The 72,089-nt window shown below is 38.4% G+C and overlaps 4 protein-coding genes across 4 annotated transcripts; all 4 read right to left on the bottom strand.

Annotated features, from left to right (window-relative positions):
* Nucleotides 1-3,210: 3,210 nt before the first annotated feature.
* Nucleotides 3,211-16,000, bottom strand: LOC112187460 (pleiotropic drug resistance protein 3). The gene is made up of 26 exons (XM_024326254.2): nt 15,599-16,000; nt 14,621-14,725; nt 13,875-14,286; nt 13,643-13,766; nt 10,963-11,048; nt 10,764-10,848; nt 9,887-10,046; nt 9,711-9,787; nt 9,560-9,613; nt 9,398-9,488; nt 8,909-9,210; nt 8,536-8,817; nt 8,131-8,444; nt 7,891-8,051; nt 7,701-7,804; nt 7,333-7,486; nt 7,086-7,226; nt 6,883-6,953; nt 6,475-6,807; nt 5,542-5,832; nt 5,317-5,400; nt 5,089-5,222; nt 4,457-4,684; nt 3,996-4,167; nt 3,665-3,919; nt 3,211-3,561 (listed from the first exon to the last, which is right to left on the bottom strand). Exons 3-26 carry the CDS (start codon nt 14,216-14,218, stop codon nt 3,295-3,297), a joined length of 4,314 nt encoding a protein of 1,437 aa, XP_024182022.1. The 5' UTR covers nt 14,219-14,286; nt 14,621-14,725; nt 15,599-16,000; the 3' UTR covers nt 3,211-3,294.
* Nucleotides 16,001-33,330: 17,330 nt separating this feature from the next.
* LOC112187463 (probable prefoldin subunit 5) lies at nt 33,331-34,481 on the bottom strand. Its single transcript, XM_024326260.2, has 2 exons — nt 34,119-34,481; nt 33,331-33,673 (listed from the first exon to the last, which is right to left on the bottom strand). Exons 1-2 carry the CDS (start codon nt 34,479-34,481, stop codon nt 33,587-33,589), a joined length of 450 nt encoding a protein of 149 aa, XP_024182028.1. The 3' UTR covers nt 33,331-33,586.
* An 18,609-nt stretch (nt 34,482-53,090) lies between these two features.
* Nucleotides 53,091-63,392, bottom strand: LOC112187461 (pleiotropic drug resistance protein 3). The gene is made up of 25 exons (XM_024326255.1): nt 63,378-63,392; nt 60,346-60,707; nt 60,107-60,230; nt 59,775-59,860; nt 59,591-59,675; nt 59,238-59,397; nt 59,066-59,142; nt 58,906-58,959; nt 58,719-58,809; nt 58,220-58,521; nt 57,847-58,128; nt 57,432-57,745; nt 57,187-57,347; nt 56,992-57,095; nt 56,745-56,898; nt 56,496-56,636; nt 56,317-56,387; nt 55,909-56,241; nt 55,326-55,616; nt 55,074-55,157; nt 54,849-54,982; nt 54,233-54,460; nt 53,785-53,956; nt 53,446-53,700; nt 53,091-53,357 (listed from the first exon to the last, which is right to left on the bottom strand). The coding sequence occupies exons 1-25, from the start codon at nt 63,390-63,392 to the stop codon at nt 53,091-53,093; spliced, it is 4,347 nt and encodes a 1,448-aa protein (XP_024182023.1).
* A 2,145-nt stretch (nt 63,393-65,537) lies between these two features.
* On the bottom strand, nt 65,538-66,734 carry LOC112185231. Its single transcript, XM_024323434.1, has one exon. It carries the CDS (start codon nt 66,732-66,734, stop codon nt 65,538-65,540), a length of 1,197 nt encoding a protein of 398 aa, XP_024179202.1.
* Between the last annotated feature and the right edge of the window lie 5,355 nt (nt 66,735-72,089).

Raw genomic sequence — 72,089 nt, 5'->3', positions numbered from 1 at the left:
GTGCTAGGCAGGCCTTCTGCGCAGCTGCTCGGCAGGACTCGGCAGCAGCTCGGCAGGACTCGACAGCGGTCCGGCAGCGGTTCAGATCTTCCGACAGCCGGTTCGAGCGGTTTCCGGCCGGTTCTGGGGGTTCTGAAACCGGTTCTGGGCTTCTGGAATCAAGGGCTTTGATATGAGCTAGGGTTTGGAGGTTTTTTGTAAGTTTGAGAAAATGGCTTCGATTGGATTATGAACTACCTCTTCTCTTCTCAACTTCGATCCTAATTCTAGAGCAATTTCGTGCTGATAACGTGTTTAAGGACAAGTAAATTGACAGAGAGAGAGAGAGATAATAGAGTTTCAAGTGTGTCTTTCATTTCATTCAAAGGAGGTATTTATAGGGATACATTTTGAAGTAAATAATGATACAACTTGATGGCATCTTCAATTGTAGCCTCTCCTTGTGGCTTCTTCATTTGCAGCTTCACATTGTGGTTGTGATGATGATGATTGCCACACTTGTTCCCCATTGGCATAAAGCTTGACTCACAAGTCATTATACCTAAAATACCTATCTTATACATGACATAGACATTTTATACTATGAACAATACAACATGTTTCATATATACTACAACATGTATAATATTTTTAAAATCAATTACAGCCAACATGTTTGATTCGATGAAGATGTAGCTTGAAGGCAAATCAAGATTACTTCTAGCAAAACGACAAGGCTCACATGAAATCTGAAATCTGTCATTTGATGTATTTGAGTTGGTACTCTAGAAGTGAGATTAGCCATCAATAATAGACAACTGAGTTCGATAACATATTTCGAACTTAATTATTATAATTGATCGAGCTCGTTTAAAATATGCAGTGAAAAAATATTCTCGTTAAGCTTTCAGCTTTGTTTTGTTTTCGTTTGCAACTACCAATAATTTGCTATAGAGAATTCACTTAATTGGTTTAGGCTTAAGTTAATTATGTCATGGTGTTTTAGACAGGGCCGGGCTTGACATTTTGATGGCCTGAGACAAATAATTTAAATGTGGCCTCACATGAAAAAATTCATATAATCGAACAAATTTTTTTTATATATATATAAATTAAACCCCTACATTTATGTTAATGCAAGGAAAAAAAAAGATGTTCAATTCCAAAATAATTTTTCACTTAGAAGTTGAAAAAATAAAAAAGAACATAATATATTTAACTACAAAAGAAACCAATGAAAAACAAAGGGCAAGTACATTAATATTCAATTTCAAAATATTATTTCCATAGAAGCTGGAAAAAGAAGGAACAAAAAGTTTAATTGCAAAGAAACTAATTAAGACCAAAAAAAAAAAAAAACAAAAAAGTGCAATTAAACTAATTAAGACAAAAAATAGGCCACTGTGTTTCAAACCTTGATGCTGCAAACAACAGCACATCTATATTACCACTGCGCTAGCTTGGCCGCTTTGTAGTAGATATGGCAAAAAAAAAATATATAATCATAAATGAATATATGTAAAATTAAAAATAATTATAATAATAATAATTTGGCGGAGGCCCGTTGGAGAGTGGTGGCCTGAGGCGGCTGCCTCAGGCAGCTGCCCTCAGGGCCGGCTCTGGTTTTAGATAATAATACCTGAATTACCTCATATTGTGGCACATAATCGATGAACTTTTTTTTTTCATCCGATTCATCATTCATTCATATTCATGTCTAATTTGAATGTGAGTTTCGTTTAAGTTGTTGATGGAGTCTTAATATGCTGAATGTGAACCTATTAAGTCTTTGTTTGGTTTGCAAAATTTGAGTATTCGGAAAGTAAACTCAATCATTTCTTGTATTTGGAATGCAAATGGAATGAAAACATTTTTCAGAGGAAGGGAAAATGTGAGGAAATTAAGTGGTTCCTTGCAATATCTCCAAGAGATTCATTTTGAGTTTTTTTATTGGAACCTCCAGATTTACTTACTTGACCTCTATGCTTTTTACACCTCCTATCAAATTTTCAAATACTAAATTTACTCATTAAACCTCACTAAAGTTCCTCAAATAACTTCACTCATATAATTTACGACAAACTAAGATTCTTATAATAAAAAACTTAGTCATTTCAATAATTTCATTACTCTTTAAATCTTAATTACATCTCAATTCCTTAATCATACAACATAAATCTCTTATCCAATAAAAAAAGTCAAACACAAGGTATTGAGTTTTTAAAATTAATAAAAAATAAAATAACATGAACTATTGCAAAAAAAAAATTAATCAATTTTTCTTAATGTTTCTCTATTTTCTGTACCTCATGATTAATTATTTAAATATTTTTTATTTATTTTTATTTGCTAGCTCTTTTTTTTTTTCTTCTTCTTTTTACAAATATAATGGATAGATTTAGATTTAAGTCATAATACAATTTATTTTGTTCTGCTTGACCAATATGCGTTCAATATGCATATCATACATTTGTATCTTAATCATAATTTTATTGATGAATGCTTTAATGAGTAAAAATAGATAGGGAAAATAATAAAGAATGCAATCTAATATTATTGAATTGGAAAGTCTAGAGAAAATAAATATAACAATTTTTTTTTTGTATAATTATTGTCCTTAATAGTCATTTTATAGTAAGTTATATATGTAATTTAATAATTCATAATAAAGTGAGGTCAAGTGAGCAGATTTGGAGGTCCCAATAGAAATTCTCATTCATTTTTCATCCTTATTTCCTTGTATTTATTACTCATTTTTCATAGTTTATTGTATTAATTTCAAAAATTTTAACAATTTTTCTAATAACTTTCCTTATATTATAAAACACCGGAACGGAAAGTATCCATGGAAAATTTAATTTCCCAACTCATTGAAAAAGACAAATGAATCTATTGCTAAATCATGCTTGAATTCTGTATATTCTGTTTTCTTTGTGCTCTTGAGCTGTTTCCCATGATCAAAGACCCAAACTTTCATATGTAAATGAATGAAAATTCATAAACTTTTACTCTCTTTTTTGCATCATCTGCGATTTAGTGTTACCATCTTACCATTTTTTAATTAGCTACTTTTAGTCGTACAGGCCCAATGTTAGTGGTACTGAAATAGGACAAAAGAAATTAGGAGAGTGTAACTTTGAAACGGCCAAGTATGATTTGTGAGGCAGCCATTGCAAAACCTCTAGGGAGTTGAGAAAAATTAGTACTCATTATCTATTAATGATGCGAATAAGATCGAAAGTATATTACAGCAATGACTGTGTAGTGAACTGTAGGGAAGTTCATGTACTCAACTTCAGTAAGTGGAAGACATGATTACCTCCTCTGGAAGTTTAGTTTTTCAGTAGCAAGTGCAAACGCAAATGCGAAAACTAGTGGATATGCAAGAAGAAAAATTCCTACAATTCCTAGATCATCATAGTTGTATCCATAGATGCTGTCTAAGAAGGCACTGATCGTCTTTTCTTCCCCGCGGAGTACTATTTCCGTGTTTAGATCTCCGTACTGTGAAGTGAGAATACCTTTTAAGGACCACGATAAAGGGCAAATATAGTAGCCCCAAACCCACCATTTAGGAATGTTCTGCAAGAGGGACGTAAATTAGAATTCTAAATTGTATGCAAATTCTTTTCGTGTTGATAAAGTAGAACGAAAGATAGAGTTGACTTTCTTTTTTTTGACTTACTGGTTGAGGTATTAGGTATCCCGAGAACAGATTGAGCATGGTGTAGCAGAAACTTGCTAATACTGAAGCTACTTGGAAAGTCGGGGTCACAGAAGCAACCAATATACCGAAGTAAGTGAAGTAGAGCAGCGTGAAAAACATAGCATACACATACCAGAATACTTTGTAAAGTGACCAGTGGAAACCAATCGATGGATATGTAATGGTCGAAAACAAAACTGCTTGAAAGAATACATAAGGAAGTTCAATGATCACCTGCAACATATGGAAGAGTTATGTAGAAACCTTTGAACTGCTTAAGTATGGCCTAGGAAAATGATTAGAACCATACCTGTGATAAAGAATATGCCCATGAGGAGTACATTCCAGCAAACCTTTCTCGATATACAACATTGCGCTCAGAAGCGACAAATGGTAAAACAGAGGAACAATTACCAATTCCCATGTTTTGTTGTAAAATAAATATTGATCCTAGAATGCTGAAGAACTCCTGTTCACCATTTCTTCAGAGCAAAGATAAAAAGTTGTTCTGAGGTTAAATATACTAGTCTGTGGTATATTTAAGTGGGAATGTATTCTAAAACAATACTCAAACAAATGCAAGAAAGGGTGCTTATTCCTTAAGAAGTCATGCATACTTGACTTTCAGGAGGTGCTAGATGACAGAGATTATATAGTAAATAACAGATGTGGTCAAGCCGGCCAAAATCTTTTCTACACCTCTAGGTGATTGCAGGTTTTCTATCAATTCATTATGTGGAAAAATAAGTTGTTTCTGTCAAATTGTCTTACATTTTCTGTCCTTTCTGCCAAAGAAGTGCTCCAAATATCAAAGAGGATGCAGCAGTGATTAACAATCGCCCCAGGTTATATTTTGGATTTCTCCAGTAGGAGAGATGTCGCTTCCACAGACATGCTTTAAATTGCTCCCATCCATTTTGTGGGAAACGAGTAGGAAAATCCAATCCCTTTGAGCCTTGTGCTGGTAAGCTGTGTTCTCTAACTAGGTCATTGTTCTTCCTGTATTGAAAAAGAAATGCAAGGGTTGATTCAGAAAGACCTTTCAATAATATTGAACCATAATGTTGTGTTGGGAGAAAATAATTGCCTCCCCTATTCTAGAAGTCACTCTCTAGAGTGGTAACATGATCATAAACCTGATATCAGAATCACTTAATAATTGTGGCACTGCTAGAATTTTTAAAAGCTTTTAAAAATAACAGCTAAATATCTTTCTGCTATACAAACAAAGCATTGCTTTCTTTTACGTGGGCTGCGTCCCAGCTAGTTTGGGTAAGGTGCCTTTGTGAGAGTGTAACTAGTGCTAGTGTTCTGAGATAGAAGTCAAATGCTGAAGTTTGGCATTTTCACAGTGTTTATGAACTCAGTGCTATATGCTAGTGCAGTAATATGCTAATACTCACTGGCATAGATGTGATTCTCTATAAAGCTGAGCAAAATCTAAGGCAAGTTTGGCTTCTGCAGAAGGACTTGTGACTTCTAACATCCATGTTGCTGGGTTGTAATTATCTTTGATTTTTGGAACCCCAGAAATACCCTGCAACAGAACGGTGGTGGTAAAAAGCAGAGTCGACTGAATTGACATGTAGAAATAGAGTTCCATCAAAATTGGTTGTTGTCATATAACTCACCTCAAAGTATTGGATAAGCTTACTTGAATCTTGACCCAGCTCTCCACAATATATTACTTGTCCTCCTCTTTTCATCAAAAGAAGCTGTACAATTCAAACTGATATATATCAAATCACTTTATTTCTTGTCATAATATAAATATTGTAGAATCAGAAAAAGGGCCATGTCCTACAGAAGATATTATTCTCAATTTTTACATTTGCAGAATTACATTGGTCAATTACCTCATCGAATGCTTCAAATATGTCAATACTTGGCTGATGAATAGTGCAAACAACAGTCCTTCTTGTACTGACAATGTTTTTCACAACTCTCATAACTATTGCAGCTGCTCTGGCATCTAAACCAGATGTGGGTTCATCCATAAATATAACGGATGGATTTGAAACAAGCTCTACTGCTATTGTTAGCCTTTTACGCTGTTCAGTCGATATACCACTACCACCTGGTATGCCAACTAACTCATCTTTGATTTCATCAAGCTCTATCATATGAAGTACTTCTTTCACAAACTCCTGATAAATGGATAAGTCAATTGGAAACATCATGCAATCTTCTATGATCGAAGGACTGGAAAGTTTATGTACTTGACTTTATATTATTACTTCATGCATATTCAGTTCCTGGAACATTTATTCATAAATCTTCTATTGGGATGCCAACTTTCTGTTTCTATGTCTAGAACATTTATAATAACACTATACTCTCACATCAAGATGATCACCAACAGCAGCCTCAGCAATGAGGATGCACATAGGCAATCCTTACCCAAAGGAACTATCTGGAATTCTTCCCCACAAGAGGAGACAACTCGTGCGCTGTCTCAATAGTACAAGAAACCAGTTCTTTGTTGTTATATGTCAGCTCCAGACTTCACCCAAACCACACACTTCAATTGCACAACAGACAACTCCTTCAGAAAGCACATTGTCCAGTAGTAGCTAGGTCTTTATCAGTTGTTGACTTGTTGTATAAATTGCATCCTACTGTAAACAATCTTCAATCAAGCAATTCCATTTCTCTTCAATTTATTCATAAATCTCATTTGGATAATTAAGTCTAACAAAACTAGCACCAGGTCTAGGTCTTAAATTTGAATTTTGAACTATGATATTTGGTATTTGTACTACGTGATTTGTATGTTTAAAGAGACTTACAGCTCTAGTATTTCTAGCAATCTGGGATGGCAAGCGTAACCAAGCTGAGTATGCTACTGACTCTTCTACTGTAAGCTCTGGAGAATGAATATCACTTTGCTCGCAATACCCAGATATTCTGGCATATGTTTCTTGGACTTTTGGGTGTCCTCTAATTCTAATGTCTCCTTCAATAAGTCCACCAGTTTTCCTTCCAGAAAGAACATCCATCAGTGTTGTCTTTCCTGCTCCACTAACACCCATCAGTGCTGTAAGAACGCCAGGTCTAAATGCACCAGTTATATCTTGAAGAAGCTGTAGTCGATTTGGTGGGAAACCTTGCTCTCTCAGTTTCTGGAAATATAAGCGTGATTAAATTGATTTATATCCAACATTCTTTGAAACAGGAATTCATAATAATGTGGTTACCTGGGGTGTATCAATAAAGTATTGCAGTTTCTCAAATGATATAGTAATGGGCTCAAAAGGCAACACCATGCCTGCAGTTTAAGAAACCACTATGTAACATGATGTATATATAGCATGTTTATTGATACCAACACACAGACAGGATTTTTAGTAAATGAGTTCTTTAATGATTTGGAGTACAGTACTGTAAAATGATATGTCACCTGCATTTGTAGATTCCGAAGTAGTTATATCAGTATCTACACTAGTTAATTCTCTTTCTTGACCGCAATTATCTAAAATTTCTTTTTTCTTCGGACGGGAGAATTTTTCATGAGAAATGATAGTCCGAGAACTACCTGGAGCTGTGTAATTTCAAATTTCAAACAGATTAGTATCTAAAGAATTTATGATCAATTACTTAAATTTTTGCATATTCTTTCTTGTATATGCCTAGGTCGAGGGAGTTACACTTTGAATAACTCAATGTCCATGTGAACCCCAGGTTGAAAACCATCCAAAATCCAATTAAAGCTCCTATGGATATCCAATAGAAGTAATCATTGAAGTTTAGACCACGATTAATTAGAGCTTGCTGGCCAATAGTGACATTGGAAGATAAAACCTGCATGGAACAGTGAACATTGATATTAACACAACATATTAAGGTACAATAGAGTGTGGCAGACCCTTCTCCTTTGGGATTGAGAGTGGGACTTGCTCCCTACATCATTTGCTTTCGAGGAACTAATATCGTCTAATCACTTATATGATTTTAAAAAGAAAAAAAACTACAATAATCTGATCTCAATTAATGAAAATTAGTAGTTCTGCATCACCTTTTGCCACCTTGGAGCATGAAATTCATTTATTGAAACACCTAGTTCTGCAAAGGCCAATGGAGAAACCCAAAATCCCCATTCCAACCATGCAGGTAGAGAAGCTACATTAGGAAAGTGCTTATTAGATTGACTGCAGTGCCACATATTGCTAAATGGTTCTACTCAAGTCATAAATAGCCTCCCTTACATTTTGGAATTATGAAGCCTCCAAATAGAAACATTACTATTAAAGATAAAAGGCCGACAGATCCTGCAACAGAAGGATTTCGGACCAAGGATGCAATCAAACGAAATAGTGATATTGCTACTTGATGCACGAGGAACAGAAGAATAAATTGCCTGAAGAACCTGATATTATTGATAACAAAGTTTTAGTAAGTAACAAAATCAGTTGTGTCAAAATAACGGTTTAGCCTAAGAGAACTACCTTTCAGGTTCAGGACTGTAACCAATCACATAATAAGTAAGGGCTGTCCAAAGAAATGCATCTAGCAATGAAAATGGAATCTTCAGGATGGCAGCCGGAATAGAATAAGCCCATGCAGGGTAAAAGTAGACATCTCTTTGCTTATAGAAGACTGCAAGTCTAGAGGAAGTCATTGATATCTCTGAACTTGCATTGCATAGAAATCTAATTAGAGCATAAAACAAAGCACTCATGTAGTACTTTGCATAGATCTCGTTGACTTTCATCCATGTACGTAGAAACATTGTCATTGTTACTAGTGCAATGACCACAAGCTGCATAATGAAATGAGCTAGGTGTGAAAGGTTGATCAATCTAATTAGGTTTTTTTTTATTCTTTCACGAAATGCCACCAGTATCTGTTACCTGTACTGATTGGAATACATGAACAAAAGAGTTTCGCTTCATGAGAAGCCATTCTCTAGAAAGGCATGCTTTGAATAGTTCCCATTTTCTCAGTGAGTAAATGTTGTATGACAAAGCATGCTTATGGCACTCTGATTGCTCAAAAGGCTTGGAAAGTTCCTCTTCAAGCTTCTTTCCGACATGGAAGTCCTTAAACATACTTACGAACTCATCAACACTAACATAACTGTAGGGTTGGTCTTTATGGCACCAGTACTTTGCTTGATCCTTTTGAGAAACCACCTATACAGAAAATCCACTGTGGAAATTATTATAGAGCAAATAGTCTTGGTAACTTGACAAATTTAATTTGTATATACACAAGGACTCTTGCCTCTTGGAGGAAGTCAGAAATGCCTTTTCGTGGTGGGCTAAGGAAACCACACTTCTGAAAGAACTCCACAACATTGTCACTAGGCCCATGGTATACAACTTTTCCTTCAGCCATCAAGATAATGTCATCAAACAGATGAAAGGTCTCTGGCGTTGGCTGAAGAAGTGAAACCAAAATGGACGATTCTGTTACGTGAGTCAATTGCTGCAGACAAGTTACAATCTGAAATGTAGTGGAGCTGTCTAGTCCTGTTGATATCTCATCCATGAAGAAAGCTCTTGCTGAGCCAATCATCATCTCACCTGTTAAACGAGAGTATCATGAAACATTACTATCTTATGAGAGAAAAACGTTTGGATGTAGTAGAAAATGCCCTACTGACACTCGCTTTTAGTTGGTTCAGCAAGCAGAGGCTTCTAGTAATTGTTTTGGATTCTTATTGATGCTATTCAAAGATGAGAATGCAGCAAGGTGGGGAATTTGCAGAACCTGTTGTTAGCCTTTTCTTTTGACCACCCGAAATTCCTCTTTGCATTGGGTCCCCTGTGATTGTCTCAGCACAAATGTCCAGCCCAAGGATCTAAGAGAGAAACTGTTTAAGTGTATAGGAAAGACATGGTCTTTGTGTTTCTAGTTTGTGATGAGGATTACCTTTATTATATAGTCTGTCATTAGAGATTTTTTCAACCCTTCAATTGAAATGGCCTGTTAATCAAGTTGTAGAGGCAGTAAGCAAGAGATGGATAAGTTGCTGCTTAATTGAAAACAGGACAGGAGAGACTTAGAGCGTGACTATTCATACCTTCATATAAGTGTCAATATCTGGTTCTGGGACAATACCAGCTTGCTTCTCCCTTCTAGCAACTTCTTTCATAATATCTTTAATTGCAGAAAATGCTTCTTAGTTAAACCGAGTTGGAGAATCATGAAATCGTGGGCAGAAGTTGAAAAAAAAAAAACAAAACAAAAAATGCCTACCAGCTCTGCTTCCAATGCCCTGGCAACGAGATGAGAAATCCAGTGTTTCCCTCACAGTCATCTCAGATATATGCAAGTCATATTGACTTATGTAAGCTGATGTCTTCTGAGGAACAAACTCATTGAGCTTATAACCATTGTAGGTTATTTCTCCTTGAACCTAAAATTTGAGAAATTTAGATAAATAACCTTTTTTAAGACATGTAATTGAGTTTTAACCTTATTTTCTAAATATGTTCAAATCAATCTAACCCAAATGAAGTTCAAAATTACTTAAAAGTCTTTGTTTGCTTAAGTTATTTACTCTATTCTATGAACTCAATTAACATTTTTCATGATCTCTAGGCTGTCTTCTCCTTTCGATCACCACCCTCATCACTAGCAAACTTACCTACCTCCCGCCATGATACTCAATACTAAACCTAGTTTCTTAGATCTCAGTCCATGGTCTCTCTTGTTATTCTCATCTATGAGATAAATCAATTAACAAAAAGGGAAATCCAGACCAAGAAATTCGATCATCCACTAATGTTTTTTATTTTGGAATTACAAAAAAAGACTAACAATCTAGAATTTCAATTGGGACTCTTCTGATGTGGCGCGCCTCAACTGTTCTTACAAAAAATTGCATCATCTATGTTGCAGCACGGATGGTATTTTGCAACCCAAATTGATAAGTGTTGTTAAAAACCTTGTAATGCTACTAGATAGATGTCTTAAGTTCTGCTAGAATTGCTTTCCTTGTTGCTCGAAGGGTTGTCAAGTCAATATTGTGTATCTGAGTCAGACACAAAAGTTATAGAAATGATATTTCCTTGCTAAATGTTCCAAACATATAAAAAATGCTAGATAATGCCTGTGTTCATATTTAGAGAACCTTGAGAGGGTGGTTAAGTTTTCCTGCAAGTGCCTGTAATAAGGTAGTTTTTCCACAGCCTGGAGGACCAAGCAATAGAGTCATCCTGCATAAAATGTAAATGTATTTAGACTAATCGTCCTCCACATCTCTTAGGTTTGTCGAGAAATTGAAGAAATAACCAACTTATCAAGCATGTTTGTTAAGGAAAAAAAATTACCTTGAAGGCTTGATGATGCCACTGACATCTTTGAGAATTTCTAGATTGTATGCTTCAGACTTGCATCCAATTATCTGTGTCGTGACCTGTCAAACATTTTGAATCTTATTCAATTAAGGTCATCATTTGGCCCGCCCAAAAGCCTATGGGCGCTCGCTCTGCCCGGCTCACAGCAGAGTTCAATTCGGTTCTACCCGTTGGGCACGAGACAGAGCTAGGGCAGAGGGTTCAAAACCTAGGCCCGGCCAACGGCCTGACCCATTATAAGCCTAATCCGAAAGCACATTCAATTCTAGTATTAATTTTTTTATGTAGTTATTAATTTAATATATGAACTAATTATAGCGTTATGTCATATTTTCTTTTATTTTATATTTTATCTTACTCAATCATTAACATATCATAATTTTTTGTATTTTTTTTATAAAAGAACATTACTTATAAATTTAATCTAGAAACGGCCTGAAAAAGCCCGTAAGCCCCTAAGCCCATGGGCTGCCCTAGGCCTTGATTTTTTAAGAAAAACCCGGCCTGAAAAAAAAAAAAAAAAAAAAAGGTCCTTGACCAAAAGCCCTAAAATGAGCCAAAGTTATCTCACTTACTCCAGCAACAAATTTTAATTCATACTAACCCAATTTAAATTGAAATGACTATTCTACCCACTTTCTAATTAAACAACTACAGCTACCGGTACTCTTTATCTCTCCTCCCTTCGATCTCTCTCTCCTCTTTGTGTCTCTCTCCAAACTCTCCCATTCTCTCTCTATGAAACCAAAACACACACACACACACACACACACACACACACTCTCTCTCTCTCTCTCTCTCTGTCTCTCTCTCTCATCCCTCCGATACGTAGATCGGAGCCTGTTTTTCTCACCGATCTCTCTCTCGTCTGAGTCCTGGAGTCCGAGTCGCGGCGGTGGAGACTTCGCAGCAGAAGTCTATGTGGCTCGGTGAGTCGATGAAAGTGACGGAGTGGTCGCAGTAGTTGATAGAGGAGCTTTTCATGGTGATGGCCCGGCGCTGCTACTCGAGGAGGGAGTCTATGAAGCAGAGGCGGCCGGTGAGCTTGGGATGGATGATGCCTTTGAGGAAGCCGGAGATAAGGTGGTCGTAGAGCATTCTCACCATTAATTTGTGGGCTGTGCTGGGTTGTGCAACTTGTGAGATAATGGTCATGATCGATCCAATTTTTGTTTGATAGGATGAAGATAACGATGTGGTTTCGTGGAATGTTATGGTTACTGAGTTATTCTTAGATTGTTAGGTATGAGAATGCTATTAGTTTATTTGAAAAGATAAGGGAGTGGAAGATTGGGTTAAATGTTGTCAACTAGGGAATGATGGCTTTGCATGGATCTGTTTTGGTAAATGATTGCTTGTGGCTCAGAGCCACATGTTGTTAATAATGACATTTGTTTTAGTCTGCACTAGCTCTGCACGTCAATTCTTTTGTTTTGTTTTTTTTATTTTTTATAAGAAGCTCTGCACATCAATCTTAAAATGAAGCTATAGCTTCTTCCAATTCCAATATTCTATGTTTCGTGCAACCTTGAAGTAGTTATGAGCTTATTGGCCCTTCTTCATTTCTTTCTTCCTATTTAATTTTTTTTTTTGGGAAAGGTTATTTGATTTTTCTTCAAAGAGCTCAAATGATCAACTGGTCTTGTTGGAAGTTGTTGATTTATAGAGGCGCGCACTAGACGTCTATAAAAGGTCTATTGGGGGGCAATAAACTTTTTGAATTGATGTAATCTCCTCGTTTTTTTTTCTTTAATTAAAAAAAGGTCTATTGGAGGGCAATACATGTCTGTTAAAGGTCTATTGGGGGGCAATAGACGTCTATTGGGGCAATAGATGTTTTGAATTGATGTAATCTCCTTGTTATTTTTCTGTAATCAAAGTTTTATTTGTCTAAATTTAGGGAGACTAGTTCTCATTCTAGCAACTGAAAGTCCTATTGAGGGGGCAATACATGGCTGATAGTCATCTATTGGGGGGCATTACATAGCTGATAGTCATCTATTGGAGGGCAATACATGCCTGATAGTCATCTATTGGGGGGTAATAAATGTCTATTGGGGGCAAAAAAACTTTCCGGTGAGATTTTCAGCAAATTCCAATGGGCGGTAGCCGGTGATCGGAATCCTGCTAAAGTTGACCGGATTCCGACGGCAGGTAACCGGGCTCCGACTAAGTCTCCCATGGTTTCTCTCTCTCTGTCTCTAAGTAACAAAGGGGTGAGGGTAAAATGGTATTAAAAAACAAACAAAAAACCTTAATGGGGTATTAGGGAAGACCAACTTAGAGTGTTTTGGGTAAGAGGGAATTAAAAAAACTTAATGAGGTAAGTGAGAAAAAAAATCTCTAAAAATGGTGTAAATGGACAAAAACCCAACAAAAAATCTTGTGGCTCTATCCGGCCTGATCCTAGCCCATTGATTTTAGGCAAGGCCGGCCCATTGATGACCCCTAATTCAATATGTAGAACTCAAATCTTTTAGGTACATGGAAAGAAGTAGTTACTCCTACTTTACTAGGTAGTTTCGAAACATCAAATGTGATCCTTGTATCCCTTCCTATCTATTAATTGAAAAAAAACAAAAATTAGTAATCTTTGATTTGCACAGGGTAAAATATTTTCTTTTCCTGTTGGAATAACTAGGAAAACACTTACAGAGAGAAAGCTTTTGAGCGTGTTCCATAGTGTTGGGAGGGGCTTTCCTTGAACTACTTCACATTCTGCTTCTACAAACAAATTTTTGTATCGTACTTCCACAGTCGGCATTTGCAGTCCCACTCTGAAAAACAAAGGTCAGTCCATGGCATATACATATTAGCTATGTTTTATACATATTAGTGTAATGATTATGAGCCGGGCCTTCTACAAATATTACTTATATATATACCTGTCTATTCTTTCTTTGAGTTTCTGTAAGAGGCATTGATTATCTCCTTCTATTTGCTTGAGAAGTTTATCAATGAACACACGACGTTCCAGGGCTTCTAGCTTTGTAACATCAACTACCCTCTTACTCTTACCTTCATGATCATCGTCCTCCTTGTTACAACCGAAGAGTGAAGTTCGAATACGTTCAAATGTGGGCAATCTTTCAATGGCAGCCCACCGCAACTCAACTTCATCGTCATCATTCTCTTTCATGGACCTGACATCTGAAGTGCTCCTGAAACTTGATGCATGCTGATGAAAAGAAGTCCTCACACTTCTTCCTATCTCTGCAGCCAAATCCATTCCAACTTCCAAGGGGCTCTGCTGCTTCACCTCTTCCTACTGTGGTTGCTAATGCACTCAGATTCTACCTATATGTAAGGAATAATTGCACCTTGCGTCATTTGCGAATGTAATGCTGATGCTGTACTAGAAGGGAATATATAAACTACGTTTGACTTCTGTGATGACAGTATTCACTAGGATTTGCAATTTTGCATTACCGTAATTGGAATTTGCGGTTTCTATACTTTCTCTAAACTAAAGATAGAACTATCTAGATGTCGGTGGAAATGCTCTAAGAAAAAATCACGTTCATACAAAAGTCCATAAATTGGATTGCCTTGCTCGACTGTTATAATTAATTCATTTTGATCTATATTTCCTGTTGACAGTATGCATCATAACTCACACATCATCACTGACCTGGGAAAAGTAGAAGATGAATCACCAAACCAGTCAGCTGCTGAAGTGTCAAAAACAATAAAAACCAAAGCATGCTCAACAAGACAAGCTCCGGATAAGGATAACCTGCACAACTCAAATGGAGCTCAGAGACAAAATACAGCTCTGCAAAACAAAGCCAAAAGACATATTGCCATGGTGCAACAGATGTAGCAGAGACCAGACCTGTGTGTTGCCATAGTACTGATGTAATTTGGATCACACTAGTGTCGACACACAGATGAATAGCAATAGGACCATTACAGCCTTCACAAGGCACTCTAGCTTGTATAAATAGACACCAGATTGTAAAGTTCAAGCATTGAAAGAAACACAAAGTTCTCAAACAAATTTTAGTCATTCAATCATGCTTTTACTCTGTTTATTTATGCATTTCTATCATGGTATCAGAGCTGATGCCTAACGGCCTGATTCATAGCTCTTCAAGTTCATTCACCCATTAATCTTTATTCTACTCCACTCCTCAATTCTTCTATTTCTACTTCAACAACTCAATATTCTTTTTTTTTTCTCTCTCTCTTCATATACACCTTGCCTCTTCTTCTTTCTGCAATACTCAACATACTTTCTCTCTCACACCAGTACACCCATCTTTCATTCCTTCACCATCAATATGGTTGATGCAACGAATTCACAGCCTACTCCACCAAATACACCTGCAAACATGAACAACACCACACCACCAGTTTTTCTAATTTCCCCTGAGGTCACTGCCCAACTTCTTAATCCAACTGTTACTCCTCAACAAATTTCGTCTCTTGTGCCTATCAAATTGAACACGGCCAATTATGTGCTATGGAGATCTCTTCTCACTCCCATCCTACAGCAATACAATATGTTTGGCATTGCTAATGGCACAGAACCTTGCCCTCCCATTTTTCTATCAGATTCAACCGAAATCAATCCGGCATATACAGAGTGGTTGAAGCGAGACCGTACCTGTCGAATATGGTTGACTGCTACCCTCTCTGATGCTGTTCTTCCATTCCAAGTGGGCACAACGACAGCTCAGTCTCTGTGAGTGACCCTTGAGCGACGACTTGCGGCTACAACTAGCTCCCACATTTGCATCCAATTAAGTTCATATGAGGTTGGTAAGGGACCAAAGACCAAGTGTTAGTCTGATGAAGGGCATTGATCTCTTCATGCATAGCTTGGAGCCAATTTGAATCTTTGGCAGCTTGGTGGAATGTTTTGGGAAGAGATGACTTGGGCCAACATGTTTGATTCGATGCAAGTACTTTAGCTTGCTGGCAATTTGCTTCTAGCAAAACGACAAGGCTCATGAAATCTGTAATCTGTCATTCTATCATTTCTATGTATTTGAATTGGTACGCTAGCTAGAAGTGAGATTAGCCATCAATAATAGACAACTGAGTTTGATTAACATATTTCAAACTGAATTATTATAATTGAGCTCGTTTAAAATATGCAGTGAAAAAATATTCCCGTTAAGCTTTCATTATTTAAGCATGGCGGCCGAGAATATAATTTGCTATAGAGAATTCATTCTATGTGTTGGAAATTCTGATCATGGTGAAAAATAAGCCCTAAGCTAAAGAACAGAGGTAGAAGACGATGTACGTACTTTTCTGATTTTTCTCTAGGTACCTTTTTTTACAATTGGTATACAACTTAACAGTACGAAAGGATAAATCTCCCTATTTATACTGACTTGATTACTAACAGTCAATCACTTTGATCTTTGACCATCTATATTGACCAACTATATTGACTTTGACCTTTACTCTTAACACTATGTACGTATTTTGTTTAAGCTTAACTATTCTATGTATTTTGTTTAAACTTAATTATTCTATGTATTCTCGTTAAGCTTTCATTATTTAAGCCGTCATTCTATGTATTTTGTTTAAATTTAATTATTCTATGTATTCTCGTTAAGCTTTCATTATTTAAGCTGTCATTCTATGTATTTTGTTTTCTTTTACAACTACCCATAATTTGCTATAGAGAATTCACTCAATTGGTTTAGAAAGCAGGTCAGCCACTATATTAAAATTCAACATGTAGTACAAAATTGACTTATCCCTAAGGGGTCATCAGAAAGAGCCAATTCTCAAAGTGCTGTTTGCCTCAAAATCGTCTCGGCCACGTGTCAATCGACCGAGGTCTTCTTGGCTTACACACGTCCTTTTGGCTTGTGAGGTGTGCGCGGGCGTGCCAACTGGCGACCGGGAGGCCAAGTGAGGTTTTGATCTAGGTTACAGAGTTTGCGCTGATCTGACTTCTAATCAGTCTACTGTGACCCGAGGAAGGATCGATCTCGACTGCGGGGTTCTCTCTGCCTTGGATGCAAGAACTTTACACGATTCGGCTTTGCTAGCCGGAGTGTTCGTGCTATGCAATTCCGTGAGTGAATGTGAAAGTGCGAGTGATAATTGATAAATCTATAGGATGCATATACTCTCACAAGTCACAGTAAAAACAAAATCAAAGTATAAGGTGTTACCCTGATGCCTTGATTCAATACAAGTACGGACGAAGAAACGCATGAACCCTAAAAACTTGTTTATATGATTTTTTTAATATGATTTGTGAAAAAGTAAAATTAGTAAAGTAGATGCAAAGAAATCAAGTGCAAGAAAAATAATGAGCAAAAGATATAAAGAACAACAAAATAAATTTGCAAGAATGTAAAGTGCAGGAAAGACAGGAATAATACCAGTAAGTAAAATGATTCACGAGAGATAGTGTAAATTGATAGAGTGTAGAGATGCCATAGAGAGTTTGAGAATGTTGAATTTGTATGGAGCTGTTGTGTTTTTGGTCGTGGACCTTTAACAAAGATGTCTACGGCCCCTTTTATAGTACATAATAAAGAAAATAAAACTAATACAATCTCAGCTTTAATTGTTAAGACTGGATTGATTACAAATTGAATTCTAAGAATAAAATTCCTTTGATGTGCATAACTGACGATCAACCATCATGACTCTTCAATGATTATTTTTGTAACGGCCACACTTAGTGTTGTAAAGTCTCTGAATGTAGAAGTTGGCATTTAGTAGCTTTTATCTGTTCCTAATGTCCTGCTATCAGTGTCCCTAACCAATTGAAAAGGGCATTGGATAGGACTTTCTCAGCCACAAGTAAACCAGAAATTGACTCATGTGCGCCGGACCTCAGCTAAAGTGAAGTGAGCTGGACCTCAGCTGAAGTGAGTCGGGCCTCGGCTAAATATTTATTATATCACGGCTCACTATGACCCAGGTTTGCTTCATGTGGGACCCAGCTTAACGTCAAGTAGGCCTTGCCAAATTTAGGTTTAAACAGAGCCCCCCAGTCCCTTGAGCTTCGGCTTCAATGCCGAGTGGTTAAGGGATTGTAGGATTATCGGTGTACTTTGGTTTGGCAAGGGCCAACTTTTTCTAACTCTTCTGCTCGAACCTATACCATGCCATGTCTGGTATGCTTCCATTCTCTGTAAGCAACTCAACTGGGCTACCACCTGATCGCGGCCTTACTTGGCCGTAAATTTGAGTTCAATTTTGTTCCTCGACCAATCTTGACCGCGGGTTTTTCTTATTTGAACCTCGGCTTCAAAAATAACGAGCAGAGTTAAACTAATCTATAGTTATCAGCCTCATGAATTGATCTAAAGGTAAATACTTCCATGAACTTTAGCTTCATAAAAGCTAGCTGAGTCAAAACATAAATAATTTATGGAGCTCGGCTACATGAAGTCTAGCCGAGGTAAAAACTTGTTAGAACTTCAGCTTCATGAAAGCTAGCGGAACTCTCCTTTCCTTCTATAACACTTCAGATCAAGCCATGGCTTTCTTTTTTAAGGTAACTAGGCCTCAATAATTCTAGCCGAGTCTCTCTTTTTTTCTTTCTTTATATATATAGCTCGGCATAAGCTGAGTAGCAAAATTTTTTTTTTTTTTTTATATAGATTTCGGCCTTAGAGTTTGCCAAGCATTCCATAACAATATTCTTGTCTTCCAAGGAAACCATATACTTTCCTTCACTTGAATTAATTGGATTAATTCAAACCCATGTAAAGTGATATCATAGACTTCCCTCTGCCCTGTCACACCTTTAATTACATGGAATGGCTGCCAACATTCTTAAAGCATGTGGCTGCCATCATTCAACTGAACCAAGAATTAAATAATCAAATATTTAATTAATTGATTCATGTCAACCGTAATTATGGCATAGGCGCATAGCTGCCATTGCACCTTCAATTATAGAATGGCTGCCATCACGTGGCCACCATGCAATTAAACCAAGGATCACATAATTAAATACTTATCCAATTAATTACATGAATTAAATGATTATATATTCAATCAATTAATTAATCAATCTCAGAGCACTTTTTTGTTTTCTTCATTAAGGAATCCTAAATGGGTGTGCATCGAATTCCATAATGAAGAGGAATTACTTTAGATTTCTTTCCCCCATACCTGGACTTCTTATTGAACAAGGATTCTACTTACCAAACTTCTACAAAAGCCGAGCCTCTGTTGCAGCTTATCCTTCATAGAAAATTTCAGCAGCTTGCAGTGACTTCTCCAATTTCATCATGGACGACGTAGTACAAGAAGAGGTGACTTGATACACATTTACGCAAGCATACGTATCATTGTCAAGATAGGGAAATATTATGCCCAAATTTATCGTACCACGGGGATTAGTGGCTAACCCACAATCCTTGGGTAATCGGAAATAAAGACACTTGGCAAACAAAGAAAAAAAAAATGTTAATCTAAGGCACCAAGCCCTAGCAATGCTCGGTTTTGGTTCTCACCAAAGCCTAATCAAAACTAAGAGCCTAATGATGGATATGCACAAATGAGTGGAAGAGTTTAATGTTTGGGGGTTGATTTTAACTTAACAAATAATAATGAAATGTAAAGCAATAAAAAATAATAATGAAATGTAAACAATAAAAATGAGAATGTTGGGTGTTAGGGAGATTCTTTCACCCAAATCTCATGTGTCGGAAGCTAATCTAATATAGATGCATATTTCCTATTTTGGCGGTAGTCGTATCCAAGGCGGTTCAAGGCTCAAGGACCGAAATTCCCTTTCATGGTATTCCTACTCCGGTTCAAGGGCCGTAGGGACTCACTTGGCATGAATTAGAGCCGGTTCAAGGGTCACTAATTCACATCAAGAGGCGTAGAGATCGAGGAATTAGACTACTAAGCGACCCGCCCGCGCAATCACGCAACGGGTGTAAATCACCATGCTTATAACCCCTCGAATACGAAATTGAAGGTTTCTAGCTTAGGAATTAGAGGGAGTCAAGCCCCTAACTCTATCCTAGACATGCTCAAAATACACACCCTAGAGTTGACTAGGCTCCTAGACATGCATTTTAACCCAACAAAAATAGATATAAGCATCCATCATATGAAAATTGCATCATTACATTAAATTAAACATCTTTTACACAAAATTTGGGTTAGGGACACAACCCTAAAACCCAACAAGAAAATTACTCACAACCCATAATCATAGACATCAAAATTACAAAATTCAAATAGAAAAGAGTAGAGAAGTGTAGGAGAAAACAAGAATAATCACAAATAGCTAAAAAGCTAGCATGACTAGTCTTAAATTACAACTCCCACAAAATACCCAAATATTGAATCTTGTAGAGGTTGAGTCTTTGATGAATCTTTAAAGATTTGGGTGAGAAAATCCTTCAAATCTCAAAATAAAATAGAAAGAAAAGAGGGAAAATGGAGAAGGAAAAGAGAGAGAGAGCAGCCCAAAGGGGCTGCCTCTATTTTGGTCTGTGCGGCGCTGCTCTCCTGTTGCTTCCTCTGATTAGGTGAATGAGGGTATATATATACCGGTGGCTGTCTTCATCGAAGAAAGAGGTGGTGGTTAATTAAACCATGGGCTGGGCTTGAATGATGATTGGGTCACTTGGGTCTTCATGAGAGACTTTCTTTCGTCATTCGGCTTCTGTCTGGCAATATGGAATGAAATGCATAAGGAGGCACGTGCTGATAGGTTTGGCAAATGAGTGAATAGGTTGATGATTGCCACGTGTCAAGTGGTAATTGACCAATGGGTAATTAACCTATCATCCTTGCATGCTGCACGTTTTGCCAATTAAGCTTAATTAGTTCATTAACCAATTAAGCTTAATTGCTTAACAAAGCTATCCATCATTTTTTTTTTTTTTTTTGAAAACTCCATTTTGCTCTAATTTCGCCTCGTTTTCTTCCGGTTTCCGCAACTCCACTTATTTTCTACAAAATAAATAAAAATGGATTAATTACATAATAATTACTTTAGAGATCAGCTTAATTCTAGTGTTTAGAACGTAATTACGCGCATATAAATGCGTGTAATCACACCCCCACACTTGAACTTTGTTTGTCCCCAAGCAAACTAAATGAAATATAATCCAAAAATCTACTAACTCACAAACATAAAGATAATATAAAGATAATCTAATATTAGCCTTTCCAACCATAACCCTCGGAGAACTAATTATGTACATGTCATGAGGTCGACAAAGCATAACATAGGAATTATGAATTTATAAGGCAATTAAGATGCACATGTGAGAAATGCTCAAGTATATGCATGCGTTGACCTTGTGTCAAATCAATCCACCATAATCAAATAGGCACATAGAAGACCCGATATAACCCACTAAACTCACAAAGGTTCACTAAATATTACCGCTCAAGTGTTTAGGGGTTACATGTATTTCACTCAAAAGTAATTTCACAACACGCGCCGCCATATGCTTGCTCTTCGATCTCATCTCCGCTAGGTAGCCCACAACTTTCAAGATCAGGAGGTCTTTTATTTGGTTGTAATGGGGCTAAGGGTAAGTGGCTAATAGAAATGAAGGATAGGGAAAGACAAAGTCCATAGAAATCGGTGAAGCAACTCTCTCTTATAGAGATTTAAGACTTTTGCTTTCAAATGCTAAGTCACTCACTCTAAAACCCAATATACAACCCGCTAACTAAACTATGTTATACTCTTTTTTTTTTTTTTTTTTTTTTTCTTTTCCTTTTTTTCTTTCAACTTTCTTTTTATTTTCACAACTTTTTTTTTTCTACGTAATACTCCTTTTTTTTCTTTACACAACTTTCTTCTTCTTCTTCCTTTTTTTTTTTTTTTTTTTTTGAGAACTTTCTTTTCTAAACAAATCACTCACCCCCACACTTATTCTTTTATAACCTCGATCACACTTTTGACTTTTCTTTTCTTTGGAAGCACTCAAACATAAAATCATTCTCTCGAATCGCTTCACCAACTACCATGAAAGGGTAGGATAAAAGTGTATAGGCTAGGTAGGAATTTGTGGTGGTAATGAACAAAAAGGCTAAATTATATAAATAGGCTCAAAGTGGCAATCTAGTGGTAAATTTTTTTGGGCACATGCTTCTTTGGCCATGGTGGTATATAGTCCTAATGCCTCCATCCTTTCTATCATGTCGCAAGCTAAAAGTAGCCTCGAGAGGTCTCAAGCAAGTTCTAGATACGCAATGTCATGAAATTATACACACATGAAAGAATAAGTGAATGAACGATGCATACACTATAGATATAGGCACAAAAGCTCACAAATAAAGGCATGCAAGTCAATCAAATCATCTATATGCTTCTCTAATTATGATGAACGAACCTAACGTAGGCTATATGCACACATATAGTCAAGCATAGATCACATATGCACTCAATTACAAAACAAATTCAAAGTCCTATATCATGCTCAATCTATCCACAATCACAACAAGCTAAGTCCATGTCTCGTCATTGGGGTTGGAAAAGGCATTAACCACTAAATTCTAATTACAAAAAGCTAATCTAAAAAAAAAAAATTTTTTTTTTTTTTTTTTTTTTTAGGCGCCCGAGCCCTCACCCCCACACTTAAAACCAACATTGTCCTCAATGTTGTAAAGTGAGCTCGAAAACTAAAATCCGTGTCGGATTTAGGCATGAGAGTGAAGTCCGGGCGAAGGCACACAAATTAACTATGAAAAGAAAAAAATCTAATTGCGGAGAAAAGTTACGGAAAACCCCCTTTGTTGACCCTCCATTGCTCACGACCTTCGGAGAAGACTAAAATAAGACACCAACTTCAAGGCACAAGGCCTTGACTTCCTTTACATATGCTCCATAATAGCTCTAGGTGCTCATGAAAAGATCAACTCCATTGAGAAATGTGTAGTGTCCAAGAGCAATGCATCACAAATAGCCCATCAAGGAATAAGGACAAAGGTCCTCCATTAAGCTCGTGGTCTTCATCCCATCAACTCAGAACCCAAAATCATCCTCTATGACCTCCACACAAGAATTGTAGCTCAAAATATCTCCTTATTCTCCACACTCCAAGCACCTCCCAACCTCCCAAAAAGATGGCTGAATAGCCTTATTGATGCAAAATAAACCAGGAAATTTCAAAACCACCTAGGGTTGCCTCCCTAGAAGCGCTTGTTTTTAAAGACCCCAAGCCGGTCTATAGAACGTGATCTTGTCAAGGTGGATACTTCTCAAGTACGACCACCCTATTGTTTGGGGCTAAAGGACTCTTTGATGTATCATAGAGGCAAGACCAAGAACTACCTATGAATATTCCAAATGGCAAGCAAAAGTGTAGCTTCTTAATTTTCCTCTTCTTCTCAATTTTTCTTCTAGGAGCCAATATACTTGCCTTCTCCTTCTCAAGTGGTATAGAAATAATGCTCTTACAAACAATAGGTGGTAGAAGCTCTTGCAAGTGATGGGAAAGGTTGAGTGCAAGAGGTTCACTTCCTTTCCAATCTATCACCTCATTGTAGAAACATTGACCACTTAATGGTGGATTAGGAGGTAAAAGTACCTTGATCCCAATCCTCTCATGAATAACATAAGTGATCAATATTCTACAATCCACCTTGGGAAGCTCATGATGGATCTCCATGGATGTGGGAGGAGAGAAAGTCATTGGCTCTTCAATTTCTTCATCATCACAAGGTATTGAAGGACTCTCTTTCTCCTTGGGAATATCGACCTCAACGATTAAGGGATCATGGTGTAAGTCTTCAAGCTCCACATCTTCCTCACTAGACAAGCTATACTCTTCTTCAGAATCAACTTCATATACCTCCTCTTCATTGTGAAGATTAGATTTCCAATATTGCACCGGTTCCTCCGAAGTGTAGTCTCTCACCCCACTTGCATTGAAACTTTCATAACCAACCTCAATTTCTTGTACATCAACATCACTATCATCATTTTCAACTTGCGTAAAGGATTCTTGCTCAAGATGCTCAATATACACTTCTTCTCTTGAAATAGGCTCCACTTGGTCAAAGAAAGATTCATGCTCATAAATGGTGAAGGGTGGCTCTTGTGCAAGACTAGCCTTAAGTTGCTCATTGGAATGTATAAGCATCTCTTGAGAAGTTTGCAATCGAGCTTGGGAGGCTTGCAAGAGAGCTTGAGAAGCTTGCAATTGAGCTAGTAGTCCTTCAACGAATTCCTTCCTAGGCAAATAAGATTGATAACCTCCACCATATAAACTTTCTTGCTCATATCTCCACGGGTCTTCCCATCCATAGTTCCACCGATCCATCGCTCAATATGATAAGAATTAAGCACCTATGAGTTTCCAAAAATAAGATTAGTAACCAAAAAAATAAGAAAATATAAATGAGAGAGTAAGCTAACAAAATAAACAACTTTTTTTTTTTAAATAAAGAAACAAAAATATGCTAAAGTGACCTAAAGAACCGATTCACCAAGGGATTAAGGCTATGAAACCCTAATCCCCGGCAACGGCGCCATTGACTTGATACACATTTACGCAAGCATACATATCATTGTCAAGATAGGGAAATATTATGCCCAAATTTATCGTACCACGGGGATTAGTGGCTAACCCACAATCCTTGGGTAATCGGAAATAAAGACACTTGGCAAACAAAGAAAAAAAAAATGTTAATCTAAGGCACCAAGCCCTAGCAATGCTCGGTTTTGGTTCTCACCAAAGCCTAATCAAAACTAAGAGCCTAATGATGGATATGCACAAATGAGTGGAAGAGTTTAATGTTTGGGGGTTGATTTTAACTTAACAAATAATAATGAAATGTAAAGCAATAAAAAATAAAAATGAAATGTAAACAATAAAAATGAGAATGTTGGGTGTTAGGGAGATTCTTTCACCCAAATCTCATGTGTCGGAAGCTAATCTAATATAGATGCATATTTCCTATTTTGGCGGTAGTCGTATCCAAGGCGGTTCAAGGCTCAAGGACCGAAATTCCCTTTCATGGTATTCCTACTCCGGTTCAAGGGCCGTAGGGACTCACTTGGCATGAATTAGAGCCGGTTCAAGGGTCACTAATTCACATCAAGAGGCGTAGAGATCGAGGAATTAGACTACTAAGCGACCCGCCCGCGCAATCACGCAACGGGTGTAAATCACCATGCTTATAACCCCTCGAATACGAAATTGAAGGTTTCTAGCTTAGGAATTAGAGGGAGTCAAGCCCCTAACTCTATCCTAGACATGCTCAAAATACACACCCTAGAGTTGACTAGGCTCCTAGACATGCATTTTAACCCAACAAAAATAGATATAAGCATCCATCATATGAAAATTGCATCATTACATTAAATTAAACATCTTTTACACAAAATTTGGGTTAGGGACACAACCCTAAAACCCAACAAGAAAATTACTCACAACCCATAATCATAGACATCAAAATTACAAAATTCAAATAGAAAAGAGTAGAGAAGTGTAGGAGAAAACAAGAATAATCACAAATAGCTAAAAAGCTAGCATGACTAGTCTTAAATTACAACTCCCACAAAATACCCAAATATTGAATCTTGTAGAGGTTGAGTCTTTGATGAATCTTTAAAGATTTGGGTGAGAAAATCCTTCAAATCTCAAAATAAAATAGAAAGAAAAGAGGGAAAATGGAGAAGGAAAAGAGAGAGAGAGCAGCCCAAAGGGGCTGCCTCTATTTTGGTCTGTGCGGCGCTGCTCTCCTGTTGCTTCCTCTGATTAGGTGAATGAGGGTATATATATACCGGTGGCTGTCTTCATCGAAGAAAGAGGTGGTGGTTAATTAAACCATGGGCTGGGCTTGAATGATGATTGGGTCACTTGGGTCTTCATGAGAGACTTTCTTTCGTCATTCGGCTTCTGTCTGGCAATATGGAATGAAATGCATAAGGAGGCACGTGCTGATAGGTTTGGCAAATGAGTGAATAGGTTGATGATTGCCACGTGTCAAGTGGTAATTGACCAATGGGTAATTAACCTATCATCCTTGCATGCTGCACGTTTTGCCAATTAAGCTTAATTAGTTCATTAACCAATTAAGCTTAATTGCTTAACAAAGCTATCCATCATTTTTTTTTTTTTGAAAACTCCATTTTGCTCTAATTTCGCCTCGTTTTCTTCCGGTTTCCGCAACTCCACTTATTTTCTACAAAATAAATAAAAATGGATTAATTACATAATAATTACTTTAGAGATCAGCTTAATTCTAGTGTTTAGAACGTAATTACGCGCATATAAATGCGTGTAATCAAGAGGCTATAGAATTTTCAGCGAAATACAACCAAGCTCTTCTGTCAATGAAGGATGTGGTGCATGAAGGAGTAATTCATGAATTATTAGGGGACGCTCCACCATCCTGTTATTTGGGTCCTCACTTTCCTGGAGGCATGCCGCAAGTAATCTCACAAGTTCTTGATGAGTACCAAACAGACACCTCGTGGCATTTTTCTGAACGTGACTGGTCTTCGTGGCTTGTCGGGAAGCCGCAAGGTTGGCCAACTCTTACAAACGAGTGGAAAGCATGGGTTCCAAGAATGGAGCATTACTTCGGCGACCTTTGGAAAGAAATTGGTATATTTCATGCCATCAAACTCACGGAACAAGACATAGTGGCAGAAAAAACCCATGTTAGCGGCAACACTATGTTTTTGGGCCTCTACTACTAATACCATGAATCTGCCATTAGGCTACATGAGTCCTACAATTTTAGACATATGTACCATCCCCCACTAGTATTGGAATTAGTGCAAACCACAGTCTTCCAACAGCTTTTATGGATAGCTTTCTTCCTCCCAAATATGATGATAAAGAATAACAAATGGATGCTACAAATGAATCGAAGACCATAACTACAGCAATTTGTACAACACATATGGTGTGGTCGACTCAAAAGAATCTTCAGAAAGACAACCGGTCAAAGAGTATGAACATGCAGCTTTCTTATTCTATTGGTTATGCAAGTTGACTTGGATACACATTTACGCAAGCGTAAGTATCATTGTCAAGATAGGGAAATATTATGTCCAAAGTTTATCGTACCACGGAGATTAGTGGCTAACCCACAATTCTTGGGTAATCGGAAATAAAGACACTTAGCAAACAAAGAAAAGAAAAAGAAAATAAATAAAAATGCTAATCTAAGGCACCAAGCCTTAGCAATGCTCGGCTTTAGTTTTCACCAAAGCCTAATCAAAACTAAGAGCCTAGTGGTGGATATGCACAAATGAGTGGAAGAGTTTAATGTTTGGGGGTTGATTTTAACTTAACAAATAATAATGGAGTGTAAAGCAACTAATAAAAATGCAAAGAAATTAACAAAAGTGTAAACAATATAAATGGGAATGTCGGGTGCTAGGGAGGATCCTTCACCAAATCCCATGTGTCGGAAGCTAATCTAATGTAGATGCATATTTCCTATTTTGGCGGTAGTCATATCCAAGGCTGTTTAAGGCTCAAGGACCTAAATTCCCTTTCATGGTATTCCTACTCCGGTTCAAGGGCCGTAGGAACTCACTTGGCTTGAATTAGAGCCGGTTCAAGGGTCACTAATTCACATCAAGAGGCGTAGAGATCGAGGATTTAGACTACTAAGCGACCCGCCCGCGCAATCACTCAACGAGTGTAAATCACCATGCTTATAACCCCTCTAATACGAAATTGAAGGTTTCTAGCTTAGGAATTAGAGGGGGTCAAGCCTCTAACTCCATCCTAGACATGCTCAAAATACACACCCTAGAGTTGACTAGGCTCCTAGACATGCATTTTAACCCAACAAAAATAGATATAAGCATCCATCATATGAAAATTGCATCATTACATTAAATTAAATATCTTTTACACAAAATTTGGGTTAGGGACACAACCCTAAAACCCAACAAGAAAATTACTCACAACTCATAATTATAGACATCAAAACTACAAAATTCAAAGAGAAAAGAAAAGAGAAGTGTAGGAGAAAACAATGATAGCCACAATTAGCTAGAAAGCCAACATGACTACTCTTGAATTATAACTCCCACAATTACCAAAATCTTGAATCTTCTAGAGGTTGAGCCATTTGATAGATCCTTGAAGCTTTGTGTGAGTAAATCCTTGAAATCTCTCAAATAAAACTAAAGAAAATAGGAAAAAAACGGAGGAGAAGGAGGAGAGAGAGAGAGAGAGAGCAGCCCAAAGGGGCTGCCTCTGTTTGGTATGTGCGGCTCTGTTGATGTTCTGGTTTCCCCGCGGTTCCCCATAGAGGAATAGGGTTTTAAATATATATATCTGCACATGTGTAAAGGTGGAAGGATAATTAAGGTAGTGGAGAGAGATGAGGGATGGACGGCTAGGATTGAGGAAGTAAAGGAATGGCTTGTGTGAGTGATTGGAATTGAAGAGGACAAATGCCACGTGTCACATGGTGAATGGAGGAGCCTTGCCTTCTCTTCTTCTTGATTGCTTCATAGCCCACGTGCTGCAACCATAAACCAAACCACATACCATTTGCTTAATTAATTAATCATACCAAACCATGATTGATTAATTAATTAAATAGCCACTTCTCTTTTTTTCTTCTTTTCTCAATGCACTTTCGCATATATTTTTCGGAGACAATGAGATTCTACTTTTTTTTATGGCATCGATCACGGTTGATTTGGCGTTGACTATTTCGTCCTTTTGTCGGAAACTCCAATTTGCTCCAATTTTTGCACCAATTTCTCTTGTTTCCGCACAATTCCGTTTATTTTACAAAATAATAAAAAATATATTAATTACATATTAATTGACACGGGGATTAACTTATTTCTAGTGTTTTAGATATAATTACACGCATATAAATGCGTATAATCACAAGTACATATTTTGTTGCAGGTCAGGATAGCGCCCTCGTGACTATGCAGCAATAGCCAAGGCCCTAGCTTCTGGTACCAAACTAGCCCTCGGCCAGAGCCGGCCCTGAGATTTTCGGGGCTCTAGGCGAACTAAAAAAATGGGGCTCCCTGAAATTTTCTGAGAGTTTTAGCTTGAAGCTTAGCTTCTACATCTCTCCTTTGCGTGAGGCTTAATCAGGCGATGAGATACGAGTCCATCACTGCATGCAAAGCATCTAATTTTTTTCAATACAGGAAAGGCATGTGCAAATCATTTGTTGATAACTCAAGGTTTAGATCGAGTGTATGAAAGAAAGTCCCAGAAAGAATGAAAAACAAAATCAGAATCAACTCATAAAGGCACCAATCCACCTAGCCAAGATTCAGTTACAAAAACAAAAGTGATCAAAAAGAGAAACACAACTAACCCAGTAAGGACAAACCCAGCAATCTAAGATTAAGATTTAAATAAAGCAATTTCAATTAAAAAATCATGATGAACCAAAGGCATGGATTCAGGAAAATATATTTACAAAATTTGCATATATAGATCAATAATAAGAACCTGAAGAGTTTCTTTCATATGTTCATCCTTTTTAGTCAAAGAGAAATTTATAAATATAAACTAAATCCATCGTTCCTCTCATTTAAAAAAAAAAAAAGTATTGTTGATTGGAAAAAAAATGTCTTGTTGCTTAGAATTGAGATTCTCCGATTTTGGAGGTGGGAGCCGGGAGGCTTGAGATAGAACAAAAGTTGTGTAGAGTCAGAAGCATGACAGCAGTGAGTCTCCAAACATATTAATTTTTTTTTTTTTTTACATATATATAAAAGGAGATGTAAATTTTTTGGGGGCCCATGAAATTGGGGGCCGTAGGCCTGTGCTATTGGGCCTATGCCCAGGGTAGAGCTGCCAGGGCTGGCTCTGCCCTCAACCCACTTGTTCTTGTGCATCTTTATAGATGTTTACACTGTATTGTGATTGACCGCATGAATCCTAATGTTGGCGGTCTGCTTTGGATGTTCCAGCTGTGGCTACGAGCTTATTTCCCTCAATTGTCTACTGCTCGATCTGAATACAAACATGATGTTATGTATGACCGATACTTTATGGCTACACCTTCATCCCCCATGTCTTTTGAAGACTTCTTTAAGATGTTCTACGACACACTTCGAAGTTTAGAGAGTTTCTCTGTCTGCTATTCTCAATGGCATCCAGCCTCCACTGCACTTGGCTTGAATGAAGCATCAGAAGTTCTTAGTGAAGTTCAATTAAGAGAAACTTGGGCCAGCTTTCTAATTTCACGGGATTTGCATTATGGACTTGCAACCTCCAGCAAATACAAACCAGGTGTTGAGATTTACCTCCCCAACTACTTTGCTCGTCAGTTTGGATTTATGCAGAGCTGCCCTGTCCCATATCAACATTATGAAAATCTTTTGAGTTCATGCCGCCAAAAGTTCAGATAAAAAAGCACGTGCATCTCGGTTTCAAAACGCTTCCGTCAACACTTCAACCGTTTTAAGATAAAAATATTTCAACCAAGTAGCAGACTAAATCCTTCTTTTTCTATCTGGTGGTCAAGTTATTCATCAAAAATTTTCAGTGCAGATCTGATAGACTTATTCACGACACGAATGTTAAAAGGTATCTCCAATGATCTGGAGTATCGGCAAGCTCATAAAAGGGGACGAATAGATGAAGATGTGGATAACCCGAATGACCGAGATGGAGTGAATCACCCGGCCTCAAAGAAATGAAACACTATTCTTATTACTGATATTACTAAAATCACTCCTTCTAACTCTGGTGACAGCAACCACACAGTAGAATTATTCCTCGATGTTAATGAAGCTGCCAATGAGACTTGGGTGGATAGTGAAGACACCATGTCAATTGAAAATTCTGCTCAATCCCTACCCAAGGATGATGAGGTATTTTCCTCTTACCCTTGTCTCATGATTTTTTTTTTTTTTTACATGGCTCTAAACGGTAGGAAAAATCTTTTGATCCAAATCAAATGTCATATTATCATGAGCCTTCTCCAATCGAGATTGTAGAGGAGACAAAAAGCTTCCAACATCAACAAACTAATCAGGTAATTTGCTAGATTTTGAATTTAAATGAACCTGGTATTTCTTTACTTTGGCATGATTTCACCCACACTCATCTTTTTTTTTCCCTTTGTTTAGGTCATTCCACCAATTCATCTTCTATCCGCAGATACCTTAGCTTTGCTAGACAAGCTCACTGATCAACAAACTAGCCATGAACAAGAGATAGTCGACAATGAGCAAATAGCAGTCGCGGCCAAGTTTGTAGAGGATCTTTGTCATACTGAACTTGTAGGCGTGGTCAGTGATAACCTCTACGATCATTTCAAGGAGGAGCTAAATGTTTTGATTTCGGCGCGCCATTTTAGTCATGAAAAGACACAAAAAATTGAAGAACTCCTTGAGATTATGGATTCTAGCATTTCGATTTACATCACTGCTCCAAAAAAATGGGACACTGGCCGTAGACTTGAAAGAAATTATGGAGATATTGTTACTCGACAAAGTCCTCGAGCCGCAGAGCTAATAGTGTTGCGCAGTAGTTATGACAAAGATGTTCAAGAATTAGCGGAGTTCGAGAAGTGTGTGACTGCAGTTCGTGACCGTATGACCCAGACGACAGCTACTATCCAACAGCAATTTAGTGAACATCACCGCGAGCTTGAAATCTTCTCGAGGCACTGCAAAGCCACTCAAGAATTCTTGGCTAAGAAAGAAGAAATTGACAGCGTGCTGACCAAGACTAGTATTGAATGGGACGCATGGAGGAAGATTCTTCTTTGATCTCCTCGGTTTAAGCACTACCTTTTGTCGTGACCTTTTTTTTTTTTCAGCTCCTTAAACCTCGGCCTTGATAATTATTTTTTTGGCCATTTTAATTTGGCTACTTAGACCTCAGCCCTGATAGTTTTTATTATTATTATTTTTTTTGTTGTCTTCTCTTTTTATTTATTTTTATCTCGTGTCGTAGCCGTGCATTAGGTGAGTTTAATAACTTGTGAACTAATTTACTTCACCTTAACCGGGATATCACTCAAATTAACTTTTGACGGCCCACCATTGAGTCGAACCTTGACTAAGATCAAAAGGACCTCGGTTAGGACAGACTTAATTGACCAGCCCATATCCTATTCTCGGCTAATTCACATTCATTAGAACTCTTAAATTACTACAATTACTTCTATGATCAACTGAACCTCGGCTAGGACAGACTTAATTGACCAGCCCATATCCGATTCTCGGCTAGGATTAGCCAAACCTCGGCTAATTTACATTCATTAGAACTCTTAAATTATTGCAATTACTTCTATGGGCTAGCGATAGAAACTTTAGTAACTTTTCACGGCTCAACATTGAGCCGAATCCTAAATAAGGTCGGCTGAACCTCGGCTAGGACAAACTTGATCAACCAAACCATATCCAATCTTCGGCCAGGATTAGCCAAACCTCAGCTAGAACAATCTGAATTAAGTTATTGACTAAACCAGATTCAATCCTGGACAAATTCAACTAATCCACAGTTAAGCTTAGCCAAACCTCAACTAGAACCTTAGTTAAATTATAAACCAACCTGTCTTGTCCCACTGCTAGATACGTCATGTTGTTTCTTATCCCCCCTAAGTGAGACGACTATTTGCACAGTCGGATCACTTTAATCATGAATTATGTTCCAGCATCTCCCATGCAGTAGGGTAGTACCTCTTTAAATGTTGGCCATTTATGGGCATATAATGCAATGCACCATCTCAATTCTGAAGTTGGTAAGCCCCATTTCCAAAGATCCGATCAACAATAAATGGCCCCTCCCATTTTGGTGACCATTTTCCATAATTTAGATCTTTTTGCAGTTTCAAGTAGTACTGCCTTCCAAACACTACACCAATTTTGTTATCAGACAACGGCAGAAAACCGTTGTGTGATTTGAAGACCCACCGTTGTAGAGTGAGCCGTTGTCTGATGAAAAATCAGACTACGGTGGAACACAGTTGTGTGATAAACACACAGACAACAGGTATGTGTTATAACTGTTGTGTGATAGCTCGACAGATGGCTCGGCAGAAGCCAAGCGCGCAGCTGCGCAGTAGTTGAGGGGCGTCTTCAGACAACAGTGCTTGTTTTCAAGCTGTTGTATGTTAAGCTTGTCAGACAACATATTTTTATTTTGTGTGTTGTCTGATTGCTCTTCAAACTTCAGTTCTTGGACTATATCTGTTGTCTGATTAACTTTTGGGACAACATAGTTCAATTGCTTCTGTTGTGTGAGTATAAATTAGAAGACACTAATTTGTTAAAAACCGATGTGTGATATGAATGATTGTAGTGTATTTGCCCCAATTTTGGCCATTCGTGCAGTCGCCATTATATCTATTCTGTTGTCTGATCGTTTGAACATCCCATTCCTAAATTAAATTGTGCATTCATTTGGACCATTTACCAAATGAACAGTAGTTCATCAAATGATACACCACACAACATTTGAAGCTGGAAAAAGCAAATTGTAAATTGTAAGTAGTTCTGCAATGATACACCACAACACGAGTCTTTAAAGAGCATAAGAGAATTAATCCCATTTGTAAGGGAACAAAACCGCACCAGTTCAAGCGTGCAAACCACAACTCTAACATGATGTTTGAATTCTATATCAAAACAAGCATAATCTACTCCTAAGTCACCAGTACTTCACCATGATCTTAACTTGAATACCACAGCACACATATTAAAAGTCCTTGTCTCCTACTGTGCTGTAGGAGCCATCTGCTTCAGTTTTTCTTGCAAAACTAACCCAGCTTCATCAGATATGCTTTTCTTCTTAGAAGCAACCTGCATATCAATTTACAATTTCGTAATTAGAAGAAAACAACAACAAAAAAGGAAGAACTAATAAGCAAAGAAAGAGTAGCCCTACTTTAAAGCAGTTTAAGGTATGCATTAGAGTCAAGAGAAGCATTTTTGTCCCCTCTTGATTAAAACATACAAAGAAAACATTACAGCAATCATCAATCTCCTAAACTCTGGATCAATGGTCACAGAAACACTACTCAATTGCGGCTGCCACAGAGCAGCAAAACAATGAATTTTTGAAGGTAATAGCAAAGTAGCTGAGATATGAAATTGGCATTACGAGTAGCAAACAAGAAACATATTATGCATAAGGAGGTTTTCAATTTCAGGTCTCGTATATGAGCAAGAAAGAAGGAAGACTAATCACCAAACCTAGCAAACGTAAGAAATATTGAAATAGATTCACAAAGAGGAGAACTTTGACCTCAACGAGTTGTTCGAAATTGGACTTGAGGAGATTGATCTTGCGGTCGCAGTAGTCTTTGGCTTGAGGCATGTTCTTCTCGATGAAGTAGCCGGTGCCGACGTCGACGAGGACCTGGTCGGGGTCCTGGAGAGTTCCGGGGACGTAAAGGGAGGCGGTAAGAGGGACGAGCATCTTTTTACCGGTGGGTCGGAGGGAGAGGTCGTGGAGGGCGGAGGAGGCGAGCTCGAGGCGGGTGGTGGCAGTGCGGATGTTGTTGAGAGAGTCCTGGAGAAGATTGACCTCCAGATCAGTTTGCTCTTTCACTGCCTTCAACTGCTCCACGCTCAGCTTCTCCATCTCTCCTCTCACGCTCATCGCCATCTTCAGTCGATCTTCAACATGCACATAAGATATTAGCACAAACAAGAATAGATTTTAGTAAAAGCCCAAATGAAAAGGTAGATGAATGCAGATGGCTGGAATATCATGTATGACTGTAAAAGAAATCAACAAATGTAAATCTCCAGGAAAGTTATGTTAAATTCAAAACCATATTAATATTTCTGGAACACATATTATAAATTAAAAGCGTCTTACTTGGTTACAATTTTATCAAACTTGTACATTTTACCAAACTTATTTTTCGGATTCAATTTTAGTTATATTCCGATCCAGATGGCCAGTGACAAAATTACTAGTGCAGTCTAGTAAATCTACTGAAAATTGAATCAAGCTTATATTAAAGTTCAAACAAATAAGCTCACTAACATCAGGTTCCAATTTTGCACTGTTTAAGTCTGACACTAGCTTGCTGATTGAGTCTTTTGTGCCATTCTAGATGAATCAGCAGGGACAAAAGGATCAGAACAAATGAAACCATATTAAAAGGGTTGAATACAAGTTACAAATTCTGCAAAATGAATAAGAAAAATGCACATAAAAAATGCATGATAACTTGAAACAAAATCAGGAGAGCACCATGGTAAAGGTGTGTCACAAGGTGGGAATACGTCCTAAATATAAACATATACATAATAATTTTTTCTGTAAATGCAACAAATTGACTATTACTGACTCTCTCAGCAATTAGGAAACAAATAACTACCTACACTAGGCATGGAAATCATTTCATTTCATAAGGTTAGGTTCTCACAGTGTGTTTCTTTAAACGAGACTGTTATCGACTATGTTTTGAAATATCTACTTGTTCAGTACGTACCATTAAAATTCCACTAAATTAATTACCAAGGCAAAAATCACAGAACGTAAACTTGCTTTTGTGAAACTAAATTAGGCAGCTTTTATACTAAACAAAAAAATTAATCGAAAAATGGAATATTTTTGAAAGATACTATTCTGAGTATCTAAAACAGAGAATGTAAACCCAATCACATATATCATAATCAAATAATAAACCCAATCAAACCCTAAAGCACAAAAATTCTTAGCAGATAAAACAACTATATACTATAGGTAATGCAGAAAGAGAGACATTGTTGCATAAAAAAAAAAAAAAATACTTACACACTTCCAGTTTCCACCAACAAAAAACTGCAAAACAAACATAAGATTTCAATCAGATTTGAAAAATCCAACATTGAAGAATCCGCAACTTCATTGACTGAGAGACTAAAGATCTCTCATAGTAGTTTAAAAGGGATAAAAAGGATAGCCTATGCTGTTCTCTAAAATGTTACCATAGTAGTTTAAAAAGGATAACAATATCTATTGATAAGGTGAGATGCATTTGTCACCACAGAAGCTGAAAACTCCTCAAAAATGCACCCTTTACACAACTAATGTTAGAGAATCACTCATCTATTGACGACAATCTATTGAATGCGATAACTTAAGTCAACCTAGGTGCAATCAATCGTCTTTGATCCTCTTGAGAAGCTTGTTAGCCCAGCGTTTAACGCGTCGCTTCAGGGTATAGCCAACAATGATCCCAGCAACAAAGGCAATTGCACAGAACTTTGAGCATGTCCACAGGGACACCACTCCTCTGCAAGCAAACATAAAAAATTTACCAATTCAGTCCAATTGCAGAAATTCAATCCAACTATTGAAGTTCACTTAACCATAACACAAGTTCATATACTAATTCAAGCCTCACCAATACGTGAACAACTCTACTTAAACACAAGCCAAAACAAGTTTGGGAAGCTCAATAGCAAAACCCAGAATCAATTTGCGAAAAAGCGATTAAAGAACCAAACTTTGGTAGCATAATTGTTAGTTAAAGACAAGGCATTATGGACCTACTGCATAAATTGATCAAATATTTCACGAGTTTCACACCAAAGTAACCCAATTCACACATACAATCAGAAATTTATAAACGTTAAAAGGGTAGAGCTAGATGGGTCTGTACTTAACAGGTCTGGCGACTATAATATGAGACTGATCGGACAAAGCGGCAGAGAGGCCCTCAGTAGAACGAGGACCTTCAAAGGAAGAAGAAGAAGAAGATGATGAAGCTTTTTCGGATTGGTGTGGGAGGAGCTGGTACATCATCCCCAGAAAAGTCACGTTATTTTCTCTCTCGAAAGGCTCGAAATCCATGGTCGGAGATGGAGATCCGAGTCTCTGTTAAACTCCGGTGACTAGAGTGCACAATTTTAAGATCTGCTTATGAATATCAGAACCCTAAATTTTGCATCTCAGTGAATTGAAACAGTAACGAAGAGCGAAAGCTGACAAATCCAAATCAAAATTGAATCAAAACAGTAAAGGAGACGACGAGAACTTACCAAATTTGAGACAAATCGAATCAAAGGCATGAATCGAAGTTCGAGATGACGAAATTGTTTAGGGCTCCTGTGTGAATCCAAGTCTAAGGCTGCTCCGATGTGAATCCACGGATTCACAGAGAAATCTCCTTTAGGGCTTCGAAGGGAAATCTCCCATTTAGGGCTTCGAAGGCTTCGCTTCAGAGGCGGTGGATTTAGGGTTTAGGATTGTGGAGTGAGTCGGGGCAGCTGTGGAGTGAGTCAGAGTGAGAGTCGGACAGCGAGGGAGTCAGAGAGAGAGTCGGGGTGAGTTGGGGTCAGCTGTGGGGTTTTGTGGAGTGAATGTCGTGTCGGGTTTAGCTGTGGGCATTAGTTTGGTCTGAATGGATTTTTTCTGAAGTGTTCTAATAGTTTGGTCTGAATAGATCGATGCTATTGTGTAGTTGTCTAGCGCTAGGACACATGGCCACATAAGCCATTAATTTCATCATGCAGGCATCAGACCATGGTTTTCCACATATCTGTTGTCTGAATGCCACTTAAAAATTTTCAGTTTTGCCGCCTCTTGTTGCCTGCTGAGAGGGAATCGAATTTTGGGGGAGAGAATGCAGGGAAATGTTGGAGGGAATAGTGCCATTTTGAGGCAAATCTACACACATCCAAATTTTCCCAATATATCTCCCTTTATCAGACAACAGAAAGTAAAAAAATAGTTGTATGATATTTTGCAAGCTACACTCATACAACAGATATAACTATTCTGTTGTACTTTAGAGTATCAATTTGGAGCCAAATTTGAGTCGATCTAGGAGGGAAATCTGCCGCTATTTTTTTTATGATTCACACAACGGATTATTCTTGTAACCGTTGTGCAATGACCTTCTAAAAAAAATTCAGAATTTTAACCTCCTTATACAACGTTAGTTTAGTAAACATGTTGTGTGATTAACTTTTCTTCATCACACAACGCTTTTTTTTTTTCGTTGTGCAAAAAGTGTTGTGTGTTAACATTTTTGGTGTAGTGAAACCAGATCCTCTTTAGCAAGCGTTTTACCTTTGACCCATTTATTATAAGCTCGTTCCATAGCACGTTTATGAGCTTATGTATGGTTGTAAGCGTCCAATCTAGCTTGATCAAGATCCTCCAATTCCTGCAACATAGCCTGAGTATAGTACCCGGTCGTTAAATTGTTTTGCTCTAGCTGCCACCCGTATAGCCTTAATCTTGATCTCAACTGGAAGCATGGCATCATGGCCATATGTCAAAGAGAACGGGGTAGTTCCGGTTGCATACCGTTTGAAGTCCGAAGTGCCCACAAAGTCTCAGACAAAATGTTATGCCAATCACGTGGCTTGTCATTGATCATTGTTTTTAGAACGTTGATAACTACCTTGTTGGCAGCTTCTGCTTAACCATTCTCTTTTGGGTAATACGAGGAAGAGTGGACTATTTTGATTCCCATATCGTTCGCCACTGTGTGCATAGCTTCCGAGATAAATACTAATCCACGGTCGGCCATAATCGTTTGTGGTCACTCCAAATCTATGAACTATCTCCTGCTTAATGAAAGCGATCACTGTTTCACTAGAAATAGAAGTGTATGGCTTGGCCTCAACCTATTTTGTGAAATAATCAGTGGGTACTAAGATCCAAACATGTTGTGTAGAGGACGCTGGATGGATCTTTCCAATAATATCTATGGCCCAGCTTTGAAATGACCATGGCTTAACTATCGGATGTAATAGCTCAGCAGGCACTCTCTGGAGGGGTCCATGAATCTAGCACTTCTTGCAACTACGAGCGTACTGATAACTCATAATTTCATATATTTTTATACCCTTAAATGTAAGATTCTAGGCTTAGTTCTTATCATTTTTGATTCATTTACTTTGTGTTTATGTTTTGTAGGTTAAATTGGAGAAAAGAAAGATTTGGAGCTTAAAATAAAACGCAGGATTGAAAGGGTGCTTGCTATCCTGAGCGTCCAGAATTGTCTCTGCTTTGCATCAACTTCACAGATTAAACTGTACCTTCTCAGAACGAATTAGCAGGCAAGCCTTATACCATTGGAAATATACGGATGTTAGCTTTCTAAGGAATTTTACGGAAGTGGATTCGCATTTTTCTGGAGGAAGTTATGATGATTTAAGTGAACCTAGCTAGTTCGGGAAGGCAGATTCTGACGGATTTTGCATATCTTTTGGGAATCTAACTAGTGAGGCCCAAATCCGTTGTTCTTAGCACTTGAATGGAACAAGGCTGAAAGTGTTTGAGACATATTTGGAGTAATTTCTTGCATTGAGTTTAATAACCCTGCGTTCCTTTGGAGAGAAGAAAGCTATTCCAAGTTGGACTAGAAGACCGAAGAAGCCCAAGTCAAGTAAGATTGGAAATAGACATACAGGGAGAAAACCTAGCACGTCTAGAGACAGAAGAGGCAGCATATTCCGCAGAGAATAAGAAGAAGAGAAGCCCTCACTATCGCTGGACCCGAGTTCTTCAATTCTTCCATTGTTTGTTTCATGTTTTCTTCGATTCTAGTCATGTTTTTCATGGTTATGGATTGCTAAATTTCTAAGCTAGGGCTGAGATGAAGCCCTTAGTATGACTATTCTATTTGTTTAGTTGATTTGTGATTGAATTTCTGGATTTCTATGTTAAACTCTTAATCACCGTTTCAATAGAACTTTTATTCAAAATCTTTGCTCGGGATCACTGTTTCACTAGAAATAGAAGTGTATGGCTTGGCCTCAACCTATTTTGTGAAATAATCAGTGGGTACTAAGATCCAAACATGTTGTGTAGAGGACGCTAGATGGATCTTTCCAATAATATCTATGGCCCAGCTTTGAAATGACCATGGCTTAACTATCGGATGTAATAGCTCAGCAGGCACTCTCTGGAGGGGTCCGTGAATCTAGCACTTCTTGCAACTACGAGCGTACTGAATACAATCTTTCAGAATAGTTGGCCAATAATAACCATGTCTTCAAATTAACCAACGCATTTTTATTCCTGCTTGATGAGCTCCACAAATTCCCTCGTGCACTTCATGCATCACTTTCATGACATCCTGCCCTCCAAGACATAACAACAACAAATCATATGCACTTTTACGATACACCTGATCTTTGTAGAGAACAAAATTTTGAGCCAAATACTTTGTTTTATGGTCATGGATGCCCTCTGGGTTGTCATGGAATCTAATGATGGGATATCTCCAATCAGATGGGTCCACAGTAACCATAGAAATCTCCATTGGCACACCACGCTCATGCAAGGCAGGCATTGTTCTCTTCGATATCGTGACGGTTTGATTTTCATCACTTTTGGTCAAACTCATACCTGAAGCAAGCTATGCCAATTCATTGGCATCAGAGTTATCTTTGCGCCGTACGTGAGAAAAACTTACCCTATCAAAAGCCTCAGCTAACTGGTCTGCTAAAGCATAATAAGGTAGCAATGACCAACTTGTGCATTTGAACTCTTTCACCAATTGATTAATAACGAGTTGTGAATCTCCAATTATCAATGCCCTCTTACCCCCATTTCTTGTAGCATTTCCATGCTAATAATCAAGGCTTCATACTCAGCTTGGTTATTCGTGCAAGCGAAATCAAGTTGACATGCACAGTGAAACACTTGTCCTTCAAGGGACTCGATCACAACTCCAACCCCAGCCGAAGTTTCCGTTCTTGAACCATCAAAATGCATGGTCCAGAAGTTATTCTACATGGATACTACATCAATAGTCCCAATCTCCACTTCTTCTATGGATTCTATTTCTTCATAGGGGTGGTGAGCCAGGAAATCGGCTAAAGCCTGTCCTTTTACCGATTTCTGCGAAACATATTTGAAAGTAAACTCTGAGAAGGCCATCGTCCACTTGCCAATTCGTCCTCGGATAATGGGACGAGTGAGCATATACTTGATTAAGTCTGTCTTAGATATGACTTGCACCACTGACGGCAACATATAATGTCGCAGTTTTATTGCCGAAAAATACAAGGCGAAGCATAGCTTTTCGATTGGTGTATATCTCTCCTCCACAGCCGTTAAAATTATACTTAAATAGTACAAGGCTCGCTCCTTTCCCCGGTCATTGTTTTGGGCTAAAAAGCCACCAATCGAGTTTTCGGCCGCGGCTATGTACAATTTCAATGGCCGACCTCGGACGGGGGGCACCAATACTGGTGGGTTTGCTAAATAACATTTAATCTCGTCAAAAACCTGTTGATGTTCAACTCTCCATGTGAAGGGTTCCTTAGTTTTGAGTCTTAATAACAATGAAAAAGGTTGTTTTTTTCCAGCTGAATTGGCGATGAATCGCCTTAAAAAATTTACTTTCCCAAGAAATGATTGTAATTCTTTCTTATTTGTTGGCGGTGGTGAATTGATGATGGACTTAGCCTTGTTTTTATCCACTTCAATGTCCATTTGATGCACAAGGAAGCCCAAGAAGTTACCAGCTGAGACCCAAAAAATACATTTTTGTGGATTCATTTTTAACTGATGAGCTCTCATCCTCTCAAAGGCTTGCCGTAGATCAGCTAGATGACTTCGTCGTTTATTAGATTTGACAACCACGTCATCTATATACACTTCAACTGTCTTGCCAATCAGATCATGAAAGATCATGTTCATAGCCCACTGATAGGTGATCCCTACATTTTTTAAGCCAAAAGGCATAACAACCCACTCGTATGTCCCAAGAGCTCCAGGACACCTAAACGTTGTCTTATGTACATCTTCTTCGGCAATGAATATTTGATTGTACCCGACATGTCTGGCCATGAAAGACAAAATTTCATGACGTGTCGCTCCATCTACAAGTAAGTCAGCCATCGGCATTAGATATTTATCGTTAGGAGTGGCCGTATTCAAGTTCTGAAAATCAATACAGACTCTGATTTTGCCATTTTTCTTTTTAACAGCACTACATTAGAAATCCATTCTACATATCTAGCAGTACGAATAAAACCAGCATAGAGCAATCTTTCTATCTCATTTCTTATTTCAAGCTGCACCTCGGTGGAAAAGTGTCGTGGTGGCTTTTTATGTGGTTTACAATTTTCATATAGAGGTAATTTATGTTCTACAATGCTCTAGTCTAATCCGGCCATTTCATGATAATCCTAAGAAAAACAATCTTTAAATTCCCTATGTAAAGCTACTAGCTCCTTTTTAAACTCACTGGGAAGCAGTTTGCATATAAAGAGCGGCTTCGGGTACTCAGGCGTGCCAAGATTGATTTTCTCCCGGGGATCTTCTATCTCTGCTGGTGTATCCTCCATCTCAGCAGGGGCTGAGCCAAGGCCTTGTATTTGAATTTCTTCTTCATGCTTACCTTCTAATAAAAATTCAGCCAAGTTAATGGCAGTGCCTCGCTGAGCTGCCCTTTCATGCCAATAGGCTAGCAAGTTGCTCATTGAAAGCTCAACTGCGGCCATCCCTTTATCTTCTTTGTTGTTGTTACTCATTGAGAACTGAGTCAAAAAGCTCAGCCAATGCTGGGCGCTCCGAGTCTTCCAACACTGTTTCAGCGCCAAGTGCTACCATCTTGCTCATGGTAACTCTAGTAATTCTCCCAGTATGGTCCTCTTTTTACACCTCTGATGGACCCACATGATCATTATAATACGCAGCTTCAACAGCATTAGCCGTGGCCTTGAATGGTTTATCATTAGCCTTTACAATCTCCACATCATCTCCATTCTAGAAAACCAGCAATTGATGAAGGGTAGAAGGAACACACATACTTTTGTGGATCCAATCTCGACCGAGGATTGCATTCTATGTGGTGTCAGCGTTGATTACATAGAAACCTGTAATAACACTCTTGCTCCCAACTGTAACCACAAGAGGGATAACCCCATGGTGTTCTTCTTCCCACCAGAAAAATCATATACTGCTAGGTCTGCAGGCAAAATGTCCTTCTCTGCCTTCTTAAGCTTGGTCACCATGGACATAGGGATGACATTCACTGCGACCCCACCATCAACCAAAACTTTTGAAATCAGATATCCTTCAAAATACAGTAATGTACAGAGGTTTTATGTGTTTTACCATATCTGGCGTTGGCTTCTGGAAGTGAGCCTAAGGCTGTTCCTGAATTGAAACTCTAGGAAAAATTCTATCTTCAACATCTCCTTCCATTGTATTCGGCTGATCTGGCCGTGCAAGGAAATCAATAGGCAAGATATAAACCATATTCATCTCAGCTTCTCTTACCTCACCTAACCCATAATTGTTAGACTCTGCTCCTCCTTTGAAAACCTGACCCTCAGCAAAATCCGCATTGCGCTTTTCACCCTCTTGATCTTCAACATCAATCATTGCTTGTTCATCTTCGATTTCAAATTTCTCACCCTGAATTTGGGGTTGTGAGTTTTCAACTTCGGCCGCATGAAAGGTGGCTCTTTGCTGAATCTCATTAAAGTCTGTGACCATATCTTCTGGCCCATCACTCAGCTCAAAGTTAGAGTCTTCCTTGCTTACTTCGGCTGCATACTCAATCTCCCGCTGCCGAATAAGTTCATCCATCCTTGCTAATAGCTCTTTTTCCTGTGGCAGTATTCCATATGTATTTACTACTGAATACATTTCATGATATTCTCTCAAATACTTGAGAACTCTCTAAGAAATGGGCAAATTTTTAGTGTCAGCTGCCAGCTCTATATCCTCCAACTTCGCTTGATACAAAATCTTCAAACCCACACTCGCTATACTCTGTACCATTATAGGCTCGAGCTCAGGATTATCTGTCAGAGCCTTAAGGGTATCTAACTCCTCCCATGTCGGCTCGTATAAAGCTAAGGCTGACTGCTTCTTGTGATACTCTTCCATGGTAGTCCAATCTTTCGCTGAAAAATGAGGCAATTTATTCCTTAGCACTTCAACCATCATCTGCTCAGATCGAAAATTATCTTTAGCTTTTATCCCTGCCTCACTCTTCTTCTTGGAGATGTAACAATCAAATGCATTTGCCAGTTCTTCCTCTTTCTCAGTAAGGCCGTATAACTCCTCAGTTGAATAGTGTCGGTGGTACTCCGTTAAATACAGTAAATCTTCCTCAGACACTGGTAGGGCTGATCTATCCTCCAGTGTACACACTATTGGAGATGAAATTTCCCATGCTACATGGAACATAGCCTTTAAACCTCGGCTAATACTAGGTCGTGCCAAGAAGTCTTCATCCGTAGACAACTCTAAAAATAGTATTTCCTCCTCCTCAAGTAAACCATAAAGCTTGATAGCTGAGTGCTACTTATGATATCTTTTCATTTTCTCCAAACCTTCCGGACTGAATGGTGGATTTAAATGCACATGCACACTAACTTTTGAAGATACATCTCTCTTCAATAGCTTGTGGGTTTCTAGACTAACCGGTGAAACCACTTTCTGTACTACCTTCAATCTCAGCACTGGAGTTGTAGTAACCCGAGAAGTTGATGTCGAGCTACCTCTCCTGGTTTCCTTTGAATCCCAATGTCCATGTTGCAATCTTTCATTTGATTCATGACTTCTCTCGTAACGGTCATGCTAATGCCCCTGATTGTTTCTTCCCTTTCTTAACTGGGACTTCTCATGTTCACCTTGTTCTTGAACCTTTCTCAGCCTTTCTTGCTCACATTTTTCCTCTTCTTCCTTCCTGGAAAAAGCAAGTTCACGTTGTTGCCGGAGCTTCTGGGTTTTTGTCAAGGGTGCCACACGTTGGTCTCTAGACATCCGGCCGTACCACCTATTATCATGTCACCGGAGGCTTGTATGTTTGTATTCTTCTTCCTATGTACTTTCTACTGTCATCTCCAACATAATTCCTGCTAACGTTTCACGGCTGACTTTTCTTCCTCCATATTTCATACTGTTATTCCCAACATAATTCATGCTATCGGCCCATTCATGGCAGACCTTGTTAGATTCTGGGGACAACTATCCCTTGCCTTTATCTCTGGGAGGACTGCCATAAGAAAGTCTTCTTCAAATTGATCCATGTCCAACTTCATTAGCAACTACTCGGCTATCCCTGGTGGGTTCTTCCTTACTGTCAATATTCTGAAAATGGCTTGATTCAGTAGTAACAAAAGTTCTCATCCGGCTAGACCAAGCTTCCGGCTTTAGGGTTAAGCAGCTTTTTGGCTTCGGCTCTGAGTGCCAAAGTTGCCTATCCTCTCTTGACTTAGGTACGACCTCCTGCTTTGGTTGCTTACCCTTCTCTTTAGCTCTTTGACTATCAGATTTAGTTGGTTGCAAAATATGATCAAGACCAAGTTCCTTCTGACACCTACTGCAAAGCACAGTTGCCGTAGGCCCCTTAGAAGCTAGTACCTTGGACGGAGAAAGTTTGATAGTGCCAACCACCACCCCTTCAGCTATGGATAAGTCCCTTTGCTTTGAATTCGAACTTAGAGTCCTAACATCAACCATATGGACGATGGTAGCTGGGAAGGGATCGTTATCTACCTTCATCGTAGACTTAGATTTTTCTGGGAACTTGAGCTTTCCTTGATCAATCAAATCTTGCACCACATCACAAAAAACAACACAATTATTAGTTGAATGCCTCCAAGAATTATGAAATTTACAAAATATTTTTCCTTTCATTTGCTCAATAGAAGGCAACACATGCTCAGAAGATAATTTAATCAATTTGGCAGCCAGAAGTTGATCAATGATGAAATTGGCCTTGCAAATGTCAAAAGTGTATGTGTGTGGTGGAGATTTATTATGCAGTGAGGGTGCCTTGGAATCTATTTTCTCTAATGCCTTGCAGACGAAAGGCTGTTTCACCGTGAACTCGGCCGAATTGATTTCGGCCATGTCTTCATCACTACTCCAGTCCTCAATGTGAGCCGTGCCAACGGTTGGACTTGTGTAATACGTTTCCTTTGAAGCAAGTCTTTTCTGAACCTCTTCTCTCATAATGGCATCATACCTTATGACCCTGGATTCAAGTTCATATAGGTCTTTAAATGTCAATCCTTCAAATTTTTTCCTAAACTCAAAACTGAGTCCAGCCAATGCCATCTCCACAAATTCTGATTCAGGTAGTTGTGCTTTACATCTAGCTTGAAGAAGCTTAAACCTTCCAATATATTCTTGAGTCGTTTTGTTGGCCGTTTGGAAAGATTTGGCCAACTCAGCCACAGGAATATTCTGCTGCACCTTACGAAATCGATCATGGAAGGCTCATTCAAGATCTCTCCAAGTCTGAATGGAATTAGGTGGTAAATTAACAAACCATGAAAACACTGGCCCGGTGAGGGAATTGATGAATAGATGCATACGATTCTCTTCACTATTGGCCTCACCACACTGTGAAATGAACAGTCCAATATGCTCCACTGTGGATTGATAGGTGTCTCCTGAAAACAAATGAAAAGCTAGGACACTATATCTATGTGGTAGAGGAACTAGGTCAACATGAGGTGGATATGGCTTCGTATATGTGGGTCCATCAACCTGCTAGCACAAATCGCCAACCATGCCTTCTACCAAGTTCTGCACTTCATTGAAGAGAACATGTCCCGGCTGCACTGGCTCTTGCTGATTCTGAATAGGCTGCCATTGAGCACCAACATCCTCATTTGCTTGAGTACCCATAGGGTTATACATTGGATCTGAATACATAGGTACGTGTTGAGTAGGACCAGGAATGAGTTGATATCTTGGGTTTAGGAATTGGGGATGCCATGCTTGCGAACCAAGAACATGTTGTTGTGTATATGTACGTTAGTTCTAAACTGGATGCGTAGGAAATGGTTGACCTAGGTTCTAATGAATAGAATTTTTCTGATACGGTACGATCTGGGTAAAGCTTACTTGGGTAGGACCAGGGTAAGGTAATAGAGAGTTCACTGGAGGACGAGGATGTCGCCAAAAATTATTCTAGTTGGGAATCTGGTGAACTGTCTGATTTGGAGGCCTTGAAACCTGATGTCCATGATTCTGACTACTGGAGCTGCGCACCTACTACCCATTAGAAATAACCAGTTTTTGCATAGAGGTCTGTATGGCCACGGTCGGCCTAGGCGACACTAGCGTCGTTTGTCCAACTGGTGTCAATACTTGGCCTACTTAACTACTTTGACCTTGCTCAAAAGACCAATTTCTATTGCCTTCATTCTGGCTGCTGTGTTCCTGTTCCAGTCTGAAACCAACGTAGCCACTTGTTCATCATATCAGACTGGACTCCCATGTTGCGGTTGAGTTGCCCAAAACTATTTTCAAGATTGCGGTCGAGTCAAGTGAAACAATTTTCCAGACTTCAGCCCAACCGGCCGATGCCATCATCAATATTTTCAAGATCATGGTTAAGACTCTACCAAGATATATCAGCTGCAGTGGTTGCAGGTATGTTTGTGGGTGCTGGTTCATATAGTGGATTGAATCCTGGTGGTAGGCTCCACAGAGGTTGTCATGTCCCGGCTGTTTTTGTTGATGTATTAACATGTTCATATAATGGATTATATTCTTGCGAAAACCCCCAAGGGAATGACCCAATACTGACTGTAATGGCCGGCATACTTACAGACTCGTAAGGAGGGGTATATCCTGACCCCATTTGAAGTTGATGTTGATGTCATTGGAAGGGTTGACATTGATACCACGGGATCTCTTGATAAGACTGTTCTATTCAGACAATAAGAAGAGGTATGGTCGTGCTGCCTACACCTGTAACAATGATTCCCTCGAGACTTGGCGTAGGGATCTGATAACATTCACCTAATACAGAGGTCCCACTGGGCATGCCAAAAGATGTTCGCTCAAAATCGTCTCTACCACGTATCACTCGGCTGAGGTCTTCTTGGCTTACACGCGTCCTTCTAGCATGGTGAGGTATGCGCGAACATGCCAACTTGCGGCCGGGAGGCCAAGTGAGGTTTTGATCTAGATTACAGAGTTTGCGCTGATCTGACTTCTAATCAGTCGACTGTGGGCCGAGGAAGGATCGATCTTGGCTATGGGGTTCTCTCTGCCTTAGATGAAAGGACTTTACACGATTTGGCTTTGCTAGCCAGAGTGTTCGTGCTCTGCAATTCGGTGAGTGAATGTGAAAGTGCGAGTGATAATTGATAAATCTATAAGATGCATATACTCTCACAAGTCACAGTAAAAACAAAATCAAAGTATAAGGTGTTACCCTGATGCCTTGATTCAATACGAGTACGGAGGAAGAAACACATGAACCCTAAAAACTTGTTTATAAATATTTTTTTTAATATGATTTGTGAAAAAGTAAAAGCAGGAAAGTAGATGCAAAGAAATCAAGTGCAGGAAAAATAATAAGCAAGAGATATAAAGAACGACAAAATAAATTTGCAAGAATGTAAAGTGCAGGAAAGACAGGAATAACACCAGTAAGTAAAATGATTCATGAGAGATAGTGTAAATTGATAGAGTGTAAAGATGCGATAGAGAATTTGAGAATGTTGAATTTGTATGGAGCTGTTGTGTTTTTGGTCGTGGACCTTTAACAAAGATGTCTACGACCCCTTTTATAGTACAAAATAAAGAAAATAAAACTAATACAATCTCAGATTTAATTGTTGAGAATGAATTGAAAACAAAATGAATTCTAAGAATAAAATTCCTTTTATGTGCATAACTGACAATCAACCATCATGACTCTTCAATGATTATTTTTGTAACGACCACACTTAATGTTGTAACGTCTCTGAACGTAGAAGTTGGCATTTAGTAGCTTTTCTCTGTTCATAATGTCCTGCTATCAGTGTCCCTGACGAATTGAGAAGGGCATTGGATAAGACTTTCTCAGCCACAAGTAAACCAGAAATATACTCATGTGAGCCGGACCTTGGCTGAGGTGAAGCGAGCCGGACCTCAGCTGAAGTGAAGTGAGCCGTACCTCAGCTGAAGTGAGCCAGACCTCTGCTAAATATTTATTATATCATGGCTCACTATGGCCCAGGCCTGCTTCATATGGGACCAGGATTAAGATCACGTAGGCCTTGCCAAATTTACGTTCAAACAAGTACAAAAACCTATTCTAACGAACAAGCTCCTAATACTCCCAGTACACCCAGATTTTAAAAAGTTCACGCACTTTTATTCTAACAAAAGATCTTGTATTCCAAAGTAGTAGTAAAATGGATCAATAGAGATACTAACTCTGTACTTACATGAGCATTTGCAAGCATAATTAGCTATGAATGAGCCACGCTCATGTTAACACCAGCGGTACCAACTACCGCCAACGGTATGACCTAAGGAATCACCGCCAAGCAGGCTACTGCCTGAGCCCCGGCTCACCCTAGATCACCGTTGTCGCGCAGCTCCAAAGCAGCATCAGAAGCTCCACAAACTGGGAACTGATGCATATCAATCCCACATCGAAAACAAGGAAGAGGTCAGCCTCTTCCTCACCTATAAAAGGTTCTCTCATCTCTCCTCATTAATGACGCATTCACTACTTACCTACTGTTATTCTGTCAACATAAATACATTGACTAACTTAAGCATCGGAGAAGAGAAGACCGTCCTGCGCGGTCTCCATCTGACGCTGCTTTGTATTTCATTTGACAGGTAGTGGAAGCTCTGAGAAATTGCAAGTAACGATCCGCCCACCTGATCAGCGTTAACTAGAGGCTTGGGCTACCACTCAAATCTCAAATATTAACAAACTCTTTTGCAACCTAAAAAATAAAAAATAAAAATAAATAAAAAGTACTAGAAGAAGAGGATGGACATCCACCATCAACTCCCTTAACTAGACAAAAGAAAAAAACTCTTAAATGCCTTTTTGGGGCCAAATTTCAGTTCAACAACCCATAAATCAAAATAAGGCCCAAAAAGTCTAAGACATGGAAGTGCCCAGAGCACCCCACAACCACCTCCAAAAGTTTTAGGCTACCAGCATTGTGAACGCATGCCACCCTTGCAAGATCTCCTCAATTGAGAGCTCGCACAGCCGGCGAGAAGCCTCCTCCGTTGGAACCCCCGTTGAGCTTTGCCCCAAACTTGAACCTAGCCATAGCAGACGTTCTTCGGAGAGTTTGAAGACCAACCACCATAACACCATCCTCCAGTCAAAGCGCTGGAAACAAACACAAACCAATGACAGAGGAAGAAAGAAAAGCCCCAATCCAAGGCGGCTCTCCATATATATGACAAATCGAACACAACAAGCAGAACGAGACAGTTAGCCACAAGGCTAATGATGAACGTGGCCATTGAGGTTTGAGAATTTTAGGAGTTTTTTCAAAAGTAGAAAATCGCCGAGTAATTCCTAACAGAGCGCCAGGTCTTCGTTTATGGTGCTTGAGATAATAGTACCTGATTTGCCTTGTATTGTGGCACATAACTGATGAATTTTTTCATCCGATTCATCATTCATTCATCTTCATGTCTAATTTGAATGTGAGATTTGTATAGCACAAAATGCCATTAAGTTGTTGATGAAGTTTGAATATGCTGAATGTGAATCAATTAAGACCTCGTTTGGTTTGCGAAATTAAAGTATTTGGAAAGGAAACTCAATCATTTCTTGTATTTGGAATGCAAATGGAAAGAAAACATTTTTCTCAAGGAATATGTGGGAAATTAAGTAGTTCCTCCCCAATGGATTCATTTTTCCTCATTTCTTTGTATTTATTATTCATTTTTCATTATTACATTAATTACAAAATGTTTAACAATTTTCATAATAACTTGTCTTATATTACAAAACATTGCTTTTTTTGGTCATAAAACAAAAAAAAAAGTACAAAAAATGAGTCAAGGGGGTCTCCGAGCTTCTCGAGCGACCTCGGTTTTTCGAAACCTTGTTTTCGACCTAGCGGCGGCGATCTTGCAAGGCGGTCTTCCCTCAAGCAAGGCGGCGATCGTGGAGTAGTGAGATACGGCGGCGGTGTGGGACCGGGTCTCAACGTTGATCGTGAGCTGCGGCGAGAGGTTAGAGGCCTCTCTAATCTTGTCTTTTCTGGGTTAGATCCGGTCTTTGAGCGTCGACGGCGGGTGGTTGTTGACTCTGGTTGCTGCGGTTGACTAGGCCAGTTGCTCGGGTGGGTAGATTGGTGCTTCGTTCTGGGCGTTGTCATTTTGAGACGTTGGTTTTTGAGTGCAGCGGCTCAAGGCGATCTCCAGCCGGTTGTGTTAACCAGACGTCGGTGGACGGACCCATGTTGTGGGCAGGAAGGCCGCCGGAATTGATGGCAGTCGTGAAGGTGGAGTGGCAGAAGAGGATCCGGGCTCCGGCTCGGTTGGACTGGAATGTTCCTCCCTTGTTGGCTTGGGGTTGGGCTTGGGTCTTTGGGCTTGGGCTACACTTTGGGCTGATGGGGCAGGAGACTATTCATGCTAGGCAAGGTTTGGCTTGGGTTTGGGCCTACAGGCAAAAAAATATGGGCCCTAATATGTTAGGTATGAGTCTATGTGAGGTTGGATTAACTTCTATGACGTTTCTAGTCACTTGCTTGTACCACAATTGCGTGATTGGCACGTGGGAGCTAGTTGAATGATTTCTTTTCTGTAGGAGGCGAGGTTTTTTCATTCTTGTATAGGCTCGCTTAGATGTGAGTGTCCCAGTGATCTTTAAAGGTTTGCTTTAGCTTAGGTAGGTTACTCCGGATTTTCTTGCCGGATATTGCTGTTGATCTAATGAATTCAACTTCTATTTCAAAAAAATATATATATATTACAAAACATTGCAATGGAAAGTATCACAGGGAAAATTAAATTTCTCATCTCATAAAAAGATAAATGAATTATTTTTACTTTACACAAACCAAGCCTGAAGAATGAGAAATTTTAAATACACACCCCTAATCACTTAATACACATCCCTATTATTTTATATTTCAAATTAGATTTTGGAGGTAAGTTAAATGACCAAAACAGACATCTATGCATTAGAAGGAGAAGAAAAATAGTCATATTTTCCTTATATTATTCTATTTATGTATAAATAGTTAGATAAACACAACAAATTTCTATACATGGCCTCCCAATCTAATACAAGAATAAAGTTAGAAACTATCTAATTTAATTTTTCCTTAAATAAATTGTAATTAGATGAGGTTAGAGACCATAATATTTAGAATTTCAAAATCAATGGCATTAAATATTTTTTAAACATATCGCTTTACTCCCATTTTTTAGTTAATTTCCTTTTTTGTTCTAAGAGTTATGATTAATCAATTTATTTTCTAATATAAAACATCACAGGTGAAAAAAACTTTGTAATTGTTAATTTGTTTGGCCCCTCTAATGACAACTATTTAGTTCCGCCACTATGGAGAAACTACTGGTATAGTTTTGGTTGAATGTTCGACTCATAATTTTATACTTGATTAACATGGTGTTTGGTGGATGAGAGCTCAAATAACACAAAGCCTATTTATATGCATCTATTTAAAGGAAACAATAATAAATCTTTTTGGATTTCTCAATAACTAACGCAAGTAATAAATGTCAATATACTAGAATATACTAATCATATTAAATAGTAACCTTAATATGGTCAAAAAGTAGGATATTTCATGATTTTTGAGATTAAGGGCATTTTAAGTACTTTGGGTTGTGTATTTAGTAAATTATTAGAATGAGAAATTAAATGGGTTGTGTATTAAGTATGGAGTGTGTATTAAGTAATTAGGGGTGTGTATTTAAAATTTCTCCTGAAGAATAGATAAAGAAAGAGAGAAGATACCTTTTATTACCTACACAAACTAACCATGAAGGGCGCCTCCAAAGAAAAAGCAGCAAAGAGAGGGTTATTAGAACGAAGAACTAATCTCTTTGTTTTCTTCAACCTCATTGAGCACTAGAAGGTAATTGAACTCATTTTGACCGTCCTTAATTTTATATAAATCTATCGCTAATATCATGCTTCAATTCTGTATATTCTGTTTTCTTTGTGCTCTTGAGCTATTTTTCATGATCAAAGACTCAAATGTAAATGAATGAAAAATTCATATACTTTTGCTCTCTTTTCTGCATCATCTGCGATTTAGTGTTACCATCTTACCATTTTTTAGCTAATTTTAGACGTACAGGCCCAGTGTTAGTGGTACTGAAATAGGACGAAAGAAATTAGGAGAAACACTAGCTTGAACAGACTTTGAAATTGCCAAGTATGATTTGTGAGGCAGCCACTGCAAAATCTCTAGGTAGTTGAGAAACATTAGTACTTATTATCTTTTAATGATGCGAATAAGCTCCAAAGTTTACAGCAATGACTTTGTAGTGAACTATAGGGAAGTTCAAGTACTCAACTTCAGTAACTGAAAGACATTATTACCTCCTCTGAAAGTTGAGTTTTTCAGTAGCAAGTGCAAACGCAAATGCGAAAACTAGTGGATATGCAAGAAGAACAGTTCCTACAATTCCTAGATCATCATAGCTGTATCCATAGATGCTTTCTAAGAAGGAACTGATAGTCTTTTCTTCCCCGCGGAGTACAATTTCCTTGTTTAAATCTCCGTACTGTGAAATGAGAATACCTTTTAAGGACCACGATAAAGGGCAAATCCAGTAGCCCCAAACCCACCATTTAGGAATGTTCTGCAAGAGGGACGTAAATTAAAATTCCAAATTTTATGCAAATTCTTTTTGTGTTGATTAAGTAGAACTAAAGATAGAGTTGACTTACTGGTTGAGGTATTAGGAATCCCGAGAACAGATTGAACATGGTGTAGCAGAAACTTGCTAATACTGAAGCCACTTGGAAAGTTGGGGTGGCAGAAGCAACCAATATACCGAAGTAAGTGAAATAGAGCAGTGTACAAAACATAGCGTACACATACCAGAATACTTTGTAAAGTGACCAGTGGAAACCAATGGTTGGATATGTAATGGTCGAAAAGATAACTGCCTGAAGTAATATATACGGAAGTTCAATGATCACCTGCAACATATGGAAGAGTTATGTAGAAACCTTTTAATTTTGAAAGCGCTGAAGTATGGTCTAGGAAAATGATTAGCACCATACCTGTGAAAAAGAATATGCCCATGAGGAGTACATTCCAGCAAACCTTTCTCGGTATACAACATTGCGCTCAGAAGTGACAAATGGTAAAACAGAGGAACAGTTACCAATTCCCATGCATTGTTGTAAAATAAATATTGATCCTAGAATGCTGAAGAACTCCTGTTCACCATTTCTTCAGAATAAAGATAAAAAGTTTTTCAGATGCTAAATATACTAGTCTCTGGTATGTTTAAGCGGGAATGTATTCTAAAACAATAATTAAACGTATGCAAGAAAGGGTGCTTATTCTTTGGGAAGTCGTGCATACTTGACTTTTTGGAGGTGGTAGATGACATAGATTATCTGGTACATAATTGGTGTGGTCAAGCCAACATCTTTCCTACACGTCTAGGTGATGATTGCAGATTTTATATGCATTATATGGAAAAATACTATCAAATTGCCTTACATTCTCTGTCCTTTCTGCCAAAGAAGTGCTCCAAATATCAAAGAAGATGCAGCAGTAATTGCCAATCGCCCCAGATTATATCTTGGATTTCTCCAATAGGAGAGATGTCGCTTCCAGAGACATGCTTTAAATTGCTCCCATCCATTTTGTGGGAAGTGAGTAGGAAAATACAATTCCTTTGAGCCTTGTACTGGTAAGCTGAGTTCTCTAACTAGATCATTGTTCTTCCTGAATAGAACAAGAAATGTTCAAGTTGATTCAATAAGCTCTTCAACAATATCAAACAATGTTGTGTGGGGACAAACTAGTTCCCTCCCTTTCTCTAGAAATCACACACTAGAGTGGTCTAATATTCTTACAGTCATTTAAAAATTGTAGCACTGCTAAAATTTTGAAAAGGTTTTGAAAATAACGGTAAAGATCTTTCTGCTATATAAAGAAAGCCTTTGCGTTCTTTTACATGGGCTGCATCCCAGCTAGTTTGGGTAAGGTGCCCTTGTGATAGTGTAACTAGTGCTCATGTTTTGAGATAGAAGTCAAATGCAGGAGTTTGGCAGTTTAGCAGTGTTTGTGAACTCAGAAATATATGCTGGTGCGGTAATACACAAATACTCACTGGCATAGATGTGATTCTCTATAAAGCTGAGCAAAATCTAAGGCCAGTTTGGCTTCTGCAGAAGGACTTGTGACTTCTAACATCCATGTTGCTGGGTTGTAATTATCTTTGATTTTTGGAACCCCAGAAATACCCTGCAACAGTAGGGAGTTAGAAGGCAGAGTTGACAGAAATGACATGTGGAAATAGATGTTCATGAAAATTGGGTGTTGTCATATGACTCACCTCAAAGTATTGGATAAGCTTACTTGAATCTTGACCCAGCTCTCCACAGTATATTATTTGTCCTCCTCTTTTCATCAAAATAAGCTGTACAAAGTTGATATTAATCAAATCACCTTATTTCTTGTCATAATATAGATGTTGTAGAATCAGAAAATGGGCCATGCATTATATACTACATAAGATATTATTCTCAATTACTACAATTAATGAACTCATAACTTTTACAGGTGCAGAATTACATTGGTCAATTACCTCGTCGAATGCTTCAAATATGTCAATACTTGGCTGATGAATAGTGCATACAATAGTCCTCCCTGTACTGACGATATTTTTCACAACTCGCATAATTATTGCAGCTGCTCTTGCATCTAAACCAGACGTGGGTTCATCCATGAATATTATTGATGGATTTGAAACAAGCTCTACTGCTATTGTTAACCTTTTACGCTGTTCAGTCGATATACCACTACCACCTGGTATGCCAACTAACTCGTCTTTGATTTCATCAAGCTCTATCATTTGAAGTACTTCTTGCACAAACTCCTGATAAATGGATAGGTCAATTTGAAACATCATGCAATCTCCTATGATCATAGGACTTCTATTTTTCTAGGAAATATGTATTGTTAATAGTTAATACAGCATCATATTCTGTTCCTGGATCGGACGCTATTGTTTTGCCAAATTTCTGTTTTTAAGTCTAAAACATTGATACATAAATCCTATTTGGATAATTAAGTCTAACAACATGCACTAGTACCAGGTCTAGGTCTTAAATTTGAACTATGATGTTTAGCATTCATACTAAATGCTTTATATGTTTAAAGGGACTTACAGCTCTAGTATTTCTATCAATCTGGGATGGCAAGCGTAACCAGGCTGAGTATGCGACTGATTCTTCTACTGTAAGCTCTGGAGAATGTATGTCACTTTGCTCGCAATACCCCGATATTCTGGCATATGTTTCTTGGACTTTTGGGAACCCTCCAATTCTAATGTCCCCTTCAATAATTCCACCAGTTTTTCTTCCTGAAAGAACATCCATCAGTGTCGTTTTTCCAGCTCCACTAACTCCCATCAAAGCTGTGAGAATCGCAGGTCTAAATGAGCCAGTTATATCTTGAAGAAGCTGTAGTCGATTTGGTGGGAAACCTTGCTCTCTCAGTTTCTGGAAATATAAGGGTGATCAAATTGATTTATATCCAACATTCTTAGAAATAGGAATTCATAATAATGTGGTTACCTGGGGTGTATCAATAAAGTAATGCAGTTTCTCAAATGATATACTTATGGGCTCAAAAGGTAACACCATGCCTGCAGTTTAACAAACCATTATGTAACATCAATACAGCAAAGACAGAGACATGATTTTTAGGAAACGAGTTCTTTAATGATTTGAAATATGGTAAAATGATATCTCACCTACATTTGTAGATTCTGAAGAAGTTATGTCAGTATCTCCACAAGTTAATTCGTGTTCTTGACGGGAATTGTTTAAAGTATCCTTTTTCTTCAGACGGGAGAATCTTTCATGAGAGATGATAGTCCGAGAACTACCTGGAGCTGTGCAAAATTAAATTTCAAGTACAGGTTAGTATCTAAAGAATTTATGATCAATTACTTAGATTTTTCAATATTCCTTCTTGTTGGTGCATAGGTGGAGGGAGTTACACTTTGAATAACTGAGTATGCATGTGAATCCAAGGTTGAAAAACATCCAAAATCCAAGTAAAGCTCCTATTGATATCCAATAGAAGTAGTCACTGAAGTTTAGACCATGGTTAATTAGAGCTTGCTGGCCTATAGTGACATTGGAAGATAAAACCTGTAAGAAAAAGGGAGCATTGATATGAACACTTAACATATTAAGGTACATTAATCTGATTTCATTTAATGAGAAGGAGAAGTCCTGCATCACCTTTTGCCACCTTGGAGCATGAAATTCATTTATTGAAGCACCTAGTTCTGCAAAGGCCAATGGAGAAACCCAAAATCCCCATGCCAACCAAGCAGGTAGAGAAGCTGCATTAGGAATGCTTATTAGATTAAATATTGACTGGAATGCCACATATTTTTAAACACTTCTACTGAAGTCACAAATAGACTCCCTTACATTTTGGAATTATAAAGCCACCAAATAGATACATTACTATTAAAGAGAATAGACCGACAGTTCCTGCAACAGAAGGATTTCGGACCAAGGATGCAATCAAACGAAATAGTGATATTGCTACTTGATGCACGAGGAACAAAAGAATAAATTGCCTGAAGAACCTGATATTCATTGATAAAAAAAGTTTTAGTAAGTCACAAAATCAAATGTATGACAAAGTAAAGGTTTAGCCTAGGAGAATATACCTTTCAGGTTCAGGACTGTAACCAATAACATAATAAGTGAGGGCTGTCCAAAGAAATGCATCTAGCAATGAGAATGGAATCTTTAGAATGGCAGCTGGAAGAGAATAAGCCCATGCAGGATAGAAGTAGAAATCTCTTTGCTTATAGAAGACTGCAAGTCTAGAGGCAGTCATTGATATCTCTGCAATTCCAATGCAGAGCAGTCTAAGTAGAGCATAAAACAAAGAACTCATGTAGTACTTTGCATGGGTCTCGTCGATTTTCATCCATGTACGTGAAAAGATTGTCATTGTTATTAGTGCAATGACCACAAGCTGCACAATGAAATGAGCCAGGTGTGAAAGGTTGATCAATTTAAGTGGGGTTCCTTTTTTCTTTTCTTTTTTTTTCACAAAATGCCTTCAGTGTCTGTTACCTGTGCTGATTTGAATACATGAACAAATGAGTTTCGCTTCATGAGAATCCATTCTCTAGAAAGGCATGCTTTGAATAGTTCCCATTTTCTCAGTGAGTAAATGTTGAATGACAAAGCATGTTTATGGCACTCAGATTGATCGAAAGGCTTGCAAAGTTCCTCTTCAAGCTTCTTTCCGACATGGAAGTCTTTAAACATATTTACGAACTTATCAACACTGACATACCTATAGGGTTGGTCTTTATGGGACCAGTACTTTGCTTGATCCTTTTGAGAAACCACCTATACAGAGAATCAACTGTGGAAATCAATACAGAGCAGATATTCTTGGTAACTTGGCAAATTTAATTTGTATATACACAAGGACTCTTGCCTCCTGGAGGAAGTCAGAAATGCCTTTTCGTGGTGGGCTACGGAAACCACACTCCTGAAAGAACTCCACAACATTGTCACTAGGTCCATGGTATACAACTTTTCCTTCAGCCATCAAGATAATATCATCAAACAGATGAAAAGTCTCTGGTGTTGGCTGAAGAAGTGAAACCAAAATGGTGGATTCTGTTACATGAGTCAACTGCTGCAGACAAGTTACAATTTGAAAAGTAGTGGAGCTGTCTAGGCCTGTTGATATCTCATCCATGAAGAAAGCTCTTGCTGGGCCAATCATCATCTCACCTGTTAAAGGAGAGTATCATGAAACTATAGTTTGTGATGAAAGAAAAAACTTTTAGATGTAGTAGAAACTAACTCTTAGTATCTAAGTTTTTGTAGTTTCAGCGAGCAGAGGCTTATAGTAAATTTTTTGGATTCTTATTGATGCTATTCAGAGATGAGAACGGTAGGTTAGTAGCAAAGTGGGTAATTTACAGAACCTGTTGTCAGCCTTTTCTTTTGACCGCCGGAGATTCCTCTTTGCATTGCATCCCCTACGATTGTATCAGCACAAATATCCAGCCCAAGGATCTAAAAGAGAAAAAGAAACTAGTAACAAATTCTCTGCTAGTTAGGGTATAGAGGTAAGACTTGGTCTTTGTGTTTCTAGTTCGCAAGGAGGACTACCTTTATTATATAGTCTGTCATTAAAGATTTTTTCAACCCTTCAATTGAAATGGCCTGTTAGTCAAGTTGTAGAGACAGTGAGCTAGAGATGGACAATTTGCTGCCTACTTGGTAAGATGACAGGAAAGAATTAGAACGTGACTATTATCAAACGTCATACCTTCATATAAGCGTCAATGTCTGGTTCTGGGACAATACCAGCTTGGTTCTCTCTTCTAGCAACTTCTTTCATAATATCTTTAATGGACAAAAGCTTCTTAGTTAAATCTGGATTAATAATTATAATGGCTAGATGTTGGGGAAAAAAAAAATAAGAAGAAGAAGAAGGCTACCGGCTCTGCTTCCAATACCCTGGCAGCGAGATGAGAAATCCAGTGCTTCCCTCACAGTCATTTCAGAAATATGCAAGTCATATTGACTTATGTAAGCTGATGTCTTCTGAGGAACAAACTCGTTCATCTTATAACCATTGTAAGTTATTTCTCCTTGAACCTAAACATTTGTGAATAAATTTATCAGAATTAAATGAACTCAAGTCATATTCACTCGAGCTCATCATGGTGTTTCTGAGTCAGACACATAAGTTGTAGAAATTATTATTTTGTTGCTACATAGTACATATTACATCTATATAAATAATGCTAGTTTATGCCTCTGGCAGTGGATTAGTAATTGATTAGAGAACCTTGAGAGAGTGGTTAAGTTTTCCTGCAAGTGCCTGTAATAAGGTGGTTTTCCCACAGCTTGGAGGACCAAGTAATAGAGTCATCCTGCATGAAATCCAATGTATTTAAATCCATTCAACTCTTAGTCTAGTCTAGAAACAGAAGAAGCCAATTTTGTCAAGCGCTTTTGTATTGAAAATTTACCTTGAAGGCTTGATGATGCCACTGACTTGTTTTAGAATTTCTAGTTTGTATGCTTGAGACTTGCACCCAAATATCTGTGTCATCACCTGTCAAACATTTTTCATCTTATTCAATATGGAAAGAAGTAGAACTCTACTCTGCTAGGTAGTTTTGATAATACTATTATGTTGATATCAAATTAATGAACATTCCGGTCAGTGAAATTTACAATTCACACACACCAAATTTGATCACTGTATCCTTTCCTATCTCTTAATTGAATTAAATTCTCATAATTCTTTATTTGCACACGGTGAAATTCTTTTCTTGTTGGGATAGGAAAAAGCACTTACAGAGAGAAAGCTTTTGAGCGTGTTCCATAGTGTTGGGAGCGGCTTTCCTTGAACTACTTCACATTCTGCTTCTACAAACAAATTTTGGTATCGTACTTCCACAGTCGGTAATTGCAATCCCACTCTGAAAATCAAAGGTCAGTCAATTTAGTCCATAGCATATACATATTAGCTATGTTTTATATATAAACTGTAGTGACTAGTGATTATGAGCCGGACATTCTACAAATATTACTTACCTGTCTATTCTTTCTTTGAGTTTCTGTAAGAGGCGTTGATTATCTCCTTCTATGTCCTTGAGAAGATAATCAATGAACACACGACGTTCCAGGGCTCCTAGCTTTGTAACATCAACTACCCTCTTAGTCTTACCTTCATGATCATCTTCCTCTTTGTCATAGCTGGAGAGTGACGTTTGAATGCGTTCAAATGTGGGCAATCTTTCAATGGCAGCCCACTGCAACTCAACCTCATCGTCATCATTCTCTTTCATGGATCTGACATCTGAAGTGATCCTGAAACTTGATGCATGCTGGTGGAAAGAGGTCCTCACACTTCTTCCTATCTCTGCAGCCAAATCCATTTCAACTTCCAAGGGACTCTGCTGCTTCACTTCTTCCTACTATGTTTGTGAGTGCATCAGTTGATTCTTCCTATATATAAGGAGTTGTATATTGCATGTGTGTGTAATGTTTATGCTGTACTGAAAGGAATGTATAAACTGCTCAATTTGACTTTGTAATATGACAGTCCGTACCGTACACTGAGTATGCATTGGCTGGGATTTTATCAAATGATTGCGGTTCACAGGGATTCTATCATTGTTTTATATTCAAATTCCTTAATGAGTTGCTAGCATGAATACATGATATTGCAAGTTAGAAAATGAATACACGATTTGTAATCGTTTATTGTATATATGAATGTAGTTAGTTAATGTGTTTCCAGCAAGCATAAATTAATATGCCATGTTTTCCTTCTTTGAGTTCTTTAAATCAAGTGATTATCTTTGTTTGTTGCTTGCTTAAAATGCTTTACCAGTTTATAAGGCCTCCATGACAAAACTCCATAAAATGGAGGAGGTTCTTGCCTCCTTGCTTGACTATTAGTTTCCATAAAAATTCATATGGCTAATTGAGAAAACCTTTTTTGTTTATTAATTTGTATGATTAAAATACACTACAAAGAAGATGCGCACGGGATCTTTAACGACCTTAACAATAACCAAGAAAATCATATGCAGATATTTCTAGAAGGCCACACGATTTCGAATTTAGCCGGGAACGTTCTATAATAATTGATTTGACAGCCAACATCGATCTTTGATTCGAGCTTGCAGGCAGATCAAGACTAATTCTTATTAGATTTACACATAAAGTAGCTAAGCAATTGTTTATTTTCTCTCAAATTAGAATACATTATTCTCACTTGTTTAACAAAACTATCTCACTCCTAACAAAACGAGAAGGCTGATGAAATCTGGATTGCGTGATTTGATGCATGTATTCGAGTTTTGGTATTCCAGAAATGATTAGCAATCAGTAGTATATAGACAGTTAAATTTGATTTTTTTTTTTTTTTGGGTTAACCCTTAGCAAGAACGAGGTTATTTATTGAAGAAGATAAAAAGGAGAGGGGTACAAACACCAAAACCTCTCATACAAAAAGAGCAACCCAAACTATCGAAAACGAAAATTAGGAAGTCCAGACCTATCTCTATTATAAACTGAATGAACAAAATCCGGGGGCGTGTCCCACCAAGTCATACCAGAAGATGATGTGCCAAAACCTGCAAGGGCATCAGCCACTTGATTTCCTTCCCGATAAATATGTGAGGAGCGAAAGTGCATCATTGAAATCCGGTGCAGACAATTTTTCCACTGCACACGAAGTTGCCAAGGAGCTAACATGGGAGAACGAAGAAGGTCTAGCACAATTTGAGAATCCACCTCTAACCAAACATAATTCCAATCTCTCACCCAAGCAAGCTCAATTGCCTTAATGACCGCCATAACCTCTGCTGCAACTGAGCTAGGAATATCAAGAGAAGAAGAGAAGGCTCCAATAAAACACCCTTGATCATTCCTGAAAATACCACCATAGCCTCCAACACCTAAACCTCTTCTCCAAGCCCCATCAGTGTTAACCTTAACCCATCCAGAAGAAGGAGGGCGCCAAATAACCTCAAAAACTCTAGGAGCACTGCGAGGATTACAACTAGCCCCAAAACACTTCAACACTCGAAGATCAAGAATTGAGTTATGCATTACTCCAATAACAAGGCGACTAGAAGCTTGAATATGCCCAACAATCATCCCAAACACATTAGTAGCATGAACCACTACACCGTCAAATCTGACCTTGTTTCTAGAATTCCATATGAATAGAGCAGTCGTAAAATCCACCATCGATCCATAACTCCTTTAGTTGAGCACTACGTCCAGCATGAAGACCACAATTGTAGACATTTAATAGTGAACTGGGCAAAGCACCCAATTCAAAATTATGCAACAAAAAAAGCCATATTGCTGAAGCAAAGGAGCAATTCAAAAAAATATGCTCAACAGACTCCACATTCTTGCAACAAAGACCACATCTAGAAGCAAGAGCAATACCCCTCCTTTGCAATAAATCCTCAGTAAGAACTCGGACATGTAAGACCTGCCATGCCAACAAAGACATACGGGGTGTAACGAATTTCGACCAAATAGACTTGCTCCGGGAAGCCGAAGGAGCATGCGGTCTTAAAAATTGAAAAGAGTCCTTTGCAGTAAGCATACCAGATGATGCTGCAGACCAAATAAGTTCATCAATAGCTAAAGGATCAGAAGCAATGGGAACCTGCTCAATAAGGTCACAAAGACCTGGGAAGTGAAGTTGTAATAAAGGAGGAAGAATTCTACATACTTATCAATTGAACCAGACCAGAAAAAGTTCCTACACCAACCTTCCACCTTTTTTAATAGTGACACTGGCCATTCATATACTTGAAAACTATACACAAACATGCTATATAGCACAGACTTAATCAATTGAAGCCGTCCAGCCCTTGAAAGCAAAGAACCTGTCCAACTGGAGAAGCGTACACGAACTTTGTCAACTATAGAATTAAAGTATGGGACTCTAGGCTTGCCATGAAAAATAGGGACACCCAAATAAGTGAAAGGAGCTGAACCCAGAGGGATGCCCAATGAGGATGCAATGGCTTGACCTCGTCGACGTAAATGCTTGCTTATAAAAACTTGGGATTTAGCTTTGTTAATAACTTGACCAGAAGCTCGGCCATAAGACTCAAAAAAATCCATAACTACAGCCAAGTTACGCTTATTCCCACGACAAAAAACAATTACATCATCAGCAAATAATACACGGGAAGGCGCTTGCATACCTCTTGGGGAAGAAATAAGATGCAACCAGCCAGAGTTAACAAGCTCAGTAAGACCACGACTAAGAACCTCTTCCGCGAAGTAAAATAGTAAAGGAGACAAGGGATCCCCCTGCCTCACACCCCTTCCGCACGAAAAGTAACCCACCGAACGACCATTAATTAAGAGAGAGAGCTTCGCTGAACGAAGAATGGCATGCACCCAACTGACAAAGGTGTGATGAAAACCAAAGGCTTCAAGAACATGAAGAAGAAAATCCCAAGAAAGAGTGTCAAAAGCCTTGGCAATATCATCCTTAATTGCAACATTACCACCATAACACTTCATATCCAAAAGATTAAAACACTCTGATGTTGTAAGAATACAATCAGAAATATTGCGCCCTGGTATAAATGCATGTTGCTGAGGAGAGATAATACGGGAAGCAATAGAAGCAAGTCTAAGAGCCATGATCTTAGGAATGAACTTGAAAATAAAATTTGATAAGGCAGTAGGTCAAAATTGAGTAATGGAATCAGCATTATTGACCTTAGGAATCAAAGTAATTAGGCCAGAATTGAAAGTTGCAGGAAGATAACCTGTTGTAAAGAACTTTTGAATTGCGCGAACTACATCATCCCCAACTGTCTCCCAGCAAGAGATAAAAAAATGTCCATTAAAGCCATCTGGACCTGGAGCGCTATTTGTATCCATAGACTTAATAGTCGTAAAAATTTCTTCCGAAGAAGGAAGAGCAATAAGAGCAGCATTCTCCTCATCAGACACCAGAGAAGGAATGATACGACTAACAAGACTAGCATCATAATCTCCTGCATGATGACCAAAAAGATTTGAATAGAAATCCACTATGTGATTATTAATAAGTTCAGGATCATCATACACCTGATCACCATTCCGGAGAAGAGTAATAGAAGATTGCAATCGTCGAGTTCGGCAACTAGCATGGAAAAATTTAGTATTTCGATCCCCGTCCGACAACCAACACACTCGAGAATTTTCTGGCCAAAACATCTCTTGCAATCTCATAGACTCGGTTAACTTAGCTTGTAAATTACCTTCCATAGTGAAATCAGTCTCAGACCCTCCATTATCTGCAATATTTTGTTGTAACGTGCTCAACACTGCCAGATCGTTCTCAACTTGTCTGTGAATATCACCAAAAACCTCCCAATTCCAAGTTCTAAGGGCCTTCCGCAAAACATGCAACTTGTGTTGTAGCACTGATAATGGGCAACCATGAGAACTAACAAAGCTCCAACATTGCTTAACAAACCCATGGAACTCAGCATGCTCCAACCACATCTTCCGAAAACAGAACAAACTATGTCGCTCACCAGAGGATTTAGAAAAAGACATTAGAAGAGGGTTATGATCAGAACATATCCTAGTTAAAGTACAGCAATCAAATCTGGTCCAAGCATCCAGCCATTCCAAATTAGCAAGACTCCTATCCAAACGAAGCTCCACGTTTCCCCGCACTCCATGCCGACGAACCCAAGAAAACTCAGCTCCTTTAGTGTCAACATGTACAAGCTCACAAACATCTGACATTAATTGAAAATCTTCACAAGATCGACTACATGGAGGCACACCTCCTTTCTTTTCATGAGATCCCAAGACTGTATTAAAATCCCCAAACACCAACCAAGGACCCGAAACAAACTTGCCCTTAACCTTGACAATATCTTCCCATAACCTACGACGCTCAATCACAGAAGAACGTGCATAAACAGTAGTGATAATACAATCTACAGAATCAAACCTAACTTGTAAAGAAACCTGTTGATCAGTGACATGAAGCACACGAACAAAAGGCACCAAAGCAGGCTTGCATAGAACCCATAAATTAGGACGATTAGCGCCCCTATCATTTGTACATACTACCACCATATTTAACATACGCCAGTAGGAAGAAGAAATAGAATCCAAAGCAACAAAAGGCTCAGAAATACATAAAACCTCCGGGCTATGAATTCGAACAAACTCCTTCAAAGAATTTTGGGTAGAGTCATTGCCAATGCCCCTTACATTCCAATATAGGATCCTCATTGGGAAATTTCTTTAGAACGACGAAGGTATGCCTCTCGACTTGCAGACCTGGTAGCTTGACGTTGAGACCTCCTCTGAGCTTTAGACAAAACTTGAGTAAACTCTTGTTCTTCCTGCACCCTTTCAGTCTCGTCAAACCAATTACGTACCCGACCATGATCTTTTGAAGAAACACCACGCGGGGAGCTCGATACCGACATATCATCACTCTCACAAACTCCTTCACTATCAATGGCTGCAATGTTATTATCAGCAATGTGATTGGCAACTAGGGCAACCCCATTATTCAGCTGGTCATCAACATTCTGTCCATCATCAATTTCAACTCCTACAACAGATGGAGTAAGCTCCACCCTTGGCTCTTGGAGTTGCTCAATAGCAGGAACAAGAGCGTTCTCCTCACTATTAGGGACCTGGCCCATTCCCACATGATAATTTTCCACTGGAGATTTACGAACAAACGAAGGACCCTCACCACAATCCATTAAAGGAGGTGGAGTAGAGGCAATGACTACAGCCTTGCCCTTCGGCTGCTTACTAACATAGACTTGGGAAGTACCCCGTTTCTTCTCAACCCTGGCTCGTCTCTTCCGTGATCGACCTCTATTACGCTTTGAATGCTCAACAGGTATAGAAGCAGCGGGCTGAACATGCTTGCAGGCAGTAACTCGATGCCCGACATTACCACAATGGGAACAAAGATCAGGAAGCTTTTCATAATCCACACTTTGCACAAAGGTTTCCCCATTCTTGCGCTTGATCAACACCTCTGTAGGAAGGTTAGAAGAGAGATCGATGTCAACCAAAACCCTAGCAAAAAGACCAAAACGACGATCCAAAGTATTAGGGTCAATCTTCACCGGAATACCAATACCACTGGCTATCTCAAATAGGGTTCTCGGCTCCCAGAATTCCAAACCCAAATCCCAAAACTTCACCCACACCTGGGAATTGGTATTGCGTTGATTGGATGGGGAGAAATTGGGAACCCATTTCATAAACCTCATTGTTCCAGGCTTCAAAGCCACTGCACCTTGCGCCCAAACCCTAGAAACTGTCTCCTCTGAATCAAAGTTGAAAGTGTAAAATCCTTTTCCCATTGGAATAATTTTCCAACAGCCAAGATTGCCCCAAAGCAAACCAAACTTTCGCTGCAGATCAATGGGAGAATTAGGCATGTCACCTGAGGCCATTTGGAGACGTCCCAAAAGCATATGCTTACATCTGTCCAATCCTGCTTGATAACCATCCTCCAAAATCGTAACTGATGTTTTTCCGTCATGAATTTCTGGTATCGGCAGATCAGGGATGGAATGGTCGCTTGGGCCATTACTGCAGCATACGACTTAGGTTGCTGAGTCGCACCATCATCCAAGAAAGGCCAAGGACAAATGGGACGCTGAGTAGTCATGACGACGGAGAATATTGAAATCGATAAAGAGCTATCTCCACGGCATCTTAGAGAGAGAGGATCATGTGATCTGCTATTCCAGTTAAATTTGATTATATCGGCTCAAACTTATTTCCTTTATTTAAGCATTTTGGTTTAGCAATCACTAGTATATAAACTCTTTTTAAGCTTTCATTATTTAAGCATTTCGGTTTATCACATTGCTTGTATTTTATTTTCTTTTACGACTACTAATTGCCTACCATAGACCATTGGTCACTTAATTAATTTAAGCTTAAGCTAGTTATCTCATATCATCAAATAACACGAGATTGAGAGACGTCCACTATGACTTATGAGAATATACACACGAGATATATTGTCGCACATAATCAATAACCTTCTTCATTCAATTCCATACTAAGACCAAAACACACACTCTGTTTATGGGTTTAATTTTCAAAAAAATAATAATAATAATAATAATCATTGGAGAAAATGTGGGGAGTTCTTGAGGTTTTTTTTTTGAATCAAGGCAAAAAGGCACTATATTTATCACAAACCAAAATGACCATTACATACCCTCCTGCTACTAATTAGGGGTAGGCAAGAAGTTGTGCTAGTACCCATAAGGATACGTAGAAACTAGGGCACTCATTTGACATTTAATACATTCGAAATAGCATGAATCCTCCTTTGGTACTACTCCAGAAGATCCGCTAGAAGCACAAAAAGTGCATTGGTCCCTAAAAAGACTCGGGGGATTATTGGAAGTAAACAAAGCTACTAACATAATGTAAGCCTAAAACAACCAGGCCCAATTTAGAGAGGCCTAAAAAGGAATAGCCCAAGGACACCATCACCCAAGCCCTAGCAAACCCGCCCAACCAGGCCCAAGACATCATCTACTGCACATGCCGCCGCTCCGCACCCTCCCTTCCGGCGCCGCCGTCACCGCTGCTACCCGAAGCCCCGTCACACCAATTTCGACCACCGTGAAACTCCAAAACGCCTGAAAACTGAGCAACCCTTGACACCACTCCCTAAGATTTTTCGAGGCACCAGACCGATGCAGTTCACCGAGAGCCTCCATCGCCGTCAGCGATCCCCGATTCACAGCAGCAGCCAACCCACAAAACGAAGATGCCGCACCGCACCGCCATGGCGCAGAGATGCCACCCCAGACCGCCGGCAAGACAAAATCTGCCAGAACTACGAGCACGCCATCCAAAAAACCGTTGCCTCGGAGCCCGCCTTTAGATTACCCCTTCTTTTGTTGTGGAAGTGGGAAGTTATAGAGATAGATTTTAGGGGAAATAAATTATTACGATTATGTCTTCTATTTATTAAAAGATACTTTTAGATAATCTATGGTCTAAGTATTTAGTTGTCTTTTCACGTCCACTTTGGCTAACATAACCTCTTCTCTTAATAATAGTATAAATTCATCCCTAATAACACTTTTCAAAAACCACAAAGGAACACATAAATGTAAAAGGTGGAGAATTCATCCAATCCCACCGGAACAACTAAGAGAGTAATTGAGTGGCAACAAAAAAATTAAAGGCAGGTTGGAAGGGGAAATATCCCTTGCATGATTGAAATGAAACTTTAGAGGGAGTCTACTCTCACTGAATCTGTTAGAAATTTCTTGGGGTTAATTTCAATCAAGATTATTATATATTGCTCTTATCAATTATTAATTTCCTCCAAAATGTCACAATCAAATTTGAAGCAAATGTTTCACTAACAAAAAAAAATATACCATATATAAATTATTCTTATTAATCATTAATTTCCTCCGAAAGCTCTAATGTAACTAGAAGCAAAATAATTTTTTTTCTCATTTTTTAGTAGCTCAGCTTATACTCAATTGTTTTATAACAATGACCAATACGATTTGCATGACATATATCTCTACTACTATAAAGAGAAGCCTAACTTTGGTGTCATAGGTTTCACCAAAATTTGAAACACCTAAAATACCTTTTAATTTAATAAATTATCATATCAATATTTTTTTTATTTTTAAAGGTTAAAAATGTAATACATATTTTTAATTTTAATTGTTAGATAAACATAAAATGAAAACAAATAAAATTAAATGAACAATCACATTATCACACGTTACTCTCTTCAATTATCAGTGTAAACACGCGGGTTAAAGGCTAGTATACATAAAGCACTCTTCACATGAGACATACTTTTATGCTTTTAGCTTATATCAGCTATAACGACTCAAAAAAGGTTCATCATAGTTGATCTTGTGATACCCCGGAAATTCGTAATTATTTTCTGAAAATTTTCCGGAATTAATTTTATGTTTATTGGACGGTTTCGTGGCTCGTGGACGGAGCGGAAGTGTTTCGGATTTATTTTCATTCGGAAAATATGACTTTAGGGGTGGCGCAAGGGTTGACTTTTGATACGTTGAGATTCTCCAAAAACTTCCTTCACGAAAGTTGTAGTGCACGTTGATACGAGTTTGTGGACATATGGAACGCGTCAATCGGAATTCGTATGAAGAAGTTATGACCATTGGAAGAAGTTTCTATTTTGGTACAAATAAGGAATTTCCGAAAAATCATTTCATAATTTCACTTTCCTTTTCCGAAAAGCTTTCTTCTCTCTCTGTTCTCTCTCGGCTGCACGTTTAGTATCTCAGTTTTTCGACTGACCCGACCTGGCTTTTCCGGCAAACTGCAGCAGTCTCCAGCGACGAAACTTTCCAGATAGGATCGTCTCCTCCGTCTGGTCGTCCCTATGGTGTCCTCTAGCACTGATTTTCGGTGGTGGCGGCGGTAGAAGGCGGCGCAGTTGAGTGTGTTCGGACCCGATCAGTTCTCCGATCTCCGACGTCGGCGGGGCTTCAAGTTGAGCTTGGGGAGCTCAGAGCAACCTCCTTGATCGATCCTTGGTGGTTGTTTGGATCAATTCACATAAAACTTGGTTCAACTCAGATTGGATTACTGTTCACGACTTGTGAGGTAGTTTTCGACCCTTTATGCTTGTTTTCTGACTTTGAGCTAGTTATGAGAATTCACAAGCATGCTTAGATGAAGCTTTTTTTATGTTGGGAGTTTTGGGAAATATTGAGTTTTGGCCGGCGGTGAGCCACCGCCTGTGGCGGAGTTCCGGCCATGTAAGGAACTGTTTCTGGTACTAGATATGTTCTACTCGTTGATACGAGCGTTTCAATATATAGTTTGCAAATTTTAGAGTTCATATGGATTTGTTATGATTTTTACCGTTTCGTATCGGTGAAATTATTTGATCCGTGAGGATTTGAGAGTCCGATCGATTTGTGGTTTGGACACATCGATCATGGAAGTGTTCCAGAGACTTTGGGAGGTCTCGGAAGTGGTTTCACCTCAATTTGGCATCACCTTGGGAATTTTGGTTCAATTTAGGGTTTCGAACGTTATTCCTTGTATTTCATTGACTGAATCAAGGTTGTACTTTCCTTAGGTACTTGACGAAGTATTCTTGGACGGTTAGTTGGTGGTTAGGCTGTTTTGTTCTGTATTGACGACGCAGAGAGAGTTTCGAGGTGAGTAATCTCACGAAGTTCATTCACGAACGGGCTTACCATATCGTTTTGAGAGTTATTTAGTAACTGCAAATTACTAAAGTTGGTATTAGTAGGCATTCCTGAGCGGATGACTACATATATATATTTATATATATATATATATATATATTTAAGTGAAATATATATGTTTTGGTGGTTTGTGGATTTTTGAAAACAATATGCATGAAATGATGCTTTTTATTGTTTTGGGGTGTGGCTTTGGAAAACAAATGATTTGTGGAAATGATTGATTTCGATTTGTTTTGAAAAGCGTTGAGATTTGAGAAAAGCGTTGAGATTTTGGTATGAAAACAACAGGCATGAATTGATGCTCCTTATTGCTTTGTGTTATAGCTGCTTGGAAAACAATGATTTTGGAAATGTTGATTTCGATTGTTTTCAAAAGCGTTGTGATTTGTGTAACATTTTGGGTCCAGTGCGACTCCTTTAATGTTTTGCTCCAAGGGACTGTGCGGCCCGAGGATCGAAGGTCTATGACCTTGGGCAGAATATCAGGTAATCACGTCTTTGGCCTGACGAGTGGTTACGTTTTCAGTTAGAACTCTAATCTGTCTGCCATATAGATAATTCATGGGGTAACGGGAATTGGTTATTGATAACTCATGACATTATGTGCTTTTAGGGAACAAGGTGTGAGTTGCTTCCTTATTAACGGTTTTTTAAGGGGACAAGGTGCAAGTTGTTTTCCTTATTAACGATTTGATAAAAATCAAGGTGTGAGTTGCTTTCTATGGTACGATTTTGGTACAACTGATAGAAATCAAGGAGTGAGTTGCTTTCTATGTTTTATTGATAGAATTCAAGTGTGAGTTGTTTTCTATGTTTAGTTTTAAAAGGAAACAAGGTGTGAGTTGCTTTCTTTTATTTCGATTTGAAAGGAAATTAAAGTGTGAGTTATTCTCCTTTATTTCGTGTTTTAAGGAATCAAAGCGTGAGTTATTTTCCCTATTTCTTGTGTGAGTTGTGTTAACTGTTTTGAGTTACTCATACGGGCTTGCAAAAGCTTACCGGGTTTGTTGTGTGACAACCCGGTACACTATTCAAACGGTGTATGGGTTAATCCTGCAGGTTAGGATAATTGGGGTTGGAGCGGAGATAGCGCCCTTGCAGCTTTACGGTCGGAAGCCATTTTTGTGACTTTACTGTTGATAAGGACTTCCGTTGTGTAGTTAGCTCTGAGGAGCATTTACGTTTTATTTTGTTGTTGACAATTTAATTCTTAAGCATTGTAATATATGACTCTATGGAGCGGGTCAATATTGACATCAATATGTACTTGGGTTAAAAGGAAAAAAAGTTTCTAGGTATTTTGTATTGATGGCTGAACGTTCACACATATGTAATTATGAGATTATATATATCGATTTTCTTGTGTGTAAAATCAGGGGTGTGACAGATCTATTGGCTAGTATGTCAACCCAATGACCAACCCATCGTATACTGAAAATCCAATTAGTGTTGAGAGATTTGCAAAGCTTTTTTTTTTTTTTTTAAGAATAAAAAAACAACATGCTATATTAAGTGAAAACTGAAGAGTATATAGAGAGATGCCAAAACATCGAAAGA

The sequence above is a fragment of the Rosa chinensis genome, chromosome 2, assembly GCF_002994745.2.
Source record: "Rosa chinensis cultivar Old Blush chromosome 2, RchiOBHm-V2, whole genome shotgun sequence".
NCBI classification, from domain to species: domain Eukaryota; kingdom Viridiplantae; phylum Streptophyta; class Magnoliopsida; order Rosales; family Rosaceae; genus Rosa; species Rosa chinensis.
This window is presented reverse-complemented; position numbering and strand designations above follow the sequence as displayed.

What these genes read in the sequence shown, in the direction of transcription:
- LOC112187460 (XM_024326254.2), bottom strand. Translation starts at nt 14,218, where the DNA reads ATGGATTTGGCTGCAGAGATAGGAAGAAGTGTGAGGACTTCTTTTCAT. An exon ending in TTTCTGACTTCCTCCAAGAG is followed by an intron (nt 8,818 to 8,908) that starts GCAAGAGTCCTT and finishes TTTTCTGTATAG; the next exon opens with GTGGTTTCTCAAAAGGATCA. An exon ending in GATACCTAATACCTCAACCA is followed by an intron (nt 3,562 to 3,664) that starts GTAAGTCAAAAA and finishes TCCCTCTTGCAG; the next exon opens with AACATTCCTAAATGGTGGGT.
- LOC112187463 (XM_024326260.2), bottom strand. Translation starts at nt 34,481, where the DNA reads ATGGCGATGAGCGTGAGAGGAGAGATGGAGAAGCTGAGCGTGGAGCAG. An exon ending in ATTTCGAACAACTCGTTGAG is followed by an intron (nt 33,674 to 34,118) that starts GTCAAAGTTCTC and finishes ATTGATATGCAG; the next exon opens with GTTGCTTCTAAGAAGAAAAG.
- LOC112187461 (XM_024326255.1), bottom strand. An exon ending in ACATTGACGCTTATATGAAG is followed by an intron (nt 58,960 to 59,065) that starts GTATGACGTTTG and finishes CTTGACTAACAG; the next exon opens with GCCATTTCAATTGAAGGGTT. An exon ending in ATGCTCCAAGGTGGCAAAAG is followed by an intron (nt 56,899 to 56,991) that starts GTGATGCAGGAC and finishes TTTTTCTTACAG; the next exon opens with GTTTTATCTTCCAATGTCAC.
- LOC112185231 (XM_024323434.1), bottom strand. Translation starts at nt 66,734, where the DNA reads ATGGCCTCAGGTGACATGCCTAATTCTCCCATTGATCTGCAGCGAAAG.